This window comes from Camellia sinensis, chromosome 4 (assembly GCF_055761805.1).
Source record: "Camellia sinensis isolate YWXY chromosome 4, ASM5576180v1, whole genome shotgun sequence".
NCBI classification, from domain to species: Eukaryota; Viridiplantae; Streptophyta; class Magnoliopsida; order Ericales; family Theaceae; genus Camellia; species Camellia sinensis.
Window position 1 is genome coordinate 110,141,804 of NC_138964.1, and position 72,089 is coordinate 110,213,892.

General features: G+C 38.3%; 3 protein-coding genes and 1 long non-coding RNA gene across 16 annotated transcripts; 1 reads left to right on the forward strand and 3 right to left on the reverse strand.

Moving 5' to 3' along the window:
• Positions 1 to 5,483: 5,483 nt before the first annotated feature.
• On the reverse strand, positions 5,484 to 8,375 carry LOC145823405 (uncharacterized). The gene is made up of 2 exons (XR_014365692.1): positions 8,170 to 8,375; positions 5,484 to 7,438 (listed from the first exon to the last, which is right to left on the reverse strand). It is a non-coding gene; the product is annotated as an uncharacterized LOC145823405 (long non-coding RNA).
• A 13,174-nt stretch (positions 8,376 to 21,549) lies between these two features.
• On the reverse strand, positions 21,550 to 34,470 carry LOC145823963 (beta-1,3-galactosyltransferase 7-like). Its single transcript, XM_082923541.1, has 5 exons — positions 34,245 to 34,470; positions 34,094 to 34,157; positions 31,742 to 31,814; positions 31,492 to 31,644; positions 21,550 to 21,705 (listed from the first exon to the last, which is right to left on the reverse strand). Exons 1-5 carry the CDS (start codon positions 34,432 to 34,434, stop codon positions 21,550 to 21,552), a joined length of 636 nt encoding a protein of 211 aa, XP_082779667.1. The 5' UTR covers positions 34,435 to 34,470.
• Positions 34,471 to 46,539: 12,069 nt separating this feature from the next.
• On the forward strand, positions 46,540 to 48,245 carry LOC145823964 (uncharacterized). The gene is made up of 4 exons (XM_082923542.1): positions 46,540 to 46,605; positions 46,683 to 47,221; positions 47,309 to 47,722; positions 47,846 to 48,245. The coding sequence occupies exons 1-4, from the start codon at positions 46,540 to 46,542 to the stop codon at positions 48,243 to 48,245; spliced, it is 1,419 nt and encodes a 472-aa protein (XP_082779668.1).
• Positions 48,246 to 58,909: 10,664 nt separating this feature from the next.
• On the reverse strand, positions 58,910 to 67,309 carry LOC145789433 (cysteine-rich receptor-like protein kinase 38). Of its 13 annotated transcripts, none has more exons than XM_082865935.1 (12): positions 66,794 to 67,309; positions 66,178 to 66,231; positions 65,425 to 65,614; positions 64,894 to 64,977; positions 64,738 to 64,802; positions 64,501 to 64,591; positions 63,453 to 63,992; positions 63,181 to 63,329; positions 62,886 to 62,968; positions 62,631 to 62,765; positions 61,245 to 61,364; positions 58,910 to 59,570 (listed from the first exon to the last, which is right to left on the reverse strand). In XM_082865935.1, exons 9-12 carry the CDS (start codon positions 62,919 to 62,921, stop codon positions 59,448 to 59,450), a joined length of 414 nt encoding a protein of 137 aa, XP_082722061.1. In that variant the 5' UTR covers positions 62,922 to 62,968; positions 63,181 to 63,329; positions 63,453 to 63,992; positions 64,501 to 64,591; positions 64,738 to 64,802; positions 64,894 to 64,977; positions 65,425 to 65,614; positions 66,178 to 66,231; positions 66,794 to 67,309; the 3' UTR covers positions 58,910 to 59,447. The 13 variants fall into 11 exon arrangements, 2 of the variants coding, with proteins under 2 accessions (XP_082722061.1, XP_082722062.1); XR_014327330.1 differs by having other exon boundaries at positions 61,245 to 61,401; XR_014327335.1 differs by lacking the exons at positions 58,910 to 59,570; positions 61,245 to 61,364 and having other exon boundaries at positions 62,413 to 62,765; positions 63,453 to 63,524; positions 63,921 to 63,992.
• Positions 67,310 to 72,089: the final 4,780 nt, after the last annotated feature.

Here is a 72,089-nt window from a genome sequence, read left to right on the forward strand (position 1 = left end):
GGTTTGATTATAAAGATTTTTGGAAAATAAAAGGAATAAATAGTCTTCTTGTAATAATAATTATTGTATGTATTGTTTTAATTTTAGTTGTAGTTTTTTTTTATTATTTGGTTAAGACATGTGCATGCAGCTGGTTTAGGATTAGCACCACTAGTTATTGCACAAGGACTTGATCCACGGACAGCGGAGTCATTTCATGTGCTTACCGTTCCTATTGATGGAGAGGTTGGTTTTGATATCACTGACTGTCACATATGCTTGGAGGAGTTCCTCCAAGGAGACAATGTATGAGTGCTCCCTACTTGCAGGCATATTTATCATATTGATTGTATCCAGACTTGGCTAACTAGAGATACTCAATGCCCTGACTACCGTTATAACATGCCACCTAATTTACCTTAAGTTGTGCTTCTTACACAAGGTAAATCATAGGGCATCTTTCCAATTACTATGTTGAATAGTTATAACAATAGTCAGGACAACGAGAGTCTCTAGAAGTTAGCTAGGCTTGGATATATTCAATGTCATAAATACGCTTGCAAATGGGAGCACTTGTACACTTTCTCTATTCCTAAACTCCTCCAAACATATATGATAGTCAATAGTTACAAAACAAAATCCTCAAATGATCAGTAAGAAAGGTAAACATAAGAAATGACTTCATTATTCCTGTGCAATAACTAAGTAAAATACCACACACAACTATTGCTATAATAGGGCCAATTGCATGTACCTTTTCAGTAAGGTTATTGATGTAATTTCACTGTACTTGTACATTTTTATTAATCAATATATTTCCTTTTAGCTGATTAAAAAAAGGGCCAATTTGTTTCTTGTGTTGTTTGTTTACAATTGATGGGCGTTTTTATTATTTGCTTCATCAAAATAAAAATATACAGTGTATTCAATCCTTGCTTTAGAAATGTGCAATCAAAAATAAGAAACAAGCCTAGAACTTTGCTTTTCAAAAATCTGAAAGAGGGCCTAATTCTAGAACAAAATTGTGATGCATTAAAAATTACATTCCCATCTATTAGTGCAAAATGCATCAGTGATGTCACCACTGCCTGATTTTTCGCCATCATCGTGGAAGATTAGAGATAGACTAGTACCCCAACAAAGATTCATTTACCCTAACAAAGATTCATTCAAATGTTTCCTGCACCAGTAAATAAAATTTTAAAATTAAAATAAAAACAAAGTAACGATCGCATAACAATAAATACAAGCATTATAGTCAGGATTATTACAATAGATAGAAATAAAGATAGGATATGTAGATAAGGAAGTATCAAAAAGGAGAATCAAATAACTAATACTTGCAATACACCTAAACATGAAAGGATCCACAAAACATAATACATATAGATTTGATGGTTCAATTGAATAGAAGAAGCAAATATAAATGATAACCTAACCTCTCTATAAGGTGGGATTTTTTGTTCAAAATATGTGCTCATCTTAAGTATAATTTGATTCACAGTCAGTTTCCTTTCCATCCTAAGTGCCAATCTTTGGGTATCAGTCACTTAGCCTTTGCAGATGATCTTTTTGTTCTGTGTGGGGCGGATATTCAGTTATTCAGAATTATAAATGACATTTTACATCAGTTCCATTTATGGTCTAGACTTCAACCTAATCTATAGAAGAGTGCTGTCTTCTTTGCTGAATTTCTTCTGTTTTAAAAGCTGATTTACTGATTGTTCTTCCAATTCTTGAGGGTCTATTAACTGTCAAGTACTTGGGTGTGCCTCTTATTTCCACAAGATTGAGGTATGGGGATTGTCTTCAACTGAAGGACAAAATACGCTCTAGGATTCAGTTTTGGGCAAATAAGCTCTTGTCATATGGGGGAAACATGCAACTTATTCAAATAGTATTGTTTAGTGTATAAATCTATTAGAGTTCCCTTTTCATTTTACCTCAAAGAACTCTAAAGGAGGTGGAAAGTTTGATTAGAGCCTTTTTATGGTCTGGTTCTGAGCTTAAGCAAACAGGGGCCAAAGTTAAGTGGGAGAGTATTTGTGTTCCTAAACAAGGAGGAGGGTTAGGTTTTAGATCGCTGAAAATTTGGAATAAATCAATATGATTAAACACCTTTGGGATATAAGTATGAAGGCAGATTCACTTTGAGTTGAATGGATACATACCTATATTTTAAAGGATCAATGCTTTTGGTTTATTGATGTCCAAATGATTCCTCATGGACTATAAGGAAGATATTCAAGCTTTAGAGAGATTGGGTAGCCTCTTATTCATTACAGAATAGGCGATGGTAGTCCCACCTTCTTATGGCTTGATAACTGGCATCCCATGAGGCCTCTTTATCAACATTTTGGAAGTAGAATTGTGCAGAATATTGGTAGAGTTCTTTATGTGAATGTAAGATGCTGGCATTGGCCTAGATTAAGAAATAGAGCAATTCGGCAAGTTATTGCTTTAACACCTCATACCCTTATTCCTAATCTGCACAGATCTGATAAAGCTGTTTGGTTACCTTCAAAGAGTGGTAGCTACTTCTCTAAATCTACTTGGGAAGCTCTGAGGCCATCTAGAGCAATGATCCCATGGTGTTCTATTGTTTGGTTTAAAGGAAATGTGTCTAAATGGGCTTTTGTGCATTGGTCGATTTGTTTACAAAAATTAGCTACCAATGATGGATTATTGCATTAGGGAATGGAGGTGGATCCTGCGTGCAGTTTGCGTTGATCTGTAAACGAATCTCATGAGCATTTGTTCTGCTCTTGTCCTTTTACTGAGAAATACTATGTTCAAACTTTCCTTGGCTTGCACTTTATATCATGTATGATTGGAGAGGAACAGGAGAATTTTTATTCAGTCTGTTAGTCACAAGCAAGTGATAGTGGCTAGAATAGTTAAGGAAGTTAGAGCTAGAGCTTGTTGTTTCAAGAGAGTTAAGAATTCTTTGCAAAATTGGCAAATCTGTATGGACTGGGGGTTTACTTGTTCCATTCTGCATACCTGATAAATAAATTTTCTAGCTTTTTTTTGTTTTCTTGTTTTGTTTTGGTGTTGATCTGTGTTTTTTTGTTTCTAGTGTGCAGGGGTAGGTCCTTGTTTCTTGTTTTCTTTGTGTTTTGTATGGAATAAAATTTGAAGTCACCAAAAAAAAAAAAAAATTACCTAACCTCTCTGATATGAAAAAACTACTAATTCTACTAACCCAATTCAATAAGTATACAACTTTCAATAATGAACAATCCAAACCCTAGGATTTGGATCCGTAAAAAAATCTGAAGTTACCTAGTTTAGAAACTTAAAAAATTGTGCAGCATCCCCAAATTTCATTGCTCCTATATGTCCTAGGTTGAAAATAGGCTTTCAATCTCCAATCTTTATATTTATGATCAAAGTTTCCAATTATTCCTCGTCATTACTTTAGGATATGACGTTCTAGGTTAACTATGCTTGTCTGATGTGATTAGCTCACATATTCACCTTTCTACTTGTTGTTTATGAATTTAACCTTTATGTTAAGGTATGAAGCATCATAACCGTGATTAGCCTATTGATATTGCATATACTTGAGGTAAAGATGGGCTATGTTACATGAACACTAGAAATTAAATAAGGTTCCAGCAAGAGAATTCATGATACCTAGACAGTTACTCCAAAAAAATGACTGCAAAACAAGCCTTTGGAGAATTTAGATTTTCGACATCCAGAGGCCTTCATCTACATAGTTAAGATTACTCACCCTATCTATGTGACTAATATACCTATAGCCTATAGGTGTCCAAATCAAGAAGGGAAAAATATTATTGAACTAAACTGATAATAGATAAAAATGAAACATGAAGTAATGTTCTTGAGTTACTACTTTTAAACTAGCAAACAGTAAGAACCCTATGATCAGTACCGGTGCTACTTTTAAACCATAATTCTAGCAACTAAGCCTTATGCAATTATACATAAGATATTAGTATCAATATTAGTAAATAAATAGCCAAGTAGACATATAAGCAAACTTACTGTAAAAAAGAGTCCCTCCGACATTGAGTTTGCCCTATCTACTTCTTCTTCTTCTTCTTCGTCCTCTGATATTTGAACCTGTATTTGACAAGAACAAATAACATGAATAAAATACCACATTGAAAATTTCATGATTAACTATTTACTCACTTCCTCGGATGAATGATGGCTATTAAACGATGAGGTATGCATGGGATTGTTGTTGTGAATGCACATGTGTAGTAGTTGGTGCAACAGGCCCACCCATGGCCTATTGAGACTCCAACTACTCTATTCGTCCTTGTTGAGCTTGGATTGTACCTTGTAACTGACTAAACATAGCATCCATCATCTCCTTCACTTGCATCTCCATTTGTACTTTATGTTGGTTAAGTTGCTCTTGGACTTGCGTCTAGATGAGATGAGCTTACTCTTGTGACTACCTAAATCCACCTCCAAAGACATTTGTCAGAGAAGGATCCAATCCATATGTTCGAACACGACCAGGTCGATCAAGCCCTAGAACCTGTTTGAAGATCTCCTCATTTGTAGCACTGGATTATGCTCCGAGCTCCTTCATTTGTGTCTGTAATTGTTAGTCAGTGCCACCAATAAAATTTATATTAACAAAACTGATAAGAGTATCCAGTCTATACATCCAAGTGTGTGTCCAAGTGTCATGAAAACACAACAATCACAGCTAAAGCACCAGCAGAAAATACAGCTGTAGCACCAGCTGCAGCCACAGCTATTAAAGCCCAAGCAACTCATCCAAGGGCTGCAGCCACAGTACAAGTGTATGCCTCAATAAAAATCATCTAAACCAATGCACTAGGAAAATGAATGATCAGAAATAACACTATACCAAGAAAGACACATCAATAGGCAAATAGAGACAATCTTGGGACTCTCTCTCTCTCTCTCTGGTGGAGAAGGGGAGGTATCATCCCTCCTGTTTCGCTATTGAATTTTGTGTCAAGTTTTATCTCCACCCTACAATCAATCTTAAGCTTAGCAGTTGAATAATGCTATACAAATTATATATATATATCTAATTACTTTACAAAGACTAGTACACACTAGTTCAACCTAGCATCTTCTTTTGAGCCATTTTCAATTAAATTGCTATTGTGTCATTAACTTAAACCCCCTCCCCCTCCCCCCGCCAAAAAAAAAAAATGGTGTCTTTGAACGAGGAAAAAAAGAAAAAGATGGTGTCTTTTATAGCCTTCTATCCAACTTCTCTCAACTGATAAAAAAAAAAAAAAAAGGACTTGGCGCGCTGGATAGCAGAACCCTCAGGAAAATTTTCAGTTCAATCCCTTTATTTGTCACGCCCCAAACCTGCCCCTAGAAGTTTGGGCATGACCATTTCAGAAACGAACACTTAACCTGTTATATATAATATATGGGGCCTGAACGGAAGCATTAAATATCAAAATTTGACAATATAAACAAACTCGATTGAGCTACTACTAACATGCTAGGATCTCAAACTTTAAACAGACAAATAAAATCTAAAACATACACCTGAATGTCGGATATATATATATACATATATATATAAGCCCAGCTCTATAACTGGGCATACATCAAAAACGTTTCGGAAGAAAGTATTATACACATTCAAACTTAGGCTAACAACTAAAGTGCAAAACCTAAGTTCGTCGAAACTTCATGAAATTAAGAGCAGCTTCTCTTAGGCTTGGACATGGAACGGTTGACCAAAGAGGACAAGCGTCATGGCTTAGGACTGACCACTTGGTTGGTTACCTACAGAAACAGACATAACATAGGGTGAGCCAAGCTCAGTGAATAGTATGATATATAAATGCACAATTAAACATAATACATGACAATGCATATATAAAGACGAAGATCACGTAGTTAATCTGTTCCTGTTTTCTTTTTAAATGGCCTTAGGCCCCAATCGTGAGTCATAATGGTTTTAAGCCCTTGAACACATTAACATTAAGCTTTTAAACATAATGGCATATAGCCCTTGAACATATGGCATGGAGCCCTTAAACATAGTGGCATATAGCCCTTGTACATATGGATATATGAACTCAAGCGGTGTCTCACACGGACTCTAGAGGTGACTCACATTGTAGCACTTAGTTCCGTGTAGCACTTTGTTTCATATTAGAATGGCATAAGCCCTTATCAGATTGGCATTACAGCCCTTATCAGAATGGCATTAAGCCCTTAAAACATATTGGCATTAAAGCCCTTGGACGTGCATATATGAACCCAAGAGGTGTCTCACACGGACTCTAGAGGTAACTCACATCGTAGCACTTAGTTCCGTGTAGCACTTTGTTTCATTTCATAACAACTTATACAGATGGCCATGAGCCTCATAACTTTCACATATGTATGGACTCAAGAGGTGTCTCACATGGACTCTAGCGGTGGCTCACAATGTAGCACTTAGTTCCAAGTAGCACTTTGTTCCATACCAATAATTAGCAGGTCTTACAGACCAAACCATACATAAATGTCATACCATAAACGGAAATAAATTCATACATATGCATTAGGCTTCAATCATTAATAGAAATCAGAATTCATACTTACTTATACTTAGCCTGTTAATAGCGCTGGCAAATCAATAAAAAGCATTCTTGTTAGTTCCATAAAGAAATTCCTCAACATTGTGAACTTATAGTACACTTGAACTTGTACATATGTAAGCATGTAACGTAGCTTGTAACATACTTAAGCTTGTATCATGCGTATACTTGTAACATACTTGAATTTATAACATACATGGACTTATAACATACTTGGACTTGTAACATACATGAACTTATAACATACTTAAACTTATAAACTTGTAACATTCTTGACTTAGAGCATACGTAAACTTATAACAGGCTTAAACTTAGAACATACGTAAACTTGTAACCTAATTATTTGAACCACGGTATTATTACCCCTGGGTAAGGGCCTTGTGCTGAAAATGATGTGAATACTTCCACATATATGAATAATCGTTCATTAAGTTGAGAGAAACCTGAGCACTTCTTGCTATATCATATCATTAGCATGCGCTTAACAAAATAGAACAATTCATCTTCTTATGTGAGTTGCTTACCGATGGTAAACCTTTACATTCATATCATAGATTCTAAATGATCTTGGGTCCCTTCGTAACATAATCTTAAATTCACACAAATATCATTCCTCAAAGATGAACATAGGTTCCACTTATTCCTTAAGAAATAACATAAGGCTAATATTCGTCATTAACAAAACATAAGGATTCCAAAATCATACCAACGTACGCAAATCTTTCAGCAGTTCACATTGCTTTCCAATTGGCATAAATGTTTTTATAACACTTACAAGGAACAAAGCATTAGTGACAATAATTATCAACAGTAGATAAAATGTACATTTTTGTACTACTACTCACAGTGATCAATTCCCGGTGGTAATAGGACGATGTTCTCGTCTCGACCTACAAGTACAATGCACAACACATAATATGAGATTATACTCGATCATTTACTTATTCTCTTTGATCATTCACTTAATTAGCCATGGTGGTACCAAGCTCATTATTTCTTAATAAGTTATACTCCATGCCACAGAAACAGGAGAAATCAATGGAAAAATGGTTTAGGTGAAGAAATGGTATAAAATTAGTTGACAGAAAGTGAACAGTCGTCACTAATTTGGGCATAACTATTTTTTTATTTAGAATTTGGGAGTGAGACCACTTCCATTGGAAACTAGACTTCCGGGGCTTGATTTTAGGCTCAAGAATCACTCAAAACGGAGCCCCGAGGCAAAAGATATGCTCATTCAAAGATGGCTGGACAAAGCTGTCTCCCGCACGTGCGGGAAACAGGGCCGCACGTGCGGCTCTGGGCAGATTGCTGTCCGAAAATGGCTGAAACTTTGGGGCTTTTCATTTTCAAAATCAAACCTTAATTACATGTAAATCAAAGTCCAAAACCCTTTAATACATGACCAATTTCACAATATTATTCTCCATCAACCATCATAACCTCAAAATACACAAATATAAAGCCTATACTTCTTCAATCAAGAAATTCTAAGGAAATCAAGGTTCCATCAATATATATACATAAAAACCTAACTCAAATGGGTTCAAAGCTTCCCTTATTATCATGATTTCATGAAATTGATGTCTCAAACATAAGGATTCAAGATAGATGATCATACCATAGTTCCATCCTTGTCTTTCTCCTATTCCTCCCAAGCTTCCCATGGATGATCTTCTTTTTCTTTCTTCACCCCCTTCAAGCATCTTCAAAACCCCATGAGTGTTGATTAGAGGAGCTTTCCTCTTCTTCCTTCCCTCTCTCTCTCACGGTTCTCTTCTCTCTCCCCCAAATATTTTATTTGACTTCCAAATGATAAGTTCACCACTCACATAGCTTAATCATATATACATATAACCAACACCTAAGCTTTTAACAATAGGAATAGCCAAACACGCCCTTACGAATCGCGAAAAATTAGATTTCAATTACAGTTCCCATGTGACTCTAAAAATTGTGCTGATCATAAATATGTCCTCTGTTCTGGTTTCTGAAGCCTCTAGGGCCTTCAATTTGCAGTATAAAGTTAACCACCTAAACATACATTAACGAGTCAGACAAAATAGATTTCCAATTAATTTTCCCCAATAGTTCTAAAAATTCCCATTAAAATACCCAAGTACTCAATTTTGATTTCTGAACCCGTAAAGGTCGGTAATTTCAATTTTACAGTCGTGGCTCAACAAATAATTCCTCAATTTGAACTCATATCAATAAATCAAAATGCATTAACACAATAGGCCGTAAAGGTAATCTCTAAATATGGATTTTGGGGTCGTTACATTATTCCCTAGCTAAATTGATTGGTGGTCAAGTGTTTCCCTCTTTAAAGTCCAATATTTTGGATGGCTAGCTTGGCTTTGAAGAGTTAATGGCTCCTAAGGATTGGTGTTTCTATAGTTTCTAATTCTGGGTTATGTCTTTTTTGTAATGATAAGCCTGAAACATCAAACCATCCCCTAATTGATTGCCATGCTGTTTGGAAAGTTTGGGCATCTATCCTAAGATGATGGGGTTTGTCATGGGTGACTCCTATCTCAATTAAGTCGCTGAGTGATTGGTGGAGAGGATGGAAAATTAAGGAAAAAGATTGTTTGCACTACAATAAGATTGAATTTTTACAGCTTGAAATGCATGCTGTAAAACTCTTTCACGGCATGCACAAAAATGCTGTTATATGACATGTCGTGGACAGTTGAGTGTCATTTACGGTATGCAAGTAAAGTTCTAAAAGGTAATAAATTAAACATTAATGACATACTTTGTATGTCGTATATAATTTTTTACGACATTTTTGTCATGCCATAAATCATCATACTTTCCATGGCATAATTTTGCATGCCATAGAAGATTAGTTTTAATAGATTTATGACATACCATGTATGTCATATATAATCTTTTACGACATTTTCTTGCATGTCATAAATCATTACACTTTTCACGGCATAATTTTGTATGTCGTAAAAGGTTATTTTTAGTATATTTCTGGCATACTTTGTATGCCATATATAATCTTTTACAACATTTTCTTTGCATGTCATAAATTATTACACTTTTCACAGCATAATTTTGTATGTCGTAAAAAGGTTATTTTTAATATATATATATATATATGAGAGAGAGAGAGAGAGACAGAGAGAGAGAGAGAGAGAGAGAGAGAAGAAGAAGAAGAAGAAGAAGAAGAAGAAGAAAAGAAAATTCAAAGTTCATTACATGAGTAAACTGAATATCTGAACACATGATATCACTAAAATGCCCACTTTAGTACTTGAAAAACAAATTACAAGATCAGTATAGCGACCCCGGTCTTTTCCCATTTGATTATCGTATCTGGACTTAGGTTCCGTAGCTCCTGCCATTATATTATGATTGTTACCGTCCTTTAATTTCCTATTTCTGAGTTGGGGGATGCAATGGGCAAGTTGTAGCAGGTTGGTTATAGCGATCCCGGGTTTACCCTTGTTGTACAGTGATCCGGACATGTGTCCGTGGATGTTGGTAGTTGTTTATTATCTTGTTTGCATCCTTTTTACTTTGTATATTGAGTTATAGGATGTGTTGGGCAGGTTTGTTACAGGTTGGTTGTGTTTGGGAGCCTAGTGTTGCTGCCCAGATTTTTGGACCTTCGCTCGAGCGAGGAGTTGGTCGCTCGAGCGAGAGTTGAGTTCGTGTCTGGTGGGTCGAGCCAGAGTGGCTTCGCTCGAGCGAGCGCTTGCACCTGGTTCTGGACCTGAGAGTTGTATTTCTTGGCTCGAGCGGTTTGGTTTGTTCTTCGCTCGAGCGAGAGGTCTGTCGCTCGAGCGTGCGTCTGGTTGCAGACCTGAGGGTTCGAGTTGTTGGCTCGAGCGAGCATTCTTTCGCTCGAGCGCACTTTTGAGTTTTTGGCTCGAGCAAGAGCTTCTTGGCTCGAGCGAGAGTTTTCTGTGTCTGGTCGCTCGAGCGACCAAGTATTCGCTCGAGCGAGCGTGTTTTATATCAGCGGACAGTAGCGTTTTTGAACATCACTTTTTCACTCTTTTTTTTGATCAAAACCTAGATCCGAGACTCTCTCTCTCTACACTTATATTCTCTCTAAGAATTGATCTCCCTAGAGTGTGAATCTAGCCTAGGGCCTTTGTTAAAAAGATAGAGGGCATTGAGGGCTTTGTTTTAATCTGAAAAAGTTTGGATTTGGAGCACGCTGGTCTTCGAGTCTTCATCTCCTTTTTGGCTCAAACTTCGAGGTAGGGATATCCTACTCCTCTCTATGGATTTTGTCTTTAAATTTTAGTATTTTGAGATGTTGGGGTTGGTTTGGTAATTTTGTGAAAGTTTGGGGCTTTTCTGTAATTTTCCAAAAGTTGGGGTTTTATTCATAATAAACCTAGATGCATGTGTAGCATAGAGAAATGAAATAAATGTTGAATCATTGATGAAAATGGGACCTAAGGGTTGAAATGTTAATTATGGGAATTGACCTAATTACATTGTTTAATTAATTGGGATAATTAATTGAGAAGAATGAGGAAATGAAATGTTGATTGAATATCCATTGTGCATTTATTTTCTGTTTAGAAATAACTTCTTTGGGCTATCGGTGGAGGATAGTCGTGATTGTTGTAGACAATGCATGATGATTAGGCAAACTGAAACTAATCAATGAAGTGTGTCGTGGAACTTGACGGTTGATAGAATACATTAACTATATGTATTGAGTGATTGTATATAGAACCCATGTGTTTGTATACGTTATGTGTAGAGGAGGAGATGGGGGATGTACTCCGCGGTTTAGGGGAAGATAGGGGATGTACCTCTAAACCGGATAGTGTTGGGAGAAGATAGGGGATGAACTCCGTAGATACAGCTCATATGCTTGTCTAGAGAAGTGAAGATAGAGCTTATATGCTTATCTTTGTGAAGTGTGGATATAGCTTATATGCTTATCTGTGGATATTGTGGTTATACATATCTGTTGTAGAACGTGGATATAGCTTATATGCTTATCTGTGGATATAGTTGTTATACATATCTGTTGAGAATGTGGGTAGTGCTTATATGCCTATCCGTTGAAAAAGGGAAAATGAAAAGAAACTTCGACTCATAAGTCGTATGACATAAATATGTGATTTATGTGAATGTATCAGTGTTGGCCATCTATCAATTGCTAATATTTTAGTCATTGTTCATGGTTGGTTTAGTGTATTTCTACTGGGCTGTGGCTCACCCTATATGGGAATATCATTTTCAGGTACAGGAAGCATGCCACCTCCAAGGACATAGCTTGGGAGGCTAGAGGCGGGCATAATGTTGTCGTTTTACTTTTTGATGTATTACATGTAAATACAAGCCAAGGGCTTAACGTGTATGAGTTAGTACTCTTTTGTTGTAACCAAGTCTTAACTTGGAAAGCTGTAAGCCTGTAGGGCATTTGCTTTTGTTGTTAACATGTAATACTTTTTGTAATGAAACTCTGATAAATGAAAGAATGTGGAACTTTTGAATATCAATGCATGTCTTATTTGTTGGGTTTAATGTTATTATTTTGAGGGCGTTACAACTTGGTATCAGAGCGTACCGGGTTCGAATACTTTGGGTACGTGGGAAGTGATTAGTATCACAATGGGTTTGTCTCGCTTGATAGAGACTTAGATGTAGTATCATATGCTATGTGCTAAATTGATAACATGCTATGTGACTATGTGGGTATGGGATTTAATTTCTAGGATGTTGATTGGATCCTTGGATTCCTGGGAGTCTTGTTGGAAAGGCACTTGATCAATGCTGTTTCTAACCGGAACTCTAGTAATGCCTCGGGACTATCATTATCCGGAAATGAAATTCGTAAGTGTTTATGTGTTTATGTGCTTACGTGGAGTGAATTATAGTTGTCCATGCATTAGGACGTGAGTGTTTAGTTTCGGCACATTTATGAATGCGCTAATGTTCTGTGTTACCTTTATTAGGATGTCAGGACGAGGAAGAGGTGCTAGGCGTGGTAGACCTGTGAGGCAGGAAGTACCGTTACAGGATGAGATTCCAGCAGTGCAGGAGGGAGTTGGCCAGGCCAATGTGGCCGAGCCAGTGGGTCAGCAGGCCATGGGTGCCTTGGCCAGAGAGATAGCAGGAGCTTTAGGTATTCTTAGAGCTGGGAATCAGGCAACTGAGGCAGGGCCTTCTTTCTTGAAGAGGGAGTTTTTCCGGTCTAATCCGGATGAGTTTGTCGGGGATCCGAAGGAGCCACTGAAGGCTGCTGAGTGGCTAGAACAAATGAGTAAGACGTTCGAGATGCTTGCCATCGAGGACGGAGCACTGAAAGTGACCTTGGCATCCTTCCAACTGAAGGGAGATGCGGGTCAATGGTGGAAGTACGAGAAGGCTCGTGTTGGTGGTACTTGGGAGGCGTTTGTGAATGCTTTTCAGGAGAGGTTTTTGTCTGCAGCAGCTAGGGAGAAGCTGAGGGATCAGTTTAGCCGGCTTAATCAGCAGGGCTTGTCAGTGGCCGAATTTGAGGCTACCTTTACCAGTCTGTCCAGGTTTGCACCTGAACTGGTGGCGTCTGAGGAACGCCGTTGCTATGAGTTTGAGCGGAAGTTGAGGCGGGGCCTCAAGCTGAGAGTTGGTGGGTCTTACATCCGGGAGTATAGACACCTAGTGGACGCTGCAGCTCATATGGAGCTCATGATGCAGGAGGAGGATGAGGGGCAGAGAGGCTCCAAGAGGAGCCAAGATGGCCAGGGTGATGGCAGGAGGCAGAGGGGTTCTAACCCTCAGCAGTTGCAGGGTGGTGTTGCTAGATCGACCTTCCCAGTGCCGAGTGCAGGCTCCGGGAGAGGTGGTCAGGGGGAATTCACCTGTTACAAGTGTGGCCAGCTGGGTCACAAGGTTTCTGTTTGCCCGCTGAAGGGTGGAGGTCAGAGAGCTGCTTCTTCTTCAGCTAGACTGCAGAGTCAGAGTTTGGGCAGGGGGCAGCCCTTGTCTTGTTATCAGTGTGGACAGCCTGGGCACCTGAAGAGGTTTTGCCCGCAGTTGACTGCCACTTCGGGGGCGTCTGGTTCTAGGCAGACGCAGAGTTTTCAGCCAGCTCAGTCTGTGCAGGCCTCGAGGGCCAATCCGGGAGCTTCGTCATCCCAGTCTGTACAGTAGTCTTTTGCTCCGAGAGGTGAGCAGGTAGACCAGGGGCCTACAGGGCGCGTGTATGCTGTTACCGCGCAGGATTTAGTACCGGCTCCATCAGTAGTGAGAGGTACTTTTCTGTTTTGCAACTCGGTTGCTAATGTGTTGATAGACACGGGTGCATCTCATTCTTTTGTATCTGCTGTATTTGCATCTGTTTTGGAATTGGAGTTAGCACAGTTAGCATCTCCTATTTGTGTGGTATCGCCTTTGGGTGGTGAGTTGATCCTGAAACAGGGTGTTAGAGGTTGTGATATTGAGGTCGCCGACTATAGGCTTCCTTTTCCGTTTGTTGTCATGCCCATGAAGGGTTTTGATGTTATTTTGGGTATGGACTGGCTATCGTCATACCGGGCTGTTATCGATTGCTACCGCCAGAGGGTCACTTTATGTACCTTGAGCGGGGAGTGGTTCCATTTCTTGGGAGACCGGGTTGGTAGAGTTTTGCCACCGGGGTATGATTCGCGAGGGCGAAGTGAGCTTAGTGGTCTACTTGCTAGCTTTGAGAGTAGTGAGTGTGACGAGTCTCTGATTGTGTTGCCGAGGGTGGTTTGTGAGTATTCGGATGTCTTTCCCGAAGATCTTGTTAGTTTGCCACCTCTTCGAGAGATAGAGTTCTCTATTGATTTAGTGCCTGGTACGGCGCCGATTTCTATGGCACCTTACCGTTTTGCTCCAGCAGAGTTGGTTGAGTTGAAAGTTCAGCTCCAGGAATTGCTCGATAAGGGCTTTGTTCGCCCTAGTGTTTCGCCGTGGGGAGCACCGGCCCTCTTTGTTAAAAAGAAAGATGGTGCCTTGAGATTGTGTATTGACTACCGGAAGTTGAATCGGGCTACGGTTAAGAATAAGTACCCTATGCCCCGTATAGATGATTTGTTTGACCAGTTGAAGGGTTCCCGTTGTTTCTCTAAGTTAGACTTGAGATCGGGTTACCACCAGTTGAGGGTCAGGGAGGAGGATATTCCGAAAACGGCATTCCGTACGCGGTATGGCCATTATGAGTTTCTGGTGATGCCATTTGGGCTTACCAATGCACCGGCAGTCTTTATGGACTTGATGAACCGGATTTTCCGGGAGTTCTTAGACCGATTTGTGGTCGTCTTCGTGGACGACATCCTTATCTATTCGCCTTCTAAGGAGGAGCACGAGGAACACTTGAGAGTGGTACTTGAATTGCTTAGAGCCCATAGGCTGTATGCCAAGTTTGGGAAGTGTGAGTTCTGGCTGAGGGAAGTCAAATTCTTAGGCCACGTGGTATCCGGGAAAGGGGTGTCTGTTGATATATCCAAGGTTGAGGCAGTGCAAGATTGGGCACAGCCTAAGAGTGTGTTTGAGATCCGCAGTTTTCTGGGATTAGCTGGGTATTACCGTCGGTTTGTGAAAGATTTCTCCAGGTTAGCGTCACCGTTAACTAGACTGACTCGGAAGGGGGTCAAGTTTGCGTGGAGTGAGACTTGTGAAAAGTCGTTCCAAGAGCTGAAAGTTAGATTGACCACCGCTCCGGTGTTGATTATTCCAGAGAGAGGGTTGGGTTATGCAGTTTATTGTGATGCCTCACGAGAGGGTTTGGGTTGTGTGTTGATGCAGGAGGGGAAAGTGGTAGCATATGGCTCACGTCAATTGAAAATACACGAGAAGAATTACACCATACACGACCTAGAGTTAGCGGCTGTGATCTTTGCCTTGAAAATCTGGAGGCACTACCTTTATGGTGAGAAGTTCGAGGTGTTCTCGGACCACAAGAGTTTGAATTATCTGTTTACACAAAGAGACTTGAATTTGAGGCAGAGGAGGTGGATGGAGTTCATCGAGGATTATGATTTTGAGTTGCATTATCATCCGGGTAAGGCCAATGTTGTGGCCGATGCCCTTAGTAGGAAATCCATTAGTGATGTAGCTTGTATAGCCATCCGGGAATGGGAGATGTTGGGAGCACTTGGTGAGTTTGATTTGCTACTGGGCGAATCTGTTGAGGCTACGGCCTTGTCTTCTGTTGTGGCGCAGCCTACACTTGTGACTTGAGTGTTAGAGGCACAGCGAGGTAACCTTGAGGTAGAATCCCTCCGAGAGAAGATCTCCAGTGGGAAAGTTGAGAAGGGTTTGACGGTGTATCCCGACCAGAGTGTGAGATACCGAGACCGTTTGTTTGTACCGGAGTCTTGCCGAGAGGAAGTACTCCGAGAGTTTCATCATTCGCGCCTTGCGGTGCATCCGGGAGGTACTAAGATGTATCAGGATTTGGGTCGCCAGTTTTGGTGGCGAGGTATGAAGAGAGATGTGGCTGTTTTCGTATCGAAGTGCCTTACTTGCCAGCAAGTGAAGGCCGAGCATCAGAGGCCAGCGGGTTTGTTGCAACCCTTGCCTATTGCCGAGTGGAAGTGGGAGCATGTCACTATGGACTTCGTTGTAGGTCTTCCGAGGACTCAGCGGGGTAGTGATGCTATTTGGGTGGTTGTAGACCGGTTGACTAAGTCGGCGCACTTTATTCCTATGCGCGTGAGAGATTCGGTGGATCATCTTGCCGATTTGTATATTCGGGACGTAGTGAGATTGCACGGGGTCCCAGTGACGATCATCTCAGATAGAGATCCTCGTTTTACTGCTAGGTTGTGGCAGAGTTTGCAGAGTGCCTTGGGCACTAAGTTGACCTTTAGTACGGCTTATCATCCTCAGACTGACGGGCAGTCCGAGCGTACTATTCAGATCCTCGAGGATATGCTTCGGGGTTGTGTCCTGGATTTCAGTGGGACGTGGGAGAGGCACTTGCCATTGGTAGAGTTTGCCTACAACAACAGTTTTCAGTCTAGCATCGGTATGGCACCGTTTGAGGCCTTGTATGGCCGACCGTGTAGGTCTCCAGTTTGTTGGGCCGAGGTGGGTGATGCACCTTTGTTGGGTCCGGAGTTGGTTAGGGAGACAACGGAGAAAGTCGAGCTTATCCGTAGTAGGCTTGTTACAGCCCAGAGTCGGCAGAAATCTTATGCTGACCGTAGGAGGAGGCCTTTGGCGTTTGAGGTAGGTGATAATGTATTTCTGAAGATATCACCTAGGCGGGGCTTGATGAGGTTTGGGAAGAGTGGGAAGTTATCCCCTCGGTTTATTGGTCCTTTTGAGATCCTTGAGAGGATTGGCGAGGTTGCTTATCGGTTAGCCTTACCGCCGCTGTTGTCCGGAGTACATGACGTGTTTCATGTGAGTATGCTTCGGAAGTATGAGCCAGATCCATCACATGTGTTGGATTGGACCGATTTAGAGGTAGATGAGGATGCCTCGTATGAGGAGAGACCGGTTCGGGTCTTGGATAGGCGGGATCAGGTCCTGCGTGGCAAGACCATTCCTTTGGTGAAAGTCTTGTGGAAACATCACGGAGTGGAGGAAGCCACCTGGGAACTTGAGTGGGAAGTCCGTAAGAAATATCCGGACTTGTTTGTTGATACGTAATTTTGTGTTTAAATTTTGAACTATTGTGAACTTAAGAGCTTTTATATATGTCTTAAGTTGTGAAACATTGAAAATGTTTTGGTTTATTGGAAGTATGTTTTGGAACTTGCCTCATATGGAAGTTGAATGTGACACTATATGTGTTGAATGTATTGTTGAAAATGGAAAGATAATGCGTAATATTGATGCATGTTGAAAGTACATATGTTGTTTACATATTGTGAGATGCCTCTTGTTAAATGGAGGGGATGACCGGTAATGGGTCGAAGTGTTGAATGTTAAAATGTAACATTGTTTAAAATGGAGAAAAACTTGTTTTTGAAAACTTGTGCTTAATTTCGGTGACGAAATTCTTTAAGGGGGGGAGGTTATAGCGATCCCGGGTTTACCCTTGTTGTACAGTGATCCAGACATGTGTCCGTGGATGTTGGTAGTTGTTTATTATCTTGTTTGCATCCTTTTTACTTTGTATATTGAGTTATAGGATGTGTTGGGCAGGTTTGTTACAGGTTGGTTGTGTTTGGGAGCCTAGTGTTGCTGCCCAGATTTTTGGACCTTCGCTCGAGCGAGGAGTTGGTCGCTCGAGCGGAAGTTGAGTTCGTGTCTGGTGGGTCGAGCCAGAGTGGCTTCGCTCGAGCGAGCGCTTGCACCTGGTTCTGGACCTGAGAGTTGTATTTCTTGGCTCGAGCGGTTTGGTTTGTTCTTCGCTCGAGCGAGAGGTCTGTCGCTCGAGCGTGCGTCTGGTTGCAGACCTGAGGGTTCGAGTTGTTGGCTCGAGCGAGCATTCTTTCGCTCGAGCGCACTTTTGAGTTTTTGGCTCGAGCGAGAGTTTTCTGTGTCTGGTCGCTCGAGCGACCAAGTATTCGCTCGAGCGAGCGTGTTTTATATCAGCGGACAGTAGCGTTTTTGAACATCACTTTTTCACTCTTTTTTTTGATCAAAACCTAGATCCGAGACTCTCTCTCTCTACACTTATATTCTCTCTAAGAATTGATCTCCCTAGAGTGTGAATCTAGCCTAGGGCCTTTGTTAAAAAGATAGAGGGCATTGAGGGCTTTGTTTTAATCTGAAAAAGTTTGGATTTGGAGCACGTTGGTCTTCGAGTCTTCATCTCCTTTTTGGCTCAAACTTCGAGGTAGGGATATCCTACTCCTCTCTATGGATTTTGTCTTTAAATTTTAGTATTTTGAGATGTTGGGGTTGGTTTGGTAATTTTGTGAAAGTTTGGGGCTTTTGTGTAATTTTCCAAAAGTTGAGGTTTTATTCATAATAAACCTAGATGCATGTGTAGCATAGAGAAATGAAATAAATGTTGAATCATTGATGAAAATGGGACCTAAGGGTTGAAATGTTAATTATGGGAATTGACCTAATTACATTGTTTAATTAATTGGGATAATTAATTGAGAAGAATGAGGAAATGAAATGTTGATTGAATATCCATTGTGCATTTATTTTCTGTTTAGAAATAACTTCTTTGGGCTATCGGTGGAGGATAGTCGTGATTGTTGTAGACAATGCATGATGATTAGGCAAACTGAAACTAATCAATGAAGTGTGTCATGGAACTTGACGGTTGATAGAATACATTAACTATATGTATTGAGTGATTGTATATAGAACCCATGTGTTTGTATACGTTATGTGTAGAGGAGGAGATGTGGGATGTATTCCGCGGTTTAGGGGAAGATAGGGGATGTACCTCTAAACCGGATAGTGTTGGGAGAAGATAGGGGATGAACTCCGTAGATACAGCTCATATGCTTGTCTAGAGAAGTGAAGATAGAGCTTATATGCTTATCTTTGTGAAGTGTGGATATAGCTTATATGCTTATCTGTGGATATTGTGGTTATACATATCTGTTGTAGAACGTGGATATAGCTTATATGCTTATCTGTGGATATAGTTGTTATACATATCTGTTGAGAATGTGGGTAGTGCTTATATGCCTATCCGTTGAAAAAGGGAAAATGAAAAGAAACTTCGACTCATAAGTCGTATGACATAAATATGTGATTTATGTGAATGTATCAGTGTTGGCCATCTATCAATTGCTAATATTTTAGTCATTGTTCATGGTTGGTTTAGTGTATTTCTACTGGGTTGTGGCTCACCCTATATGGGAATATCATTTTCAGGTACAGGAAGCATGCCACCTCCAAGGACATAGCTTGGGAGGCTAGAGGCGGGCATAATGTTGTCGTTTTACTTTTTGATGTATTACATGTAAATACAAGCCAAGGGCTTAACGTGTATGAGTTAGTACTCTTTTGTTGTAACCAAGTCTTAACTTGGAAAGCTGTAAGCCTGTAGGGCATTTGCTTTTGTTGTTAACATGTAATACTTTTTGTAATGAAACTCTGATAAATGAAAAAATGTGGAACTTTTGAATATCAATGCATGTCTTATTTGTTGGGTTTAATGTTATTATTTTGAGGGCGTTACATTGGTTGAGCTTGGGAGCAAAGGGTTGCTGCCCAGAATTTTGACCCTTCGCTCGAGCGAGCTCTTTGTTTTGGTCCGTCGCTCGAGCCAGGGTTTCTTCGATCGAGCGAGGATTGCGTTTTGTAGTCAGACCTGAGAGCAGAAGTTTTTGGCTCGAGCGAGCTTTTCTTCGCTCGAGCGAGTTAGTTCGTTCTTCGCTCGAGCGAGTGTTTCTTCGCTCGAGCGTGTGTCTGGTTACAGACCTGAGGGTTTGAGTTCTTCGCTCGAGCGAGATTTCTTTCGCTTGAGCGAGCTTTTGGGTTGTTGGCTCGATCAAGGCTTCCTTGGCTCGAGCGTAGCTTTTCTGTGTCTGATCGCTCGAGCGACCAAGTCTTCGCTCGAGCGAGCCTGTCAGGTTTAAATAGGCAGCAGCGTGTTTCAGATCAGTTTTTCATCCACTTTCAGACTCCAAAACCCTAGGTACGAGTTCTCTCTCCCTCTACACACCTTCTCTCTTAGGATTGATCTACTTAGAGTGAGTTTCTACCTTAGATCCTTTATTAAAAAGATAGAGTGGGTCGAGGGCTTCCATTTAATCTGAATTGTTGGTAGTTTGGAGCACTTTGGAGTTTGGGTCTTCATCTCCATCCTCTCTTTTGGGGCTATTTCTTTGAGGTAGGGATTTCCTAATCCATTCTGTAAGTTTTGTTCTTAGTTTTGGTATTTTGATATGTTGGGGATACTTTGGTAATTTTGGGAAAAACCCTAGTTGTATTAATAAATTAATTTGTATAATTAGTTTAAGGGAATTTGGTTAAATTCATGAAATTGAGGAATTCATTGATTAAATGGTGTGGTGAGATAATTTAAACCACTCGCCTAGTGAATTGTTGTTATATTTATTTCCTGTTTAGAAATAACTGTTTTGGGCTATCGGTGGAGGATAGTCGTGATTGTTGTAGACATTGCATGTGGATTAGGAATAACTGAAACTAATCACATTGGTTAAGTCATTAATTTGGACTATTGCATTAATACAGAAAATACGTGTATTGATTGAGCATTGCATTTGCATACATTGTTTTGTGTGGGAGGAGATAGGGGATGTACTCCACGGTTTAGGGGAAGATAGGGGATGGACCTCTAAACCAGATTTTGTTTGGGAGGAGATAGGGGATGGACTCCATTAGCATCACTTTAATGTGTGCTTATTTATATAGAAGTGTTTTTATTGATACAGTACTAAAATGTGTATCAATCTGAAAGTATGAAGTGTTTTGATTTGAGCTTGAATCTCATTTGTTTGTTGACATTGGAAGAATGTGAATATAATATATATATAATTCACTATTGTAAGTTTGGCCAGGTTCTGAGCCATATTGATAATGTTGGAAAGTGAAACGTGTCGTTGACAATAGTGTCATGAGATTGGATAATGATGTAATTGATTATCTTGGTTAACCATCTATTGAATGCTATTGCTTTATTCAATGCTTATATTTGGTTTAGTATATTTCTACTGGGCTGTGGCTCACCCTATATGGGAACATCATTTTCAGGTTCAGGTGATAAGCTACCTCCAAGGACATAGCTTGGAAGGACTTGGATTTTGAAGATTATTTTCAGTTATTTGCATTCATTTGTTAGTGCATGTAAACACACAAGCCTAGGGCTTTATTTGTATTTGAGTTAGAACTCATACTTTTGTGTCCAAGTGTTGGCTTGGAAAGATGTAAGCCTGTAGGGCATTTAATTTGATGTTACATGTAATGCTTTTGTTTAGTAAGACTCTGATGAATATTATAATGAACTGTTTCCTTTTTAACATTGCATGTTGATGTTATATATATTTAATGGGTTTATTTTCGAGGGCGTTACAATCAGATAGCAAATTATATGTATAAATGAAAGCAAAAAGATTATACACAACACAAGCCAGTCAAGTCTAATTCATTATTAGGAGCAATAGAGAGAGCTAAAGAATCAATTAACTTGGCCAATACAAAAAGGCCCTACCCCAATACCAATTGTAAGGATTTGAAGAGCAAATGTTGCAGCAACAGCAACAGGTGCAAGCACACATTCCAGAACAACAGAAAAGCACCCAGTTTCCTGCAAAGCCATGACAAACTCAACAACCTGCAGAAAAATAAATCCATCTTATGAGGAAATCTCTTATAGCAATCCCGGGTTTACCCTTGTTGTACAGTGATCTGGACATGTGTCCGTGGATGTTGGTAGTTGTTTATTATCTTGTTTGCATCCTCTTTTCTTTGTCTATTGAGTTATGGGATGTGTTGGGCAGGTTTGTTACAGGTTGGTTGTGTTTGGGAGCCTAGTGTTGCTGCCCAGATTTTTGGACCTTCGCTCGAGCGAGGATTTTGTCGCTCAAGCGAGAGTTGAGTTTGTGTCTGGTGGGTCGAGCCAGAGTGGCTTCGCTCGAGCGAGCGCTTGCACCTAGTTCTGGACCTGAGAGTTGTGTTTTCTGGCTCGAGCGAGCTTTTCTTGGCTCGAGCGGTCTGGTCTGTTCTTCGCTCGAGCGAGCGGTTTGTCGCTCGAGCGTGCTTCTGGTTGCAGACCTGAAGGGTCGAGTTGTTGGCTCGAGCGAGCAATCTTTGGCTCGAGCGTACTTTTGAGTTTTTGGCTCGAGCGAGAGTTCCTTGGCTCGAGCGAGAATTTCTGTGTCTGGTCTCTCGAGCGACCAAGTCTTCGCTCGAGCGAAAGTGTGTTATATCAGCGGACAGTAGCGATTTTAAACATCACTTTTTCATTTCTTTTTGATCTAAACTTAGATCCGAGACCCTCTCTGTCTAAACTTACACTCTCTCTATGATTTGATCTCCCTAGGGTGTGAATCTAGCCTAGAGCCTTTGTTAAAAGATAGAGGGCGTTGAGAGCTTTGTTTTAATCTGAAAAAGTTTGGATTTGGAGCACGTTGGTCTTTGAGTCTTCATCTCCTTTTGGGCTCAAATTTCGAGGTAGGGATATCCTACTCCTCTCTATGGATTCTGTCTTTAAATTTTGGTATTTTGAGATGTTGGGGTTGGTTTGGTAATTTGGTGAAAGTTAGGGGCTTTTTGTGTAATTTTACAAAGGTTGGGGTTTTATACATAATAAACCTAGATGCATGTTTGGCTTAGAGAATAAATGTTAAATCATTGATAAAATGGGACCTAAGGGTTGAAATGGTAATTATGGAATTGACCTAATTACATTGTTTGATTAATTGGGATAATTAATTGGGAAATGAGGAAATGTTGATTGAATATCCATTGTGCATTTATTTTCTGTTTAGAAATAACTGCTTTGGGCTATCGATGGAGGATAGTCGTGATTGTTGTAGACAATGCATGATGATTAGGCAAACTGAAACTAATCAATGGAATGTGTCATGGAATATGATGGTTGATAGAATACATTAACTGTATGTAATGAGTGTTTGTATATAGAACCAATGTGTTTGTATACGTTATGTGTAGAGGAGGAGATGGGGGATGTACTCCGCGGTTTAGGGGAAGATAGGAGATGTACCTCTAAACCGGTTAGTGTTGGGAGAAGATAGGGGATGAACTCCGTAGATAGAGCTCATATGCTTGTCTAGAAAAGTGAAGATAGAGCTCATATGCTTATCTTTGTGAAGTGTGGATATAGCTTATAGGCTTATCTGTGGATATTGTTGTTATACATATCTGTTGTAGAGTGTGGATATTGCTTATGTGCTTATCTGTGGATATTGTGGTTATATATATCTGTTGTAAAATGTGGATATAGCTTATATGCTTATTTGTGGAAAAAGAGAAAAATGAAAGGTAACTTGGACTTATTAGTCGTATGACATAAATTTGTGATTTATGTGAATGTAGCGGTGTTGACCATCTATCAATTGCTAATATTTTAGTCATTGTTCATGGTTGGTTTAGTGTATTTCTACTGGGCTGTGGCTCACTCTATATGGGAATATCATTTTCAGGTACAGGGAGCATGCCACCTCCAAGGACATAGCTTGGGAGGCTAGAGGCAGACACACTGGTGTCGTTTTTACTTTTTGATGTATTACATGTAAATTCAAGCCAAGGGCTTAATGTGTATGAGTTAGTACTCTTTTTGTTGTAACCAAGTGTTAACTTGGAAAGCTGTAAGCCCGTAGGGCATTTGCTTTTGTTGTTAACATGTAATACCTTTTGTAATGAAACTCCGATATATGAAAGAATACGGAACTTTGGGAATCAATGCATGTCTTATTTAATGTGTTTAATGCTTTTAATTTGGGGGTGTTACAACTTGCTATCAGAGCGTACCGGGTTCGAATACTTTGGGTACGTGGGAAGTGATTAGGATCACAATGGGTTTGTCTCGCTTGATAGAGACTTAGATGTAGTATCATATGCTATGTGCTTACTTGATAACATGTTTATGTGATTATGTGGGTATGGGATTTAATTTCTGGGATGTTGATTGGATCCTTGGATTTCTGGGAGTCTTGTTGGAAAGGCACTTGATCAATGCTGTTTCTAACTAGAACTCTAGTAATGCCTCGGGACTATCATTATCCGGAAATGAAATTCATAAGTGCTTATGTGTTTATGTGCTTATGTGGAGTGAATTACTGTTGTCCATGCATTAGGACGTGAGTGTTTAGTTTCGGCACATTTATGAGTGTGCTAATGTTCTGTGTTACCTTTATTAGGATGTCAGGACGAGGAAGAGGTGCTAGGTGTGGTAGACCTGCGAGGCAGGAAGTACCGTTACAGGGTGAGATTCCGGCAGTGCAGGAGGGAGTTGGCCAGGCCAATGTGGCCGAGCCAGTGGGTCAGCAGGCCATGGGTGCTTTGGCCAGAGAGATAGCAGGAGCTTTGGGTATTCTCAGAGCAGGGAATCAGGCAGCTGAGGCAGGGCCTTCCTTCTTGAAGAGGGAGTTTTTCCGGTCTAATTCGGATGAGTTTGTCGGGGATCCGAAGGAGCCACTGAAGGCTGATGAGTGGCTAGAGCAAATAAGTAAGACGTTCGAGATGCTTGGCATTGAGGACGGAGCACTGAAAGTGACCTTGGCATCCTTCCAACTAAAGGGAGATGCGGGTCAATGGTGGAAGTATGAGAAGGCTCGTGTTGGTGGTACTTGGGAGGCGTTTATAAATGCTTTTCAGGAGAGGTTTTTGTCTGCTGCAGCTAGGGAGAAGCTGAGGGTTCAGTTTAGCCAGCTTAATCAGCAGGGCTTGTCAGTGGCCGAGTTTGAGGCTACCTTTACTAGTTTGTCCAGGTTTGCACCTGCACTGGTGGCGTCTGAGGAACGCCGTTGCTATGAGTTTGAGCGGAAGTTGAGGCGGGGCCTCAAGCTGAGAGTTGGTGGGTCTTACATCCGAGAGTATAGACACCTGGTAGATGCAGCTGCTCATATGGAGATTATGATGCAGGAGGAGGATGAGGGGCAGAGAGCCTCCAAGAGGAGCCAAGATGGTCAAAGTGATGGCAGGAGGCAGAGGGGTTCTAACCCTCAGCAGTCGCAGGGTGGTGTGGCTAGATCGACCTTCCCAGTGCCGAGTGCGGGCTCCGGGAGAGGTGGTCAGGGAGAATTCACCTGTTATAAGTGTGGCCAGCTGGGTCACAAGGTTTCTGTTTGCCCGCTGAAGGGTGGAGGTCAGAGAGCTGCTTCTTCTTCAGCTAGACCTCAGAGTCAGAGTTTGGGCAGGGGGCTGCCCTTGTCTTGTTATCAGTGTGGACAGCCGGGGCACCTGAAGAGGTTTTGCCCACAGTTGAGTGCCACTTCGGGAGCGTCTGGTTCTAGGCAGACGTAGGGTTTTCAGCCAGCTCAGTCTATGCAGGCCTCGAGGGCCAATCCGGGAGCTTCGTCATCCCAGTCTGTGCAGCAGTCTTTTGCTCCGAGAGGTGAGCAGGTAGACCAGGGGCCTACGGGGCGCGTGTATGCTGTTACCGCGCAGGATTTAGTACCGGCTCCATCAGTAGTGAGAGGTACTTTTCTGTTTTGCAACTCGGTTGCTAGTGTGTTGATAGACACGGGTGCATCTCATTCTTTTGTGTCTGCTGCATTTGCATCTGTTTTGGAATTGGAGTTAGCACAGTTAGCATCTCCTATTTGTGTGGTATCGCCTTTGGGTGGTGAGTTGATCCTGAAACAGGGTGTTAGAGGATGTGATATAGAAGTCGCCGACTATAGGCTTGCTTTTCCGTTTGTTGTCATGCCCATGAAGGGTTTTGATGTTATTTTGGGTATGGACTGGCTATCGTCATACCGGGCTGTTATCGATTGCTACCGCCAGAGGGTCACGTTATGTACCTTAAGCGGGGAGTGGTTCCATTTCTTGGGAGACTGGGTTGGTTGTGTATTGCCACCGGGGTATGATTCGCGAGGGCGAAGTGAACTTAGTGGTCTACTTGCTAGCTTTGAGAGTAGTGAGTGTGGTGAGATCCAGCTTGTGTTGCCGAGGGTGGTTTGTGAGTATTCGGATGTCTTTCCCGAAGATCTTGTTAGTTTGCCACCTCATCGAGAGATAGAGTTCTCTATTGATTTAGTGCCTGGTACGGCGCCGATTTCTATGGTACCTTACCATTTTGCTCCAGCAGAGTTGGTTGAGTTGAAAGTTCAGCTCCAGGAATTGCTCGATAAGGGCTTTGTTCGCCCTAGTGTTTCGCCGTGGGGAGCGCCGGCCCTCTTTGTTAAAAAGAAAGATGGTGCCTTGAGATTGTGTATTGATTACCGGAAGTTGAATCGGGCTACGGTTAAGAATAAATACCCTATGCCCCGTATAGATGATTTGTTTGACCAGTTGAAGGGTTCCCGTTGTTTCTCTAAGATAGACTTGAGATCGGGTTACCACCAGTTGAGGGTCAGGGAAGAGGATATTCTGAAAACGGCATTCCGTACACGGTATGGCCATTATGAGTTTCTGGTGATGCCATTTGGGCTTACCAACGCACCGGCAGTCTTTATGGACTTGATGAACCGGATTTTCCGGGAGTTCTTAGACCAATTTGTAGTTGTCTTCGTGGACGACATTCTTATCTATTCACCTTCAGAGGAGGAGCACGAGGAACACTTGAGAGTGGTGCTTGAGTTGCTTAGAGCCCATAGGCTGTATGCCAAATTTGGGAAGTGTGAGTTCTGGCTGAGGGAAGTCAAATTCTTAGGCCATGTGGTATCCGGGGAAGGGGCGTCTGTTGATACATCCAAGGTTGAGGCAGTGCAAGATTGGGCACAGCCTAAGAGTGTGTTTGAGATCCGCAGTTTTCTGGGGTTAGCTGGGTATTACCGTCGGTTTGTGAAAGATTTCTCCAGGTTAGCGTCACCGTTGACTAGACTGACTCGGAAGGGGGTCAAGTTTGTGTGGAGTGAGACTTGTGAAAAGTCGTTTCAAGAGCTGAAAGTTAGATTGACCACCGCTCCAGTGTTGATTATTCCGGAGAGAGGGTTGGGTTATGCGGTTTATTGTGATGCCTCACGAGAAGGTTTGGGTTGTGTGTTGATGCAGGAGGGGAAAGTGGTAGCTTATGGCTCACGTCAGTTGAAAATACATGAGAAGAATTACCCCACACACGACCTAGAGTTAGCGGCTGTGATCTTTGCCTTGAAAATCTGGAGGCACTACCTTTATGGTGAGAGGTTCGAGGTATTCTCGGACCACAAGAGTTTGAAGTATCTGTTTACACAGAGAGACTTGAATTTAAGGCAGAGGAGGTGGATGGAGTTCATCGAGGATTATGATTTTGAGTTGCATTATCATCCGGGAAAGGCCAATGTTGTGGCCGATGCCCTTAGTAGGAAGACCATTAGTGATGTAGCTTGTATAGCCATCCGGGAATGGGAGATGTTGGGAGCACTTAATGAGTTTGATTTGCTATTGCGCGAATCTGTTGAGGCTGCGGCCTTGTTTTCTGTTGTTGCGCAGCCTACACTTGTGTTTAGAGTGTTAGAGGCACAGTGAGGTGACCTTGAGGTAGAATCCCTCCAAGAGAAGATCTCTAGTGGGAAGGTTGAGAAAGGTTTGACGGTGTATCCCGACCAGAGTGTGAGATATCGAGACCGTTTGTTTGTACCGGAGTCTTGCCGAGAGGAAGTACTCCGAGAGTTTCATCATTCGCGCCTTGCGGTGCATCCGGGAGGTACTAAGATGTATCAGGATTTGGGTCGCCAGTTTTGGTGGCGGGGTATGAAGAGAGATGTGGCGGTTTTCGTGTCGAAGTGCCTTACTTGCCAGCAAGTGAAGGTCGAGCATCAGAGGCCAGCGGGTTTGTTGCAACCCTTGCCTATTGTCGAGTGGAAGTGGGAGCATATCACTATGGACTTCGTTGTAGGTCTTCCGAGGACGCAGCGGGGTAGTGATGCTATTTGGGTGGTTGTAGACCGGTTGACTAAGTCGGCGCACTTTGTTCCTATGCGCGTGAGAGATTCGGTGGATCATCTAGCCGATTTGTATATTCGGGACGTAGTGAGATTGCACGGGGTCCCAGTGACGATTGTCTCAGATAGAGATCCTCGTTTTACTGCTAGGTTGTGGCAGAGTTTGCAGAGTGCCTTGGGCACTAAGTTGACCTTTAGTACGGCCTATCATCCTCAGACTGACGGGGAGTCTGAGCGTACTATTCAGATCCTCGAGGATATGCTTCGGGGTTGTGTCCTGGATTTCAATGGGACGTGGGAGAGGCACTTGCCCTTGGTAGAGTTTGCCTACAACAACAGTTTTCAGTCTAGCATCGGTATGGCACCGTTTGAGGCCTTGTATGGCCGACCGTGTAGGTCTCCAGTTTGTCGGGCCGAGGTGGGTGATGCACCTTTGTTGGGTCCGGAGTTGGTTAGGGAGACGACGGAGAAAGTTGAGCTTATCCGTAGGAGGCTTGTTACAGCCCAGAGTCGGCAGAAATCTTATGCTGACCGTAGAAGGAGGCCTTTGGCGTTTGAGGTAGGTGATCATGTCTTTCTGAAGATATCACCTAAGCGAGGCTTGATGAGATTTGGGAAGAGTGGGAAGTGATCCCCTCGGTTTATTGGTCCTTTTGAGATCCTTGAGAGGATAGGTGAGGTTGCTTATCGGTTAGCCTTACCGCCGCAGTCGTCCGGAGTGCATGACGTGTTTCATGTGAGTATGCTTCGGAAGTATGAGCCAGATCCATCACATGTGTTGGATTGGACTGATTTAGAGGTAGATGAGGATGCCTCGTATGAGGAGAGACCGGTTCGGGTCTTGGATAGGCGGGATCAGGTCCTGCGTGGCAAGACCATTTCTTTGGTGAAAGTCTTGTGGAACCACCACGGAGTGGAGGAGGCCACTTGGGAACGTGAGTTGGAAGTCCGTGAAAAATATCCGGACTTGTTTGTTGATATGTAATATTGTGTTTAAATTTTGAACTGTTATTGACTTAAGAGCTTTCCTATATGTCTTAAGTTGTAAAACATTGAAAATGTTTTGGTTATTGGAAGTATGTTTTAGAACTTGCCTCATATGGAAGTTGAAAGTGACACTATATGTGTTGAATGTATTGTTGAAATTGGAAAGATAATGCGTAATGGAATGCATGTTGAAAGTACATATGTTGTTTACATATTGTGTAATGTCTCTTGTTAAAGGGATGGGATGACCGGTAATGGGTCGAATTATTGAATGTTAAAGTGTAACATTGTTTAAAATGGAGAAGAACTTGCTTTTGAAAACTTGTGCTTAATTTCGGGGGCGAAATTCTTTAAGGGGGGGAGGTTATAGCGATCCCGGGTTTACCCTTGTTGTACAGTGATCCGGACATGTGTCCGTGGATGTTGGTAGTTGTTTATTATCTTGTTTGCATCCTCTTTTCTTTGTCTATTGAGTTATGGGATGTGTTGGGCAGGTTTGTTACAGGTTGGTTGTGTTTGGGAGCCTAGTGTTGCTGCCCAGATTTTTGGACCTTCGCTCGAGCGAGAGTTGAGTTTGTGTCTGGTGGGTCGAGCCAGAGTGGCTTCGCTCGAGCGAGCGCTTGCACCTGGTTCTGGACCTGAGAGTTGTGTTTTCTGGCTCGAGCGAGCTTTTCTTGGCTCGAGCGGTCTGGTCTGTTCTTCGCTCGAGCGAGCGGTTTGTCGCTCGAGCGTGCTTCTGGTTGGAAACCTGAAGGGTCGAGTTGTTTGCTCGAGCGAGCAATCTTTGGCTCGAGCGCACTTTTGAGTTTTTGGCTCGAGCGAGAGTTCCTTGGCTCGAGCGAGAATTTCTGTGTCTGGTCGCTCGAGCGAAAGTGTGTTATATCAGCGGACAGTAGCGATTTTAAACATCACTTTTTCATTTCTTTTTTATCTAAACTTAGATCCGAGACCCTCTCTCTCTAAACTTACACTCTCTCTAAGATTTGATCTCCCTAGGGTGTTAATCTAGCCTAGAGCCTTTGTTAAAAGATAGAGGGCGTTGAGAGCTTTGTTTTAATCTGAAAAAGTTTGGATTTGGAGCACGTTGGTCTTTGAGTCTTCATCTCCTTTTGGGCTCAAATTTCGAGGTAGGGATATCCTACTCCTCTCTATGGATTCTGTCTTTAAATTTTGGTATTTTGAGATGTTGGGGTTGGTTTGGTAATTTGGTGAAAGTTAGGGGCTTTTTGTGTAATTTTACAAAGGTTGGGGTTTTATACATAATAAACCTAGATGCATGTTTGGCTTAGAGAATAAATGTTAAATCATTGATAAAATGGGACCTAAGGGTTGAAATGGTAATTATGGAATTGACCTAATTACATTGTTTGATTAATTGGGATAATTAATTGGGAAATGAGGAAATGTTGATTGAATATCCATTGTGCATTTATTTTCTGTTTAGAAATAACTGCTTTGGGCTATTGGTGGAGGATAGTCGTGATTGTTGTAGACAATGCATGATGATTAGGCAAACTGAAACTAATCAATGGAATGTGTCATGAAATATGATGGTTGATAGAATACATTAACTGTATGTAATGAGTGTTTGTATATAGAACCAATGTGTTTGTATACGTTATGTGTAGAGGAGGAGATGGGGGATGTACTCCGCGGTTTAGGGGAAGATAGGGGATGTACCTCTAAACCGGTTAGTGTTGGGAGAAGATAGTGGATGAACTCCGTAGATAGAGCTCATATGCTTGTCTAGAAAAGTGAAGATAGAGCTCATATGCTTATCTTTGTGAAGTGTGGATATAGCTTATAGGCTTATCTGTGGATATTGTTGTTATACATATCTGTTGTAGAGTGTGGATATTGCTTATGTGCTTATCTGTGGATATTGTGGTTATATATATATCTGTTGTAAAATGTGGATATAGCTTATATGCTTATTTGTTGAAAAAGGGAAAAATGAAAGGTAACTTGGACTTATTAGTCGTATGACATAAATTTGTGATTTATGTGAATGTAGCGGTGTTGACCATCTATCAATTGCTAATATTTTAGTCATTGTTCATGGTTGGTTTAGTGTATTTCTACTGGGCTGTGGCTCACCCTATATGGGAATATCATTTTCAGGTACAGGGAGCATGCCACCTCCAAGGACATAGCTTGGGAGGCTAGAGGCAGACACACTGGTGTCGTTTTTACTTTTTGATGTATTACATGTAAATTCAAGCCAAGGGCTTAATGTGTATGAGTTAGTACTCTTTTTGTTGTAACCAAGTGTTAACTTGGAAAGCTGTAAGCCCGTAGGGCATTTGCTTTTGTTGTTAACATGTAATACCTTTTGTAATGAAACTCCGATATATGAAAGAATACGGAACTTTGGGAATCAATGCATGTCTTATTTAATGTGTTTAATGCTTTTAATTTGGGGGTGTTACATCTCTTCTTCAAAGCTTGCAAACTTATGAATTTTGTTTGGAAAATATTTAATAGTGGTAGGGTCATAACAGTTTTATGCACTCTACATTACTCAACAAATTCAAAATTGACAAAAGCTACCGAAAATTGGGAAAAAAATGAAGAAAGAATATAACAAGAAAAGAAAATGAAAAAAGATAGTGTATACCCAAATTGACATGGACATCATCATCCACTTTGACATAGAAATCAACATCCCATTTTGCAACAGCAGTGGAGAAGAAAATTTTGGTTTTTGCTGACAATTCATGATACCCTTCAACGTGCTCCTGCAAGACAACATGACTCTTGAGCACCAAGATTGAGAAAAAAATTTGTGACTTGTCCACAATAGTTTTTGTACATACAAGCTCTGTGCATCTTTACCAGCTTGAGGAAGTCCTTATGCTGAGAATCTTCTGAATCAATAGCTCGATCTAGTATGCTGTTAGATGTTGCACTGCACCAATCAAAACAATTGGAATTTAACATAATTCTCAATTATACACACAGGTGCCCTATATGATGCAAATATATTGTAGCAAGAGCAAAAGGTATGTATCTTCCATTTAGTAATATTATACTATTCGAATGGATCTGCGTTGGTTTGAGTTAGGACCTGCTTTTTCTAAACCCCAAATTAAAAAGACCTCTATTTCTCAAATGAATTAGACTATTTGAAATCTAGAAAACAAATAATTTTTGGGTATTGATGGTTTAGATTTAAAATCAATACATAGGAGAAAGGGTTAAGGTTAATTTAAACTTAGTTTGGTAGGCTTTTGGGGCTAAAATGTGCAATTTGAGGGCATTATAAACAATAACCCTCAAATAGTAATTGGGGTAATTTAGACACATGAGGAGAAGAAGGGGGGAAGAAGTGTCTCGCCCTCGTCACAAGGTTTAGGAAATTCATACAACCACAACCTCAAATCCTCATAACTCAACTCTCCACTAAAAACTGAAGATTATCTACAAATCCATAGGATGCTACATTCTCCAAATTCTACAAAAAAACAATGACTTCAAAATTTGGAAATTAAAAATTTTTAACCAACTAAAATATTTTAGAACTAATAACGACTCTATAAAAGATCTAATAACATTATTTAAAGCATGGTAGTAAGAGAATAGTAGTCTATTATTCACATATTGAAGCTTTCATTGTCTAAAAAGAATATATTGGTCCCAACTGTGTCCTTTTCTCGTAGCAGTTACTTAGAAAGTCACATGATCAATCATGTTCAATAATCAAAGTTTCTATAGGGCATGATCATGCATGAATTATTTCAATCAATGTATCACCCATTAAGCTACTCCAATATTTTTATAGAAGTACCCATGTTGATTCTAGTCTTTCCAATTTTTTATGCTCATTCAACCAAATATCCTCATAAATCCCTTTCACTCTTTTCCATTTTTTATTCTCTTTCGGCTATAACTCATTTCATTATATCTCATCTAACACCAATGTTTCTTGCCTTTCCAACATTTGCTCTATGGCATTTAGGTCATTCTGTCACTATTCAACATAAATTTTCTTGTTTTCTGGCAAGTATAAATTCTCTTTAAATTTGCTGCTTTTATCATTATTTAAAGCACTTAAGGTGAAAATCAAACGTTAACTATCCACCTAAAATCCAAGGGAATATCCTCCCTTAAGATGCAAAATCAAACTTTAGCTGTCCACCTCATACCCTTGAGAAAATCCTCTTCAAGTACTGTCTTCTTTCACGTGATTATGCTAAGGCTCCTAAGACAATAATTTACAGCATCTACATACCAGTTAAGAAACAGATGCGGAACACAATCAGAAGAGAGGAAACAACTTTAGAATTTTAAACGAAGCAACCCTTGGAACCTTGTTTGGTCAAGTATGTTTTAATTAATTTTCATGGACTATAATTTACAGCATCTACATATGACAAAATAATTGCTGCCTATAAATTTTATTGCATTTTTAAATTTCTACAACTTATAAATCTAAAAATCAAGTTAATTCAACTCGTTTCTGTGTACAAAAACCTCCAAACTTTCCCTAACCTTCTTAAATCCTAGAACTACAAGTTCACCTTATTCAAACCAACCGTGATTTCAACCATATGGAGCAGTGATCAAAGTTTCCTTCCTAGTGCAACTTTACATAAATTTGACATCAAAGTCCACGGGAGAGTGCTTCTTGTACTTGTCCACCAACACCAACGTGGACTGAAGATCAATTAAGATTTAGTTCACCTGACCAATTGATTCATTGGCCAAATAGTTCTGCAGTTCTTAGATATACAAACAAACATCTTCATGGTAATTTAGTTTGTCTTTTTCTAGTCTCATCAAAGAACATCACAGCACATAAAAGTAAATTACCTTGCAGCATGTGGTAAAGATTATTTGTGCTTGTGCTATGACTATGGTTGTTGACCACCAATGGAATGGAAATACAGTAAGCAAAGAATAATCTAAAACTTGTTCATTCTCATAACAAGTGTACATCACAAAACTTCCTGGATATTCTATTTTAATTTTTAAAGGCAATTAATGTGATAATGATACATTTATTTTTTTAACAACGTCTATTGTTACACAAGTAGGAGTTGACTTTTGACAAATCTATATCAAGGAAAAGTAATGGATCCAACTTCAAAAAATTAATAATGAGATCATATTGCCCGAAGAACGCCTATTGTTTTCAAATTATACTAAACTAACCAACTTGTGAGAAAATGCAGACAAGAGATTTACCTATGGCCGATCATGAACTGGATGATAATTCCCTTCTCTTGTTCCAATTGAAGAAGTCTCTCTCCTAATCAAGCCCAAAAAGCTAGTCCAGGAAAGCCATGAAATGAAGATATAGTAGGACATACACACAAAGACAATATCAAATTATCACCTTGAGGCATCCAAGTTTGTCTAATCGAATCACGCATGTTCCTACTACTAAAAGCAGTATTAATTCCAATAACTGTGAAAGCCTTCTTCCTTGGCAAGCCCTCATGAGTCAATTCAGAGATGTGAGTGAACTCATCAGATCTCCTCATCGCTTGAGAACTTCGAGTAGCAGCCACCTTCATCTGAAGCATTGAAATCGACTTGTCTAGTGATTTATCAGACCTCCGAAAAAACTGAATTATCAATACAAACTTCAATTGATCCAGTAAACACACACAAGAAAAAATACGAAGTATGACGAGTTTCAAACTCACTAAATCATTCAATATAGAGAAGCGTGTAGAGATCAGTTAGGGTTTGAGATCAATTGCTTGAAAATGCATTTGGCTTGTAGTCTACATTTCCATGGCTCTCACCAAACCCTAACTTCAAATAAAATGATGAATTCGAAGCTTTTGGGAAAAAATGATCGAGAGACAGAGAAAAATTGATCAATTGGGAGAGAAAGTGAATGACATACATTGTAAGGTCATGCGAAGTCGCGCGATCGATGAAGGCAATGCTTGAAGAGAGCTTGAGAGCTCGCACGCAGAGAGAGAGAGAGAGAGAGAGAGAGAGAGGGTTTGGGGCAAAAACATGTACAGATAGAATGAGAGGAGTTTGTGAGAGTGGTGAACAAGGCTAAAATAATGTTTTTGAGTTTTTTTTTTATAGTTATTGTAAGTTTTTAAATAGTTTAAATAATTTTTTTTTAACTTTTTAAATTCAAATAATTTACATATATTTAGAAAAAAAATATTTTTTAATTTTAAAAAAAAAATCACTCAATTCAACAAAATATAAAATTTAATACATTTCATATATATTATATTTTTTTTTACAAAATTTTACTTTTTAGTTGTATTCAAATTAGGCAAATCTAAAAAGTAAAAAATAAATAAATTATTTCAAGAAGGGAAAATATCAAATAAAGGTAATTTTTTAAAAAATAATAATTACAAATTAGTGAGAAGCCATATAAATATTAATCATTTATAAACTTTTTCATGAATATGTAAATTTTTTCCCAAAATCCCATTGGGTGTAATTATCCCTTAAAAGAGACCCTAAATTATAAAATAATGTATAAATTATTTTTTACATTGTCCTCAATTAGGAAAATCTAAAGTGAGAATCTTGGTTGGAAATTGTTAGCTTTTTTCAAAACAAAAAAAAAAGAAAAAAAAAATTGTATTGAAATTTTTTTAATAAAATTTTTCACGACATGCTAATGGCTGCCGTGTAAAATTATAATATTTCACAACATAAATTGTATGTCGTCTTAAGTGCAAATATTTTACATCATATTTTTTGTATGCCATAAAAATATGCATTTTTTTACGGCATGCTTTTGCATGCCATAAAAAAAAATCGAATTGAATTTTTTATTTTATTTTATTATTATTTTTTTCCCAGAAATTTTCATGACATGTTAATGCATGCCATGTAAAGTTATAATATTTTACAACATAAAATGTTCGTCATTTTTAAGTGCAAATATTTTACAACATATTTTTTAAGTCGTGAAAATATACATTTTTTACGGCATACTTTTATATTCCATAAATATAGCGATTCTGGTCTCTCTTCCTTTGATTGTTGTATTCCGTACTTAGGTTCCATGGAGTTGGTGGTTGTGTATCTTGCTGTTATCCTTTAATTCCATGTGTTTGAGTTTTAGGATGTATTGGGCGTGTTTCGAACAAGTTGGTTGAGCTTTAGTCCCATTCCTTGTTGCCCAAATTTTTGGTGGTACGCTCGAGCGGGTCCCTTTGCGCTCAAGTGGAGTTTGATTTTTGGTTGTCTGCTCAAGCGGGCCTTATTACGCTCGAGCGGGGTTTTCACACTCTCAGCATTTTGTGCCTCTGCAAAACTTCTGCAAGTGTGTTTTTCACGCTCGAGCGGATTTCCTTACGCTCGAGCGGGTAGTTCATTGTCTGTAAAAGTTCTGGAAGGGGGGGATCTACGCTCGAGCGGCCTTCCCTTTGCGCTCGTGCGGGTGTGTTTTGCGGTTGTGTCTTAGCGCTCGAGCGGGAATCTTTACGCTCGAGCAGGTCCAGTTTTTGTGTTTGACGCTCGAGCATCCTATTCTCCGCTCGAGCGGGTCATACATATATCAGATCATAGCTGTGTCATTTTGCATCACTTTTCAACTTCCACTCTCTCTCTTACTTTTCCGAAAATCCATTTTTGAGAGCTTCTCTCACTACTTTCTTCCTTCTCTCTTAGGATTGATCTAGTATGAGTGATTTTCTACCCTTGGGCCTTTGTAAAAATTGGGTTGATCGTTGAGGGCTACATTTTGATCCGAGAATCTTGGGATTTGGAGCATTTTCGAGTTCTTTATCATCTCTTTTGGGTTTCATCTCTTGAGGTAGGGATTCCTACTCATCTTTCTGATCTTTAACCTAAATGTAGAGCTTTTGTATAAATGGTTTGGTTTGGGAGTTAGGATTTGTAATGTATTATATTGAACAAGAGAGGTTTTGTCTTTTTGACTCATATATATATATATATATATATTTGGGGTCTTAAAAAGAGATTATTGATGTTGTTGGTAATATTTGGACCTTTGGGTCAATATTGAGTTTAAAGGGAAAAATGCCATATTTGGGTATATTTGTGTCATTAGTGTAATTAATGACATTTTTTATGAAATTGAGTTGGGGATAATGAAATTTGATCATTAAGAGATAGAATGGTGGAGTTGGATTTATAAATCGCTCACTTTTGAAAATGTCAATTATATATCTGTTGAGGCATTTATTATCTGTTTAGAAATAACTGTTTTGGGCTATCGGTGGAGGATATTCTTGATTGTTGTAGACATTGCATGATGATTAGGTGAATTGAAACTAATCAAGTTGTGCATTTGAATACATGGGCGCGGAATCCCGCGGATGAAATTTCCGTAAAATGGCCATTTGAATGTAATTATACAAGGGTGCCGAATCCCGCGGACACAATTTTCGTAAAATGGAAATCCGAATATATCTATACATGGGTGCCGAGTCCCGCGGATGAAATATCCGTAAAATGGCAAGTTGTAGTATTGTTGGCATGAGATGTAGCCTCATTTCAGTTATTTGGCCAGGTTCTGAGCCATGTTTATAAGTTGAGTTTTGTTAAGTTGAACATTTATCAAGTGCTAATGTTTTAGTTATTGTTCATATTATGTTTAGCATATCTCTACTGGGCGTTGGCTCACCCTATATGGGACATCATTTTCAGGTACAGGTAGCATGCCACCTCCAAGGACGTAGCTTGAGAGGCTTAGTGGCTGGGACATCTTTTGTGATTACATTTTTGTATTACATGTTTATCAAGCCAATGGCTTCTTTTGTGTAAAGTTAGTACTCTCCTTTTGTAACCAAGTTTTGACTTGGAAAGTTGTAAGCCTATAGGGCATTTACTTTTGTTGTCAACATGTAATACATTTTGTAAGAATACTCTGATGGTTATAATATGAGAACTCTTTTACTTATCGTGAATGTATGGTATGATGGGTTTATTTTTGAGGGCGTTACAATAAATACATGAATTAACGACTTAGATGGTATGTATGTCGTTATTGAAAAACCACTAACGGCTTGCAAAAAAAAAAAATGTCATAGAATGTACTAATTACAACATGCATTTAATGTATGCTGCGAAGTTGAAGCCATAAATAATTAGTTTTGTTGTAGTGTTACATGGTTCAAAAACTTATAGATCACAAAACCAAGTAAAATAAAAAGTTGCATCCTTCAAAGAAAACATGCATTGTTCCAAAAAATTTGAATAGGAAAGAAAAAGAGTACACAAGAAAAGAAAAGAAAAGTAGATAGATGCATCAGATTCTTAAATACACAAAACATGAATTTTGGTTTTTGTTTTACCACCAAAACTACATCCCAAGAATCAACCTTTGGCACACTGATTCTAAGAGCTAGAAGAAGGAAGAATCCCACTTCCAATCCAGTTTAAAAAATGCTTACAATGCATTAGTGACCATCTTGTTACTGTCGCAAAAAAATAAAATAAATAAATAAATAAAAACACACACACACACACACACATAAAAGTGTAACATTAAATATTCTGGGAATAGCCATGGCCAAAACAATATCCATTAAGCACCAACAAGAAACAAAACAATGTAACATACTAAAACCCATGGAGGATCTTTCCAAATCATAGAAGTGCCACTAAGTCGGGAATCTTATGAGTAACATGAACGTTGTAATGACCATTAGTCCAAAAAGAAACTAGCACGGATGTGAAAAGTTGGGCAACAAAACACATTAGATTATATTTTGTAGCAAGATTCCAATGCGTGGAAGTTATACATACACAAGAAACCTTGAAACAAAAGAGGTGGGAAAGTTAGAAAGCAATGTTATTCTAAAATAGCCAGCATTATGTATAATATACATTGGCTCAAGAATCATCTGATACGGTATACAAATTATCAATTGTGAATTTCTTCAATAATGAAGAAACAAAGAAATAATAGAATAAATTTCTAACCTTCACTTCGCGATAGTGTACAAGAACAATGTTCGAGCGCTCCCTGCAGCAGGTGTCATCCAAATAAGAAGCAAATGAGAATGTGCGGCAAAAGCCCTTCCAAAATAACAACTAAGGAGACAAAAATGGTCAGATTTTCATTAACTTACATAAATTGATTCAATTTTCAAGGTGTAGTCAATTTCATGGAAGTTCATACAAGTTAACTTGAGTTTACAGCTATAGACATGGCTGTAATTCCAAAAATTAAAATGATTAGTATGACAAAGAAAAGGGGTGAAACTCTAAACCATATTTCATCTTTTTTCCCTCACAGAAAAAGGTAATGGGACTTCCAAAGCAACAAAACTATTCCAGAAGCAGATATAACTAACGAACCAGATTCTACTAAGCAATTGATGTTTATTCAATGCTAAATAGTATCAGAAGACTGGACTTATGCCTGTACATGCACAAGAAGCTGCAAGTAGGCATTTACATTCAATCAACTTTTATACGCTAATACTAATTAACAGATAAACTTCATATTAAAAGCAATTGCCCAGAGGTGGTCCATAATACAGACAGATTTATATATATGTATATATATACAGAGAGAGAGAGAGCAAAGTCCAAAGATTTGACAAAACAAACACAAACTTCGATAAAAGCAAGGTAAACTTTTAGACACTCACTCTTCAAGCAACCAATAGCTTCGCCTTTCGAAATTTTCATTTTCTTCTCCATGGGCATAGTAGCAATGCAGCACATCAACACTTCCAGCCTGGAAGGACATTATACAAGCAAATTACTTTGGAAGTGTAATAAAAATATACAGCATGAACTATTCATTATATCATATAGTGCAAAATTCCTGAAAGTCACAAACTTTTGTCTGGGGTAGACAAAATCAACTTAAAAAATAAAAATTACCTTCAACAAGCATCATCCTTTCGCACAAACCTTGAGCCTCTCATGAGCTTCCTTCACTGTCTTTCCATCTTTCTTCTTCCTCCAGTTATGGCCACCTTTTTCGAAGTATCTCAACACCTTTCGATCAAAAAGATAAAGTGAACCACCTGAAAAGGGACATGCACGTCAAGCCAAGATACTTTGAAGATATGAGAAAATGTCCTCTTCTATCCAACAAAATTTAATGGGAAAATGCCCTAAATGAAGATAATGACACATTTAGATCACAAACATGACAACAATAAATACACCTACAGCTTCAAACCATGTTATTATCTATAAGTTAAACATAAGCTGCGTGCTACTCCTAACTATCTAGAATTATCAATTACAGAGAGGAAATAACCAAGGCAGCTAATTTAAAACTAAAAGGCTCTTGTAGTGAGGATAAAAAGGCAGGACTAGAAGAACCAAGAAAGAAAAAAATTTTGAAATGACAAATAAGCATCAATGCCATCTGCAGAAAAAATGCAATTCCATTTTCCAAGCCACAAGTTGTGTGGAGAATGATGTCCTAAGCAGAATATAAACTCCCAATGGATTTAAAGGAAACAAAAATCGAAAATGAATTTCAACAACAATCAATGTTAAGGCAAAAATGAGATAACACTAAGTGCTAGTTGGATCTCAATATCTCATTGAATTTGAAAGAGGTTACAAATGGGAATTTCAATGATGATGCCAGTCAGAACCAAAAGACAATTATATTTAGCAATAGAACATATAAAGAAACAAAGAGTGGAAGTTTAACATAAAGAGTTGGGAAAAATAAAAAGAAAAAGAAACAATAATGCAGACAAAAAGACCTGAGAACAAGGGCATGAACATAAAGAGATATAAATAGGCAATGCGGGATAGCGGTTAAATTGATAGAAGCGAAATAACAACTTGAAAAATGCAAGGGACAAAAACTTTATCATCCTTGGCCTTTAGAAAGTGTGACAAAGGCAAATACAAGAAAAATATTTGAAAACAAGAGTTTAAAGACATTAAATATAAAGAAATTACTGCTTCTCAAACTTCCCAGTTTTTCCCATACTGAACTTCTCCACTTTGAATTTACGTGTAAATGATTAACTACCTACAGCATATGTTACAGAAGTGTTGAGGAAATAAATGGCATCACACAAGTTGCAATACAGATTTGATCTTGGATGTTAAAAAAAGGAAGAAGAAGAAGAACAAGAAGAAGGAGAAAACAATAGAAAATAAAACAAAAACAAATGAACTACAAACAACGTGACCAAAACAGAGTTTTATGCAAGAAGAAATTTTACCAACATATCATTTTTAACACTCCAATCCATCTAAAAGATAATAGGAAAATCACGAAAGAACTTTCCAATAAATTAAAGCAAAAAATGAAACTTCACAATTCATCAAACACTTGGCCTTCAAAAATTCTGAGGTGGAAAAAAAAGTTAGGGTGGGTAGCACCTCAACGAAATAAACAAAAATGGTTATTTGGTTAAAGTTCCTAAAGACACCTTAAACAGATGTGCACCATTGTGTATCCATACCTAAACCGTGAAGGCATTAAAAGTAACAATTCAAGAAGAAATTAAAAAAAAAAAAACAGAGATCATTTTTGCTGAATTTACAATCAGACCAATTGATAACCAGCTTTGATGATGAACTTCAAACAAATCCATCAATAAACATAACATATAAGCACATATTTATCCTGATTCGATCATATTCAAACAGTCCAAAATTCATTTCCACAGCAAAGAATCAATCATATGCTTCAAAATTCATCAGATCTATGGATCACAAATCGATCAATCGAGACTAATATATACAAATATACGCATATACAGAGATTTGACTATAACTTTGAAGAACCGAAGATAAGAAGAAGAAAAATATCTGACTTTTGATCAAAACCTACCTCAAAGGCCCGATCGATCAAGGCAATGCTCGCAGAACATACCTCAAACAAACTAGAACGAAGAGAGCTCGAGAGTACGCACGCCGAGAGAGAGGGGGGTTTTGGGGCCAATTTCCCTGACTGTGACATTCTCAATATTTTAGTCCCACTCTAGGGTGTGTTTTCTACTTTATTCCTAATATAGGGTGAAACGGTTAACCTATGGGTTCGTTGGTATTTTGGCTTGGTTATTATGTATATTCAGTTGTATAGGCTGTTTAGGCTCTTGGTTATTTGGACATTACTTTGCTATGGTGGAACATCCAAATCTTTCCTAGGCAGGGTCGTTTTGCAGGCATAAGTTTGTGTGGTTAGTAGTTTTTTTGGTCCCTCTCTTGTTCATCTTCCTATTGCAGGTGTTGATATGGTTAGTGAACAGGCTGTTTGGGTTTCCTGTTTGTTTATCTGTTAGGTTAGCTAGCTCCGTCCTTGTTTAGTTTTGCTAGGGCCTGGGTATGCCCCATGTATTCGTGTAAATTCTTTGTTTTATTTTATGACTTACCCCAAAAAAAAAAAAAAACCGTTTTCTTTAAAATGGCTTTCCCAATGCCGTTTTTGATGAATAAAAAAACAATAAAATTTTTCATCATAAAAACGGCTTTAGAAAAATCGTTGTTACTTAACGTGTAATTAATTTTGAGTTTATAGAAAACGGTTTTCGTAGAACCGTTTTTATTTTTATTTAAAAAAAATTCCCAATTTGTAAATATTGTTTGCCTAAAAATAATTTTATCATAAAACGATTTTGAAAAGCCTTATTAGAAAACGGTTTTCAGAAAGCCGTTTTATTATTAACAAAATCTATTTCATTTTCCCTTTGAACTTACGAAAGTCGTTTTATGATATCCAACACAACACAGTTGCGATTCTTACTCAGCCGAACTCCGAAGGGAAGACCGACGACGAAGAGGAAGCAAATGAACAACGGTCAACAGTACACCACCGACAAAACGAGGAAAACCTTCAGCAAACACCCACATTCAGGTTTGTATCGCATAAATGAGGGTTTTCATTTTAGATTTGGGATTTTAAATTTCGAAATTAGGGATTGCTGAAACTAGGGTATTGAAAAGGTACAAATTTTGTTATTCGTAAGATATAGTTTACAATTTTTTGTATCTCAGTTCACTTTTCTGTATCTCAGTTCACTCCTTTTTTTGTTTATGATATAGTTTACAATTTTCTTTTCTGATTGTATTGATTAAACATTTTCATGTAAGCTCAATTACATGGAAGGGAATAAAATTTCAGATAAAAGATATAGATGCATTTATCGTCTTTTACATGTAAATGTGTACTATTTACTTCGACATTCTAGCTTTGTTATGCACTGCATATGTGAATTGGTCCTTTTGTTTTGGTTCTTTCTCTTTTTTGTAGTGAATTCTTTTTTAATTGGTTTCTTGCCTGAGTATCAGGATGCACCCATAACTGTCTTCAAGGATTTTGAGGCACTTCTGCTGGTAAATTCTCAACTGGTATAATTCATTTATAGTCTGGTCACCTTCTGTATCTGTTGTTTGACTTCTCTCTCTAAATTTAGGATGATGGTTTTGTCATTATTCTGCAACACACAAATCTGGTTTCACCATAAGCTTCTTGATCCCCAATGTAAACCATTTTTCATTTTGCAAGGAACAAAGTGAAGTATGTTTTTGTGCTGTGATATGGGCTACATCCTTATATGAGTTTTTGCAACATTGTTGAAGCTGAATTATTTGTATGCTTGGGGCTACAGATACTATGTTAGATATAAGGTATCTTGGTCTTTCATACTCTATGCTTTACATTTGCTTCAGTAAGTAGCTATTTTTTTTGTCATCATTTTGTGCATTAGTTTTTCAGTGTATTGATGTTTCTTATAATGGTAAGCCCTTTATCTATAATCGTCAACATAATTGTTATCATCAATTTTTTTTTTGTCCATTATTTTTTGCTTTTTGTTAATTTTGGTCAGTACTTTGTTCGGTGATATTGTAGGGGTGTGCATATGTGATGTCAAACTTCGGTTATAAATTGATGTTAAAGAAATCAACTGTTGTTATTAAAATGTGATAATTTTCCTGTCTTCCTTGATACGATCAAAATTTTGTTTCAGTACGTTCTTTCGGTTAGGTTGGAAATGAAAATAGAATTGGAAACTTTTTCAAACGTTTCGCAAACATGAGAAATAACAAAAGGATTTGAAAGTGTGTGAAAATATTTGGAAACAAAAACAAAACTTTTATTGATGTTAATAAATTCTCAATAGTTAATTACTTGAACATGTTGAGTGTTATGAATGTTTAGTTGGATAAAGGGGTTTTCCATTTTAAGATAAATATATTAAAAGAAATTGTGAAATTTTTGTAACAGTAGGGATGGAAAAATAAACAATCGGAGCATTGCTCCTTCATGTTTTCTAGACTACGAGCACAATTGCTAGCTGATTTGTTATCACAATAAAACCTCAAAAAATCTTTTTTGGTTGGTCTTAATTCTTGTGGTGATTTTTAGTCAAAAGAAGTTCAAAGGGTCTATGTGTCATTGATTTGCACTTGACCTGGCATCTGTTTGACTGGCATTTACTTTACCAAGTTGCAAAGATAACCTCTTTATCAATGTAATTAGCCCAATCAAACGGAGTTAAGAAAACAAATGTTTATTCAACAATCCTCAGAGCTTCTTCTAAACTGAGGTGTTGTAACTCCATGCGTGAATTGATTATCTGTAGCTACATGAATCTATTAGATTAGCGATTGACCCAAAAGCTTAATGTGCTTATGTTTTCAGAAGGCACGATACTTTTTATTCTTCATGGAAAGTTGGAATTTGAATATTTTATACTATTGTTTCAGACTGAACAATTGTGGGCTTGGTAGTTTAGAGTTTGAACTTGTGAACAATTTAGGATTTTCTTGTTGGAAGTTCTTAGGTTATTATAGTATGAAAAATTAGGGCTTGTAAAATTAGGTTCTTATATTATGACAAATTAGTTTAGTAGAGTTTTTCTGTATCAAAGGCCTATTGGTTATAATGTGATACATGGATGGTTCAATACATGAAGATGAAATGAGAAATTATGGCACGCACAGTGAGGTTGTACGAAGAGTTCTTACAGTATGTGCATGCAATTTCATAGAATGTGAAATTAAAAAAAGCAAATTATGAAAGAAACTACACACGAAACACATGACGAAAACGGGCTTGATCAACCTGAACAAAATGTCAATTAAAGATATGGAAAGGTTCTTTCAAAGCATTTGAAAACACCCACCCATGAAAGCCCCCAAAAAAGAGTTTTAATTGAAAAAATTGTTAATAATAATAATAATAATACCAAAGGGAAAGCATAACAACATAAAACAAAGAGAAAAGGAAAACATAAGCTCGTAAGAAGGGATGAAGAAATCATCACAAATCACAGCAAAAGAATTCAAATGTTAATTCATGACAATTGGAGAAATGATCCCACACATGATTTTTTGTTTAAATGTACAAATAGATAAGCCTTCTAAATAATACAAGAAATATAAGTCATATAGGATGCTATTATATATGGAGCAAATAACTTTTATTTCCGTGTTCACGTCGATATGCCACTTAAATATTTTGTAATACCAAAAGACCCATGTCTAAAGGCACTCTTGTGTAATATATGTGGTGTTTGCGCTCAAATGTGCTTACTTTATTATTTTGAAATAATTGAGTTACTTTGAATGCAAAGTTTAGGTATGGAAGTTGTGAGCATTATGTTCTATTGGGGTGGAAAGATTTTGCGAAATCGTGATGAAGGTGTGTCGTATGACACCGAACCTCAAGGGTTGTATAATGTGCACAGGGGGATAACATTGGGCGAGTGGGAGGCTATGATGGTGCCAAAGGTTGGTACACATTGGGAAATAATGCGATTAAAGTTTAAATGTAGACTCCCATATCAGGGGAAGTATAGGTTGCTGCCAATCAAAGATAATGAGACCTTAAGTAATGTCTTAGAGCTCCCACATAAATTAGGTCCTGATTATTTTTTGGAAATCTATGTGGAGAAGGAGAGCAATTTTGGTGGCACAGAGATGCCAATTTTGGTGGCACAGAGATGCCAATTTTGGTGGGCAGGACATTCACTCAAATGTTGACACAATCGCAATCCCCTGACAATGCACTTATACAGTCTGCACACATGTTCCTTGAAGATTACCCTCCATTCAATTATTCTCAGAGACACAATTAATTAAATGCATCACAGAACGTAGATGGTTATTACAGTGCCAAAGCAGGTCCAAGTGCTCCGACAATGTATAATCCAATGGTTCTTACGACCCCATATCCCCACTGGAATGAAGAATGTCCACCGGTTTGTAATGTTCAACATACAACGGAGACGACTGTCCAAAATTATGCATCATTCGATGATATAGTGCCATTTTTGGACGAGGTTGGAGTAAGTGATGAAGATTCTGTGGAAGATGTGGATGGCGCATGGGAAGGTGAAGACAATGACTTCAATGATGACGAAGTTGGAGGGCATCATGATATACAGGAGGTACACACAAATGTCCATATCCCTTTCTACCATAATTTGCATTTTGACAATGATGGTTCCATCACTAGCCGTGATGTTGTCGAACGTTGGCCATTGTGGGACTTCGAAACTGCTCATTTGGAGAAAGTAATGATATTTACTGATAAGAAAAGACTAGTACATGCTGTTCAGTTGTATAACTTGAAGCGCAATCGAGAATGCAAGGTCGTAGAATCCAAAGGAAACAGTTGGGTGGTCGACTGCAAGCACGATTGCAACTAGAGGGTTCGGGCAACGAAGTTGAAAGACAAAGATTTCTTTCAAATTAGAAGGTTTGAAGCACTGCATCAGTGTGTGTACCCTAGAATGAATAGGGACAATTGCAACCTCAAGTCCGAGGTCATTGCTCATTTCATCAAGGCACAAATTGCGGTAAGTGACATGTCAGATTATTATTTTTAGGATTTCATTATGATTGTAATATATTCAAATATAATTTATATTTGTAGATATCACCAGAATTGCCTATTGCTACCATAATTGAGGTCGTGAAGGAGAAGTTTCAGTTCACTATATCATATAAGAAAGCGTGGCTTGTAAGGACGAAGGCAGTTGCAATGGTGTTTGGTGACTGGGATGAGTCGTACCGAAGGTTGCCTAGATATATGGTTGCATTGCAGGCATTCAATCTAGGCACAGTTGTCATGTGGGACATGATTCCGAATTTGCACTCTACCTCAATCGGAACTGAAATGTACATGAACTATGTGTTATGCGCATTTAAACCTGCAATAGAAGGCTTCAAGTATTGTCGTCCGATGATATGCATTGACGGCACACACTTGTACGGGAAATACGAAGGGAAGATTGTTTTGGCCACTACAGTGACTGCTGCGGACAAGGTTGTACCTCTTGCCTTTGCCGTTGTTGACAAGGAGATGATCGAGAGTTGGGGTTGGTTCATTACTCTTCTTAGGCGACATGTGCGCCGTGATCGAGAGGGGGTGACATTGATATCCGATCAACCCACAGCTTTGCTTAGTGTCGTGTCAAGAATTTAGGACAATCCAGCAGTTCAACCAAGAGGGTACCATAGGTATTGCTTGCGACACATATGTAGCAATTTCAATGACAGATTTGGCAATACAGTAGTGAAGGATCTTGTGTGGAGAGCTGGTTCTGCATGGCACGTGCGGAAGTTTAACAAGATTATGAATGATATGTACAAGCTCGAGAAGAATGCTAAACGGTGGTTTAGTCGGATGAACCCTATTCATTGGACATTGTGCCATGATGGTGGTTGTCGTTGGGGCATATTGACGGCAAGCCATATAGAGGGCTTCAACGGTGTACTGAAAGGCGCACGCAGTGTTCCCATTACAGCATCAGTTGAGATAACTTTTTATCGGCTCGTCAAATATTTTGACGGGGGTAGGACCATTGCTGAAAATGCGAGTAATCGAGGTCACTTGTACACGACTAATGTTCAACGATGGATTGACGAGTACCAAGCTCAAGCTAATGTGTATATGTTGGTACCGATTAATAGGTAATTTTTATTGGATGCACCGAATTTACTACACATTAACATTTCGCACTCGTCGATCATTCATGTTAGTCTATATTTAAACATATATGCATATTAATCCACGTACATACATTTTTTCTGCAGGGGAATAGGGGAGTATGAGGTGAAGACAGCACCGCATGGGATGGGGGGTGGTGCTCGTCAAATAGTTAGTCTCCGACCACCGAGTTGTTCATGCAGGAAGTACACATTATTTCACTTGCCATGTTCCTACATACTTGTTGTGATAGCAAACTTGGGCGAGGACCTTTTTCCTTTCGTTGCACCAGAGTATAGGTTGGAAGTCCACAAGCACATCTTCGTGCAGAAGTTTAGGCCCATGCCGCACGAGCAATATTGGCCTAACGATGATTACCCAACTTTGCTTGCTATTCCAGATCGACAATGTGAAGTTAAAACAGGTCGTCCTCAACATACCCGCATCCACAACGAAATGGATACTTCTAGACAAAGTGGATTGCACCATTGTAGTTTGTGTTTGTAAAGAGGGTATGATAAGAGAAAATGTCCAACGAGAATCCGATCGATTCGACAGTAGTTTTTTGTCTTGTTTACATATTAGTTCCATGCTACTTTCTTTGAATTGGAGTCAATGTAATATTCAATGAATCAGTATTCAGTAAATTGATAATGTATTTACGACTTCAGTTACTGATGACATAGATTTGGTCAAATGTGGCAAATCTCTTCAATTGCTTTAGTTGTTGCAAGTGTCCTTTGTGCACTGGATTATGCGGACTTTGGTGCGTTGATGGTCGATTGTGTCCTGACCTCGATGGACACCAGTGTATCTAATGTTAGAAAAATGAAAATATTGTGAAATGAATTAATAATCACCAATATAAATGAAGTTTATATTCAGTGTTTTGCCACATTTTGTTATGTGGGAAACTATTTTTTTTTCAACATCCATTACATGGGTGAAGGCCATTTTATGAATTCAATCATTTCTTAGACATTTACTACGTATTGGTATATCCTTAGTTCTTGTAAAAAGTTTGACTAATGTATTTCAAATCTACTTAAAACCCTCTTCAAACCTTCGTACTTCTTTCCTGCCCAAATGACAATTCCTTTAAAGTGAAAGCACGTTTTTTCATGTCATACAGGTTGACGTGACAACACGATGACAATAACTTTAATCACATAGGTACCATGTGAACCTTATCTCCTATGACAATAATGTCAAATGAATTACTAATCACCAATATAAATACATCTCATATTCAATGAGTTGCCACATTTTGTTAGGTGGTGAATTATTTTTTTAGTTTCCAAAACTTCATTATGTGAGGGAAGACCATTTTATCAATTCAATCATGTGTCTTAAATTTAGTACATATTGGTAAATGCTTAGTTGTTCTAAAAAGTTTGAGTAGTGGATTTGAAATCTACTTAAAGCATGGGTTTTCATGTCATAAAGCTTGACATGACAACGCGCTGACAATATCTTTAAACTCACAGGTACCATGTGTACCTTATCTCCTATCACAATAACGTGAAATGAATTACTAATCAGAAATATAAATGCATGTAATATTCAATGCATAGCCACATTTTGTTAGGTGGTGAACTGTTTTTTAGTTATCAAAAAATTCATTACGTGACAGAAGCCCATTTTTCCAGGCAAGAAATTTCTCTTAAATTTAGTACATATTGGTAAATGATTAGTTTTAAAAAGTTTTTATATGTGAATTTCAAATCTCCTAAAAACCCTTCTCAGCTGTATAGATTTGAAATCTATCGAATTGACAAGTCGAATTGACATCTCCTAATGACATGAAAGCATGTTTTTTCATGTCATAAATGCTTACATGACAACGCTGATCCAATTACTTTAAACACACAAGTACCATCACGACATCAACTGAAAGCACGTTTTTTCATGTTATAAAGGTTGATGTGACAACGCTCTTCCAATTACTTTACACACACAGGTACCATGATGCCATAAGTTGAAAGCACATTTTTTCATGTCATACAAGTTGACGTGACAACACTCGTCCAATTACTTCAAACACACAGGTACCATCATCACATAAAGTGATAGCACGTTTTTTTCATGTCATAAAGGTTGACGTGACAACGCTCTTCCAATTACTTTAAACACATAGGTACCATCATGACATAAAGTGAAATCACATTTTTTTCATGTCATAAAGGCTGACATGATAACACTCTTCCACTTACCCTAAACACACAGACATGAGTAATCCTGTCCATCTCCATTTTATGTGTTTTGCATGTTGGAACTACTGTTCCTAGTCACCGCTATAAGTAACACACCCTAGCAAACCTACATGTTTACACAAAAACAAAGAGATATCATCATGACATATACGGTGGTTGATCTATATTCCGCAATGGGTCGCCATTGGGTTGCAGACGGAGATGAATTTCAATGCTCATTAAATCGAAATTTGCGTTACTCACATCACACCGTCAATACCATGAGAGCTGAGTTGGAATTTTGCATAACATGAGCAACCGTTCTCGTTGAGCTATGTCGTGAAGTTCATATTAAATTTCCTCAACGACTAGCCATGCGTATGCCAATTGACACTCAACAGTTGTTGCAAAGGGCATTGCATCGTATTCGCGATGAAGTTAATCATATGACCCAACGTTTGCAAAGGTCTGAACTTCGGAAAACAACGAATGAGCGTGCCAAAGATGGCTTAATGGATGATGTGCAACAATATTTCAGTTGAAGCATGGATGCTATGTATCAATCTGACATTGAGATGTCAGATGATAATGATAATGAATGAAATTGTTTTAATGTCTGACGGAACAAATTCTCTTGTAATGGCTTTGCAATGTGTATCCACAAGTTATCAATAAAAGGAGAATTTAGAATGTGAAATTATGACTTGTGTAATGGTTTCACTGAAAATGCACAACATTTTTAAAATGCGATAATTGTCAAGATCAGCATATAACATATGCCCCTTTCGATGGCCCTTGTTAATGTTTAGCATATTATTTTATGATTTACATCTATAATTGACAGATTAAATGGGTCTATACTTTCAAATAAAATGTGGCTATCCAACTGATTGCATTCGTTTGGTCCCTTTAATGTAAACAATTTTTTTTTGCTTCCCTGAAATTTATTATCATTCTTTCGAAAATAATATACCAACCTGACATTGTCATCCCCCATTGATAATGATGACAATGACTGAACTTGGTTGGATGTATGATGATAACAGATAAGATGCATTGTAATGGCTAGCCACAAGTTACCAATGCAAATACAAATTTTGTAGGCCATGTTTATAGGTGAGTGTACATAAATGTACACTTTTCATAAACTTAAGCTTCATAAAACAGTAACACATAGTGCAACGGACGATTAATAACGTAGTTGAACAACAACAATGCAGTAGACGGTTACATAACATAGACCTGATACACACCAACAACATAAAACAATCACATATACCGAACTGGACGGTTACATATGTTGAAAATAGACTTGGTACGACATACACACATATTGAACAACAACACTTACATGTTTGATTTGACATTCCTCGTCTAACATGTAGTAGTCAAAGATATATTTTTCATTGTGTAAGACGTGATTTTTGCTCGGTTATAGTCAATTCTCTGTTGCTTTCTTCCGCCACTTCAGTTGCTAGTTCAAGCATGAAATGGCGACATCTCCACAGCAGCATTCTGTTGTTCTCCTTTTGAATTCTGCTAACTGCTGCCTCATAGTCACCCACATTTCATCTAGGCATGCTCAATGAACGACGATGAGGTACCGATGCCCCTAAGTTACGTAGATCATTAAACAAGCTCTCCTGCTCCGTTACCCTGAATGCCCATTCTGCCCGAATACCAGCATAATAATCCTTTGGGCTAGAGTATTTTTTGCTCATGTAGTCATAACTAAATGGAGGTAGTAGCCACACTTTTGGTAGCCTTCGTTGGCGTGAACTGCCTCCACCACTCGAAGACATTTCTTGTACACAACAAAATGAAAATAAATATATGGGTTGTAAATAACTATTGAGATGGGTTGGAAGATGATCGTAGTTAGGATACTGCTATTTATAGACACGCAGAGGATATGAAATGGTACCGATAGTTAATATTAGGGGTTACTGTGGAAGAACACACTTTCGTGATATTATTTTAACTTTTTCATTTCATGCAACCCATTCTTTTTGTTTTCCCTAACTTGTTGCAGTTTGTATACCTGTGATATACTGTCAGGTTGTATTCTAATTTTGTCAGCATATGTATGTACTATTGTCAAACTTCTTGTTATTGGATATCGATTTCATATATGAAAAGTTGTGCAGGTCTATGACTCATTTACCTGAGGAGATTCCATTATTGATTCATCAGCATCGAGCCGATACAATATGGTGCCAGTCGGTATGAATTATTTACTTATAATCGATATTTGAATACTACACAAACAATGTAGTTGTTACATAATATAATGTGAAACTGTAAATGTTAGTCCATGGATCATCCTATTTGGACATTTCAATGGTTTAGACAAATTTCCCCAAGTGTAAATGTTAGTCCATAGTGAGAGAACGGAGAAGATTATATTAAATGGATCGCTAGCCTAACCCAAAAAAAAAAAAAAAACAATGGTTAAAAAGTTGATAATCATCAAGTTTAACAATTACCCCAAGTTCACGCTTAGGATGAAATAAACAACTTTTAAATACAATTCCTAAAATAAAAGAAGAAATAAATATCACAAACAATATTCTTTTTTATAGAGGTTGAATTCATAATCTTATATCACAAAATAATACTATATAATCATAAAATCAGAAGTCCTAGTTCATCACCCATTACCTACTCAAAAAACTATTAAATAATCCAATTTTAATGACTCATAGTACCATCGCAGTGTGGAAAACTAGATCTGCCTACTTCCTTACTTGAGGAACATTATTTCAATTGATAAATTTCAATAAAAAAATTTAAAAATAGGTGGAGTTTGCCCTTTCAAATATAGTTAAGTGTTGTAATAGCGGGAACCACGCGCTGGTTTTTGAAATTTCATAGTAGGAACTGTTTTCACACTATTAACCCACATTGACTTATTTCAATTTTTATGAGACGATTTTCAGTATAATTTACATGAATTGTTTGTAGATTTTTTTTTTAATTATAATTTGAGAGTTGCGTATTGGCCTGTTGGTGTAACTTTTATTTTTAAATAAGTTAAAAAAGTTAATTACCATAATGTTGGAGGAATAATGCTTTCGGCTTCTTTTATATTACTAACCTTTAACTTACAATAAACTGTACCAAATAAACACATTAAAGGGTTTGTTTGGGATGTGGGTTGACTTTTTGACTTTTTAACTTTTTAGCTATTTTAGCTTGGGGCTAAAAAGCCTCATTTGGGATAGGCTTTTTGGCTTTTATGAAAGAAAAAATGAAATGATTATGGTTTAGATGTAACATTTTGTCTTATTGGCTTTTTAGCCTATTTTGTCTTTTTGACATGCCAAACGAAGGCCTAGGTATTCATTCCTTGTCTTCTACCTAGTTAATAAAGTGAGTCAACACTATTTCTTGTAAAAATTTTCATCACGTAAGTAGTTGGGAGCATTAAATAAATAACACCACATGATACTCTAGGATGACTCAATAATTATCCTTGCTAGCTGGCTAATTATGTAGTACTCTAGGAGAAAAATATGTTGATTCACTTTTGTTAAATAATTAAGAAATAATAAATAATTCACTTAATATGTTATGATTTCTCATTTGTCAAAAGTATCACATAAATAACATCATGTGATACTTTAAGAATATCTAATAATAATTATGTATTATGTTTTTCAACAGTGAAGAGAAAAGAAGGCAGAGAGGGTTTGATTTCGGTTTCATTTGAGAAGAGAGAAAGAGAAGACAAGACAAGAAAAGAAAGAAAAAGAAGAAGGAGTGAATATGTTTTATGTTATATTTTCATTGTTAATGAGTAGATGTAGATTTCACAAGTGCGGGCATATGGAATCTACCCTGCTAATAAGTGTCCGAGTACCACGTGGTCATAACCCCTCACCAACTATAATAAGATTAGACACAAACTTTGAAAAAAATAAAAAATTCCAGATGGTCTACCTGTAATAATCCTTATTACTTACCTACCCATCGTGGAGGTTGTATCGATCATTTTCAATTGGGGGAAAATGTGAGGTGTTGTTTAATATTAATATTTCTCTCAGGTATAGTTATTTATATAACTATATATATAATTATTATACAAATAAAAGTTCATATTTAGAAGGTTTCAGGTCAGTTTCGTACAAAATTATAATGAAGTCCAAAGGCATTTAAAGTGAAATTCAATTCAATAGTGGTTCATCAGTGAAGCTTTTTGCCAATTCCGGATAACATAATCTTCTACTTGCCAGCGATTTCTTATTTTATATTTTTACTATCCTAAAAATTATATAAAATACGAACACAAAAAATTTCAATTATTGACATAGTGACTATTTAACTTATTTGTTTACTTGAATAACTTTTAACTTATTTCATACTACAACAACTTGCATTAATATAGCTCGAGTGACATTTTTCATTTCAACATAAAGGACTTTAAACTCTTAAAAATATATTCATTATATGTTATATTGGTCTGTAATATTTCATTGTATTCATTTGATCCCTAACTTATTTAATTCTTATCTCAATGATGAAATGACGGCTTAGTTATATTTTACACCCTTCTAATTTAATTGAAAATCACATAAACCCCCATTGCAATCTACAGTGAAGAGTACAACCCAAGTTCGTTAACAGGTGCACCAAACATTCTAAAACTTATATTAGTTTTGATGGACCCTTTCATTTCTACGTCATGACACTGCAAATTTGTGTCTGTATGTATTTATCTTTGTACATTTACACCACTTACGCACTATACACCACTAAAATATTGGTTATCTCACCCACTATTTCAGTTAATAGAAGGTGGGTTCATTATGAAAATTCAATTGTCATTTCAGTAATCAAATGTGTATGTCCAAGCATAATGTCTCATACACACAACGTTGTCTTGTGCAGGCGAAAGATCAGCTGAAATAGAAATGTCGACGATCTAATTCGGGCATATGGGGCACTGCCTTAGACCATAGAGTCCTACGTTGCCTACTGCGTGCGGGGTTCTATGGGGTGTACCGAATCAGACCTATTCGATTGGACCACCATCTCGTTACAACTCTCGTAGAGAGGTGCCGCATAGAGATGCGCACATTTCATTTCCTTGTCAGAGAGTCCACGGTTACATTACAGGATGTGGCTATTCTATTTGGCCTACCGGTTAACAGAGACGCGGTCATTGGAAAAAACCTAGGAAATAAGTTGGATGATTTGATAGCGCTATGTGTGGAGCTGTTAGGATTAGCACCTACACAACAAGACTTTATAGGATCATCGTTTAAGTTGAAATGGATATTAGAGCATTTCCGTCCCCTTCCACATGATGCACCCGATGACACGATTCATCATTACGCTCGAGCCTATATTATGTGGCTTATTCGGGGGTGCTCGTCCCCGATAAGTCACAAAATATAGTGAAGATGATGTTTTTGCCACTACTTAGAGACTTTGACCGTATCTAGAAGTACAACTAGGGTGGTGCCACATTGGCATGTTTGTATAGGATGTTGTGTTGGGCGACTAAGGCTGATACAAAGGAGATGGCTGGGCCACTTGTGTTGTTACAAGTGAGTTGCAATGACTTGTAGTTTTATCTCATATTCTCAATTACCATATTTTCTGAAGTGCCTAGTGTAATAAATTAATAATAGCATCATTCATTGTAGGTTTGGGCGTGGAAGAGATTGAGCAAGATCACCCCTAGTCGGAAGTCAAACATTGCTACTGGCGACCGTGCCATAGGGGAGGGTGACCAACTATTACCACCTGGCCCGCGAGCTTGTAGGTGGAGGGTTCCCTTCAGCCTCGAGGTGATATCAACTAATGTCGATGTCATCTTTCGGGACTAGTTCAACCGCATAATAGAGGGGGAGGTTTGTAATTTGTTCATGTCAATTTACCCATTTTTGTGTTTGTCGACCTCCGGCGTACAGATAAATCTCTAAATTATTGCATCGTTATTGCAGTTCATATAGGAGCCTTACGGGACGGAGGATGACATCATGACCAAGTTTCCATCATATTGTACCGTTGGTCGAGACATATGGATGGCACGAGTGCCACTTATATGCTTCGATATCATTGATTGGCATCTCCCCGACCGGGTGCTTAGACAATTTGGACGAGTTCAGAGTGTGACTGATCGCTTTTGACGTCCACTTAGTGATGCATTTTAGAGATAGGTGTAGCAAAATAGCCATTGATTGGGCAAAGGAATACCAGACGTTTATGGACGAGTGGAACAACTGATGTAACACCATTGTCCATGCTGAGAGGAGCAATGAAGTGCTTATATCTTCCGACGCATACATGTTATGGTTTTGCCGTCATACACGTCAAGTACTCAGTAATCCGAGTGACATTGCTGCTTTCGGATACCTGTAGACACCTCATTTTGACCGGCCCTAAAACTTGGATACTTTCTTTTGAACATCCCATGATGAAAGTTAGAAAATACTATTTTATGAATTTCTCAGCAGAAAATATCAAAAAGTTTTAATCCCAAACCTCACCTATGTTGGCCAAATTATTAATTTTTAGTATTTTATAATATTTTATAATTTTATGTGTTGTACATAGTTTTTGATGTTTTTATTTAAATTGGTATAAATAATTTTGATATTTGATAAAAAAGAAAATGATAAAATATATATATATATATATATATATATAAAAAAGAGGATGAATGAGTGGGGGGATGGAGATAAGATTTTTGGTGAGGTTATTTGGGGAGGTGGAGAACAATTATTTTTTTAGAAAGAGAGGGAGCATGCATGGTCAGGGGGAAAAGAATCAAAAAAGAGAGAAGAGAGCAGGTGAGAAGTTGGAAAATATTAAAAAGAGGGGGTGGATGGTGTATTATTTGAGGGGAGATAATCTGAGATTGAAAAAAAGAGGAGAGTGGTGTTCATGAGTGAGAAAAGAGGAGGGAGAGGAGTGATACTTTTTTAGAGAGAATTTTCTAGAGAGAGATTGAGAGGGAGGGAAGCTTCATCTGCACACACTGATGAACATACTCATATGGCACACACCCACACCCACACCCACACTCTCTCTTATCTCTCTCTCTCAGGTTGCATTTTGAGAGGAGAAGCTGAGCACACACTGCTACACACCACACACAGAGCTTCATAACACCGCTACACACCACACACAACACACATAACACAGATACACCATGCACACATAACACACACACACTGCCGATTCACTCTGCTATCACACACTCAATACACACACAGGCACACACACAGGTACACGGGACATCACCATGCACACATAAGACACACACACTGCCGATTCACTCTGCTATCACACACTTAATACACACACAGGCACACACATGCACACCACCACCACCACCACCATGCATACACACACACCAAACCCAGCTCTCTTCTCTCTCTAGATTCCTAGGCCGCTCTCTCTCTAAGACACCATACCCATACACACACACACGGTTTTAGATAGGAGAGGAGAGACTACACAGAGACAGCACACACAGACACTCAACACTCTCACTCCACACACACGGCACACACAACACACACCATATACACACACACATGGGCTAGTCTCTCGGTCCTCTCTCGGCGTTCAAACTCGCGCCAAGTCCCTCGCTTTGCAGAGACTCCGACCAACACCTCTGCACCGAGCCACCACCACTGCCATCACACACACACCATGCACAGGCATGCACACAAAAATACACACTGATGCACTCAACACTCACACACAAAAACCATGCATATCTCTCTCTCTAACCCTTGGAGACCAGCTGAAACCAAATTAAAAAAAAGAGACAAGTGCTTTCGGCTCTGCTCTGCTCTCTCGGGCTGGGTCTCGACGGATCACACACAGATACACACACGGCACATCTCTCTCTTCTCTATCGAGCGGGCTCAAAAACACATCTCTCTCTCAGCAGGAATACATTTTCAACAAAGGGACATAGATTCTCTCTCTGAGATGGCTCACAAACTATGCACGTGAGTTCAGTAGGTGTGCTGCAGTGGTTGTGCAGTCAGTTCTGGTGTGCTACAGTTTGGGATGCACGTGCAGATTGTCATGGTGGGTGAGGCAGTGTTTTACACACTTGCTTAGTGTGTGGCTCCTGTTGCATTTGGTAGTGGTCTTCTTGCCCAATGTCTTGGGGTTGAGGTCAAAATGCTGATATGATGTGGGAGGATGGAGGGAATTCTGTGCGGGTGCTAATTTGGCCCACCGTCGTGTTCAAAACCAGCAGATGGTTTGTGTTGGGGTTATTTGTTGTTTTACCCAAGGTTCTGGGAGTTTAGTGCTGCCGAATGATAACCCACGTGGATATCACTCATGCTAGGTTGGTCTTAAAGAGGTTGGGTCGGCTTGACAGTGGGCTGGTTTTGAGTGCTGGTATATATGTAATATCTATGCAACTTCGAAGTTCCATTTTCAGTGGCTTAGATGGGCGCTCCATTGGAAATGAATACATGGGCTGGTATTGAGTTTGGCTACATGGGCTGGTTATATGAATTTGGAAAAATTCTTTGCTAGTGCCACGTGTTAGAATTATAAAATCATTTGAGATTATGCGTTGATGCTGATGAGGTGGAGGCACTGCTGGAAAAATGACTTTTAGTGGCGTTTTAAAAACGCCGCTATATGTATGAAAAACGCCGCTAATTCCTTTAGTGACGCTTATCACCAAACGTCGAGGACGCGGCCGTCGCTATAAGTTTATGACGCTTTAAAAACGTCGTAAAATTAGTATAGGCGGCGTTTTTAAAAACGCCGCTAAATGCGATAAATAATGATAAAATGACGTCATCCAATATTTAGCGACGTTTTTAAAACGCCGCGATAGATTTTTTTATTTTAAAAAAAAGTCCGTTGGCACTGTAGTGGCGTTTTGAAAAACGCTGTTATAGCTCTTTTTTTAAAAAAAAAATTGTTCTGAATCTGTTATATTTAACTAAAAAACATACCTGTAAATAAAACTGAAAAATAACAATAATATGAATAAAATTTTACAGCTACTTCAATATATTGACTAAATAAACATTACATGATTGTGTCTGAACCAAAATCAAACAACAAACACAATCAAAAAAGAAAAAGAAAAAATAGGTTAAGTCATTTGCTTGCACATGTAGATGCAATGGAATAGTCAAGCATATTACACATCATTACACTGCAGAATAGGGATTCGTATTCAATTAATCATAATAGGTTCATGTACAACAAAGACAATTTTGAACAGGATACATTCCCAAATCCCAGTCAACACAAAGGAATGCAGAGAGCCCGGTGAACAGTGGCGCTGACACCTTCTCCAACTTCTTCATATAATTTGTAATTTTCTGCACATTATTACGAATCAGAAAGCTGACATGAAAAGGAAAAAGAAATAGTCAACAGAGAATGAAGATTGGAAATCAAATTTATAAAACCCCAAAAGCAAAATATAAACACGAGACATATCCAATGTAATAGATTCTGTATAGTTAATTATACTAAAATGCAGATATCTGCAATGAAACTCAAATCAAGGAGTCTACATGCATTGTAATGAACTTATCTTCAAGTTTATCAGAAGATCTTGAAACGAAAGAATAGAGACAGGAAATTGTGCATCAGGAAATGGTTGATTTAAAGCATCTGCAACTTCGAAGGAAACCTGCAAATCTTTCACCTTGGTCACACAAAATCATCCATGGCTAGCATTTATAGTCTAAAAGTCAAGCAAATAAAATAGAATAGAGACAGGAACCATTTGCTCAATGAGTTCCATCAAATGTGTCTAACAAAAAAACAGTGAGAAACTAAAATCAATATAATTGAACGAATAAATCACAATTATATGTGTGCCTGCAATGAAATGAATAATCATAATTGTCGTAGTGATTTTTTCCCCCGCACCAATATAACAACAGTTCAGATAACTAAATATTATCTTTCAAAGAAAGCTTTCTATGACAAATCTTATGGGGGTTGTTGATTTTCAGTCATAATTGTAGCATGGAAATCAGAAATATCCCACAGCAATACTTGAAAATATCAACCTCCCCTGAGGCTCAGTTGAGCATTGGTTATTCCATGCAATAGTTTTCTTCTCCTATTCTAAGGAAGTGAAAGGATGATAAACTATACTCTTAACTAGGACCAAATGGAATTTTCAAACCCATGCACCAACCAAACTTCAACAGCATAATTTAAATGATGCAGATAACAGCAACTCTAAGAGGTAAGTGAGATTTCATAAAATGAATAATTTAAATGATGCAGACAACATATACTCCATGGAGGTAGGCAAGATACCATAATCTCATAGACTCAACTGAAATATAGGTACACTAAGGGTTTCCATTACCTCCCTTGCTCATTTTCAAAAACCAGCTAAAAAGTGGAAAGCATAATAAAGCTCACACAAACCTTGTTGGCTAATCCTTGGGAAGCAGCAAGACCTTCAGCCATTTGGGCTTGGATGGGGCTCAGGGTGAAACGAATGAAGAAATTACCATATCAAATATGAATGGCATTGTATCACCTTGTTTCCATGATGAAACGAGAGCCTGCATGATAGTAGCAAAACCATATTAGGGACAACAATGTTGTTCTCAACCTGGGTTATGAACTCATTCTCAGATTTGAAACATGAGAGAATCCATAGGAGTCATATCTCATTGCAGCAACACAAAATTCTCTCATTTTGGAATATTACTTGCTCAGATTTAGTTTTTGATCATGCCCAACACCAAACTATTTGATGGTGGATTCTGACCTCCCTCTATTCCATGGACAGACAAGTTGTTGAACACCGTAATGTTTTTGTGTTCATGTGAGTGTCATAGAGATTTTTCCTTTACTACAATAATTATTAGGCATGTGACTTCTTACAAACTAAATGGTCTTCATTGTCATTTACAAATAAGAAAAACAGAAATAAAAAAGAAATGTGTGTGTGGGGTGGGTGATTGCTTAGGTGGAATCCGTTGTTAGGTACCAAAAATTGAAGATAGATGCTTTAAAATCAAAGAATTGTACAAAGCTAAAGCAAGGTATGCTTTAAAATCAAATGAGCTATTTTTCTTATTTTTAACCAATCATCAATAATCAGAGGGGAGATATAGATGATGTTGTCCATATATCACATCAAATAAACAAAAGAATCATTCAGGGTGCTATGTCATCAGAATACTTGGGAAGAGACTGTGATTTGAGGCATTATATGATTCACCACAATGTGACAGCTCCTTTTAGAGATGTAGCAGGAAATTAATGTTATCTTGTGAGCAAAATTAATATGGCAGAAACAGTATATTCTAGGCCATGAGAAAAAACTGCAGCTTACCTTCTTTGCTCGTTTTATGGCAACTACCTGACCACCTGGTAACAGGGCCCTGTAGACAGTTCCAAAGCCTCCTTCACCAATCTTCATTGATGGTGAAAAATTTTGGGTGGCTCTAGCAACCTGACTCAGATTTAGATAAATTGATCCCAAGAGGAAACTGAATCCATTGCAAGAACAAGGTGGTCTATTTATCAACAGGCATTAAAATTCACCAAGCCAAAATGTATCAGTACTAAGATCATGAAAAGAAAGTGAAAAATTTTTTTAAAATAAAGTTGTCTATAGGGCATGAGGAAGCCAAATAGAGCCAACATTTTGAATTGTGGATTTCTGACTATGCTAAGCACTTCAAAAACTGTCACAGATCTATTAGAGAAATGTACAAGAGATACAGAAAAGTTTGTCATGCACAAAATAGTAACTTACATTCTATTATACACACAAGATGATAAACATATTAGCAAAGATAGATAACTAAAAGCTCAACAGCCCAGCCTAAGCGTACATATGGGCTATCATCCAAGGTGCAATTTTTTTAAAAACCAGTAAACACCCTGCAAACAGCATTGAAATTGAGAAGAAAACCAAAACAAACTGAATGGTGTAACAACTTGCAAAGGCATCAACCATTACTAATGCTATCTACTCTAGGGTATGGAGGATGTAGCATCAACGCTTTATCATGTCTGTACATATACTAGCAAGTACAAGCAGATGGAGGTGTAGTTGAACTTTATTGTTTTGAATTGAAATGCTAGCTAACAGTTTGCTAACCAGCACTAACATCTCACTAGATTAAATGTTTTTAGCTTGTCCTTTTGGCAATAAAGTTTGAAATTGAGGGACTTATTACCAAAAACCCCTATAGATAGAGAAATTTAAAAAGTTCAATATAGTTAACAAAAATCTTTTACTAGACTTACAGTTTAATGCATATTCTTTTACTAGACTTACAGTTTAATGCTAGACTGAAAATATAATTGCAGATTTGCAAAAAATCTAATTAACAAGGGGTAGATGATATGTCATGATTATTTTGTAAATGAATTTAAAAGGGGACAACTTGTGATATGGCCCCTAGTAATTTTAAAGTTATTCACAACGCAAATTAAAGGATATGGTTTATGCATGTTCCGTGAAACTGCATTCAGACTAAATTAAACTACCATCAACAAACACTTGCAAAGTTCTAGTCATAACTGCGAAAATGTGTACACATGAAGCCCATTATCAATGTGAAGGGTGAACACAATTCAAATTTGAAGCAGAAGAGTAGGAAATAAGCTAAAATTTTCATTTGCCCATAAGCAAATTCCTTTCCTAGGGGATCAAGAAACATTGCATTATGTTGTCAAAGGAGCGAGAAAGGGAAAAGCAATTGCTGACCTGAAATGCAGTGAATTTTAAAGGATGGAATTCCTCAGCATCCCAAAAGTATGCAATCCTTCCCATGGCATAAGCCACGTAGTTTACGCCATCTCCTTTCTTTATTTTGGAGCCATCAGGTAGGATATTTCCATCCTGCATTCACAGTTGTAAAGATTAAGCAAATTCTGGTTTCTGAACTTTCTTTCCTACCAAAAACTTTCACATAAAAACACACTTAATATCTGAAAATGTAACAGTTTTTCATTTCATTACCTCTTTCCATGAATGAAATGAACACCGAGCTTCCATTCGCTGAAGATTAGGAAGTGCAAAACTATGTTCATCACCAAGTAAGCCTGAATCATGAAGAATGTGGATTTTGAATTCCGTACAGAAATAACAACTTTGTATGCTAGTTTCATATCAAAGCCATGGGGCTACTGCCACCACCATAACAAGTTATAAAAAGAGAAAGAGAAACACAAGTGATAACAAGTTCGTCACATCAAAGACTGCATCCAGAAAGAAAGTGAAATTAATAGTTTATAAAAAGAATGTTAGCAATTACTTATTAATTATGAGTGAATATGGTTTGATTCATTAGAGGTGGACTTCCACAATCAAATAGAACAGAAGAGTTGATATTTAAGTTGCACGTTTGTGACCATAGTAAATGTTGTTGGTATTGAACCTCCAAAGGAGTTTCCCTGAAATCTCCTACAAACAAAAAAAAATAACAATCTTTCAGGTTGAAGATTCAAAACAAATTTCAGGTTGAACTGGCCAAATTTCAGGTTGAAGCATATGGGAGCTGACCTGAAATTAATAGCAATAACTTACAGTTGTAACAATCTTTGATAATCTCCAATATTGGATGGGATAGATCCAGAAATATTGTTATTCCTCAGAATTCTACAAGACATGAAACCACATGGTTATATTGTAACAATCTTTGACCTGAAATTTCAGGTTGAAGCATCTGGCTCTGAACTGATATGCTACCAGTGAAGTGGATTGCTGAAGAGTGTTATACATCTCAGTTACTACACATTGCTATTTTAAAGTAAGGCTATAATTTGAGTGTGATTGTCAAAATAAAGAGAACACAACATCGAAGATTGCTTACAAGCTTTTAAGCTTTGACCAATTCCCAATGAATTCAGGTATGCTACCAGTGAGTTCATTGTCTGAAGCCCACCAGAGATCCCCAAAATTCTTCCTCAGTAAAATTGATAACAAAAACAATTAATCTGAACACAATTTTTAGTTTCTCAGATATGCAAAAAGGATAGTTCAAAAAGCTCTTACACTGTCTGCAGATTTCGTAGAGCAGCAAACATTGAAGGTATAGCACCACTAACTCCAAAGCTACCAAAGTAACTGTCAAGGTGGATAATGTTCAAGATAATTTAAAACTGGTGTATTTAAAACAGGATAATTTAAAACTGGTGTATTTTCATGAATGAACAACCAATTCGAAACTGGTGTATTTAGGATAATTCAATTTTCAGTATTTATAATTAGTTGTCCATACTGAAAATATTTTTAGTATTATTTTCATGAATGGACAACCAATTTTCAGTATTTAGAATAATTTTCAGTATTCAACCAATTCATGAATGGACCACCAATTCAAGTATTTTCAGTATTAAAATAATTCCATTATACTGATATTTAGGATAATAGTATAATGCCTGCTGAAAATACTTGACTGGATAATTTAAAACTGAAAATACTTGACAATAAAACATGTTTGTTTTTATATAATTCATAACTAATCTTCATTCATTAAGCAAAATTACAGGGCAAACTTACACATTTTAGCTAACGAGAGTCAATATTGATTAAATATGAAAAAAAAAAATCAAGTTATAAAAATTCATCCTACCTGTTCTGTAACTTTGCTCTTGCAAGGCCTATATAAAGCTGAGACCATCTTACAAGATTCATATAAAGCTGAGACCATCTTACCTCTCTTTCTGTAAAAGTCAAAGAAATATATATAAAGAGAAGAACTTGAAATCATGTGTGAGAAGAGGGAAGGTAATTGAAAAGAACGCACATGAGAGAAACAGAGAGTGAGTTCCCAGCTTGTAAGATATCTCCCCTAAAAAGGACACAATACCTCAAAGATGGGCTCTATGGCAAGGTATGAATTTGGGTCTTGGAATGCATCCTTAAATCTCGGTCCTGCTCAATAGTCATAACAAAATTCAGTTTAAAATCAAGGGATCTATAAATGTAGAGCTGCAGCAGGTTGTGCTATCTACATGACGCATACCAAGAACAATAGGACTATCTTTCGACCATGGAAAACTAAATATATTTTCCATTCTATTTCCCTTTTGTAGTGTTGGAACTCTCCCTGCAAAACAATACATAGCACAATTAAGCCACTAGTTATTAAGCGGAAGGCATTTGTTTCAAATGAGGACCACTGTGGACAAAAAAGAAGGGGGAAAAAAATGTAATCGAGACCTCCCATATTCAGTTATGTGAATGGACGTAGTAACTTTCTTCTAAAGTTTTTATACACTGAATTGTTGAATACATTGAGAATAATGACAATATAAAGTTTTATGAGACAAAATAACTATAAGTGAATAAGTGAATGCATGCGACAAATTGATTAGCATTAAACATGATTACTACTTTACTAACTCATTTTCTTGATATCCAACAGAAACAATAGATAGACAACGAATGACTATGTTTAACAGTTCCCATCGTGACAAAACATCATATTTAAGTACTAAAAAAAAGTAAAAGCAAAAATTATTCAAATAAGAATAGCAATTAAGAAGCATCAGACCTCCCATATTCATCAACAAGCTTGCCTTCCATATCTCTAATTGGATCATCTACAGTCCGTCTCGAGCTCGAGACGGACGTGGAAGGAAAAATCCAGCAGATGCATCGTCATTTGAAACTCCAATGTCATCCATATATTGGCGAAGAAGAGACTCAGGTAAGATTTTCCTCTCAAGCCATAATCGCAAAACCTATGGGATACAATTAATTCAATTTATCAGGTAAGATTTTCACTGGTATGAAGTGTTACAATTTCCTTGAGACACTGAGGGTGATTTTCACGAGCAGCAACTCCAGGAGAAGCAGCAGCTCCTAAAAGGCAAGGTAGTGCTGCTTGAACTGTAGGAATGTATCAATCGTATCAACACAACAGTTTCAGCCATCAAAACCATGGGTGGGTCTATGACCCAAAACCCAAAAATTCCTCCTTACAACAAGACACTCAATATCACACAATTAACAAAACCCACCAACTTTCCCCCCCCCCCAAAAAAAAAAAAGAAGGGTATGTGCAATTCAAGTTAAAGTATTACAACAAGCTTGTATTGTGATGTTTTCAAACTATAGCCTATATGTTGATCAAATGGTAGACTCATGTTATATTGTACACACAACAGCAGATTTCTGGGAGGGATTTGTGCAAATTAAAGTGAACAAATTTAAGCTTCTAGAATTCTCATTTCAATAGAACCATTTGGCCCAACTAGAATTGTCATTTCAATGCTAATTGCAAAAAAGAAGCAACAATTCTCACCAGTGATCAGCTACTCCAGGAAATGCACAAGCAAGATACCTAAGAATTGCAGGACTGCAAAGCATATCAAATGCATAAGATAGTCAATATAAGCTTAAAAACAGAATGTATAATTTAGAACCTTAAAAGAACAAAAAGATTGAAGAGCATCATCCCAAAAATTTGTAGATGCAGCAGTGACCAACAGTCTACAATTCATATATGAAATAGAACACTAACACTAGGGGAATGTGCATAACAGTGCCTTTAATACCTAGAGTCCAAGTACTACGAAAACTATGCAAAGAACACTTGAACTAACCCGAAGCCATGGAGGGATAAGCAAACTAAACTTTGCATTTTGAACCAGATACATATCTTATGGCTTTGTAAGATATGAAACTCCTAGAATTTCATCATTCAATTACAGGAATGAAACAGAAACAAGGGCCAACTATCTAGGAATGACATCAAATTTGCTAAAAACAACATATTAAGGAAGAATGACAAAGCAAGCAAAAGAAGAAATTGAACAGGTTTCCAAGCAAATAAATACCAAATTGAGAAATTGAGAGAGAGAGGAAGGAAGGGCTTGAGAGAGAGAGAGAGAGAGAGAGAGAGAGAGAGAAATCGATACCTCGCTGGAGCTTCGAAATCGCTCTGAGATGAAATCACTGAGACCGATCTGAATCTCTGAATCTCAAAGATGAAGAGAGATCTAGAGAGAGAGAGAGAGAGACACCGCTCTGGAGCTTCGAAATCGAAATCGCTCGCCGATGGTGGTCGCTGCGTCGCCAGTGGTGGCTGTGGAGCTTCGAAATCAAAATCGCTCTGAAAGATGACACCGTTCTGGAGCAACATCGTGAGAATGATAAGGGTTTAGATAGCGTTGAGAGAGAGGCGAGATTTGAAGGCGTGAGGATTCCATATAAGGGTTTACAAAGGCTTTAACAAATATTCTGAGATTCAAAATAAGCTTCGAAATTGAGAACGAATCACCCAAACATAGATTTCGAAATCGAAATCGAAATCGAAATAGAGAGAGAGAGAACTTCGATTAGGGCTACGGCGAGAGATGAAGGAGAGCGAGAGAGTGAACGAGAGGGTGAGAGACTGAGAGATTAGGGCTATTATATTTGATATTCACCCGCTCGCCGAGGGAGAGATATAGGACATTCGAAGGCGTTTTTAAACGCCTTTGGTTAATGAAACGGTGCCGTTTTGATTTAAACAAAAAGCGACGTTTAAAAAACGTCGTTAAATGTTATAAAATGTGGCGTTTAATAAAACGTCGTTAAATAAACGTCGTTAAAAGTTATATTTCCTGTAGTGAGGCCTCCATTGAAGATGAGTTTACATGGACTGAGTGGTTGGGGGTTTGAAACGTTGGGTTTCATAATTTGGGCTTACTTGGCGGGTCCAATTTCCAGTGGAGAAACAGAGTGGATTGTGCCAGTGATTAAGTTCTTTATCTTTTTTCTTTCGAGTGTTTGTGAGGTTTTATTTTATTTTATTATTCCCTCCTCTGTCTCTCTCTCTCATTTGAATATGTAATAATTTATATGTTGTAATAATCTCTCCATCCCGCTCCTTTTTATAACATTTTTTAATCACTTTCCCTAATTATACATATGCATATATTTGACATGCCATGCATATCCATGTTTTGCATCCATGTTTCATGCATTAAGATTCGGCTAAATTTACATGTGTGGATTTAATCAATTCTTTCGTGATTCTATGTGCTACCTCATGTTCTTGAGATGATTCACATGTCATATTTCAGAAGTCGAATCTTTAGTGCATCTCATGAGTGAATTGCATTAGGAATTAGTACATAAGATTATGCATATTTTGCTAACTTTGTTTTGTAACTGTTCGAGGGGCGTCGGTAAATATGTGAGTTTTTATGCTTTAGCATCCTGCTTGTACATAATTTTCTTATTATGTTTAGCATTCTACCATGAGGCTAATTGCTTAAATGATAAACTGTTTGAATGTTTGTAGATGAAGGCTTGTTGCTTGAATTGGAATAATTCGATGAATGTACGTTTAAGTCCGCTTTGTGGTGGCAAATTCACAAACTCTAAGCCCACTTGAGGTGACAAATTCAAACCCTTTTTCAAAAAACGAACATGAAATTGAATTGTTTCAATTTGAGCAAACTAGTCTATACTCGTATGCTTCACATAGTAAATTTTAGGGTTTACTAACTAATCAGAATATGAACATATAAAGAAAATAAAAGTCATATCATGGTTTAGTAGAGGTCGATCTTTGATCGGGTGAGCGGGGGTGCTCATTATTGACCTTCCCCTCTCATACCTAAAGTTCCGAGCCAAGCATCTTTGGTTACGACGAACAGTAGCCTTCGCACGAGTCATGGGTTTCCTAATTTCCCAAATATTAGGTGGCAACTCTGAGATCTGATGACTCAGTCTATTGTTGACAAAATTACAAATAAAATGAATTTTCAATAAAAGTTTTCAAATCTGGACTCTCATCTATGTTTCACATTGCACTCGTAAGGCTAGATCAAAGAGATCTCGGGAGTCCGAACTGTTTAACGCGTGCGGGTACCCCCCGGGCATGTTACAATACCAAGGCATCGGGGGTAGTTTAAAGGGATTAGTAAGTTCTATATATTCTCCAAAACAACATTTGCTTAAGTTTGTGTATGTTTGTTATTTGGCATTGATGGTTACGTAACACAGCTACCATGACATTACAGATTCGTAGAGTTGCGAGGGCATATCACCTGGCAGACGCTGCCCATATTACACGCAATGGTAGAGAGGCATTGGATGCCATTGCCGAGGTACGGAAGTTATTGTACGATGGTTTGCAACAGGCACACCGACATGACTGACTAGATTTCGGCCACTTTGGCGAGGATCCTTATATGGAAGTAGCTATTACAGCGACATCAATGCCGTACCCGAATATGCCATCCACTGAGCCATCGACATCAATCCCTCCACCGCATCCTACCCCACGTCATGCACATCAATCAGACAATTTCGATATGGAACACTTTGGTGAGGGGCCTTCCATGGGTCTGTCCCCTCATGGTCCATCTATAGCAATGCATACACCGCAGACTTCCCTACTGTGGACTCGACTTTCTTCGCGCAAGTTCTCTAAATCCCCAGCAGAGTCGCCAGAAACTGTGGACTCGCCTTTCTTCGCGCGCCCCCCTTCCAGAGAGGCACGAATTGGTCTCCTACAGTTTGGACTCCTATCACGGTTCTGAATCTAATCTCACAAAGTATAATGCGAGACTGATAAACACCAAAGAATCCAATCCAGAAAATCATTTTGGAAAATCATTTTTGAATCAAATAATGCCAAAACTGGACTGCTTTGCCAGATTACAGAGTCGCCACCTAAATATTTTGTTTTTGAAAAATTTAGGAAACCCTGACTTGTGCCAAAGGCCACGTGTCCGTCATCACCAAAGTTGCCTCAGCTCGGGAACTTGGGTACGAGAGGGGAAGGTCTTGAAATTAGCACCCCCGCTCGCCCGATCATAGAATCGGCCTCTACTAAGCATGATGTGATGTTTTTTAAATCTTTTGTTCTTATCCGGTTATTAATCTAACTTTACTATGTGACGCACACACACAAGTATAGACTAAATCACAAGACTTAGAGCAAATCGACTCATGTTTGTTTTCGAAAATGGTTTGAAAGTGCCACTCGCAACTGGGCTAAAGCACGGATTTGTCACCCTTAAGTGGGCTTAAAAACATGATTTGCCACTTCGAAAAGTGGGCTTAAAACTCACAATCATCGAATTGTCCCAATTCAAACAACAAAATCTTCATCCGCAGGTATTCATGTAGTTAATTAAGTAAGCAAATAGTCTCATGGAAAGCATGCTAAACATGGCATGACTCACACTCGTGCAAGTATGCTAAAGTGTAAAACCTACCGAGTACTACGAGCTAAAACAAAAGGTAGTTAGAAATAATGCATGATCCTAACTATGCAAAAATGCCTAATGCAACACATGCAATAATGTAACTAAATAGGCTCAGCTACGTAAGATGGCATATGAATGCAACAATTTGATACACGTATTTAAATAAGCGTATCGAAATACAATGCAGTTTGAATGATACGCCGAGCCCGGTGCATGCAAGACATATGAATGATGCAAACATGCAAGCATAAGGTATGCCAATTGAAACATACCCTAAGCTAACTATCGAAAGCGGTTAAGTAAAAGGGAGAAAGAAGTGGGGTTGGAAGACATGCACACACACAAGCACACTTATTACAACATTGCGCCCTTGCAAAGGAGGGTCCGAATAAATAAGCTAAGCTAATCTATGCTAAGCTAATTATTATAAACCAACTAATTAACGATTCTAACTAATTAATTACAAACCGAATTAAAACTAGCTATGCTAAGCTAATAAAAATATTACAAAACTTGAATTGAATAAATAGCTACGCTAACTAATTGAAACAATTTAAATGGCCTCGAGGGTGAGGGACGCATGCATGCTCGGTTGGCTTCCTTTCAAAAATCCATCGCCTTGCCTTTGGATGCCTCTGTTTGCACTTTGCTTTGATCTCTGAACAATGCACCGAATAACAAATTGCTTCTGCTCCACCTTAGGAACACTTTGAACAACTTTTCCACTAATGGCCGGTCGGCTACCATAGGTGGCTGTCGGCCACTGTTTGTGGCGGTCGGTCACCCTTTCCCTAGAATTCTCCTTTTTACTGCAATGGAGAGCAAACAGAGGCAAAGCAGTGTATTCTCAAACAATATATGTACCATTACCCTCCTTATCATTTTTCAAGCTCAAATGAGTGTAATACTCGGCTCTCAAGCCATCAATCAAGCATTTTTCATGCATGATGGCCAAAGAGTCAAGCTTGTACAAGTTAATGAATGCACAAATAAGACTCAAAGGACCACCACCCTATCATGCATGATCAAGGGTGATGGCGACCAAGAAATGTGACACGTTTCATCACTTTGAGTATGAAACGTCTCACATTTCTCGTGTTTGGATTAACGTCCGATCCAAACACGTGCAATGCAACACAAATGCTTATCTTGTTCATGTTTTACTTTTCTCATTTTGTTTACACATTTTACATTACTGATTAATCCTTTAACCGATTAAGTCCAAAATGATTGTCCTCTAATGAGAGAGGAGCCAACCAAAGGATGGTTTAAGACATGAGAGAGATCATGCCTTTGGCTAGGAGGAACCCTCAAAAGAGGGTTAAAGCCATTGCGCACAAGCTCTATAAGCTTAAACACAACCCTAAGGCTAACCAACCCTCAAAACAAATGGAAAAATGAAGAAATAAGGGTGGTTGCAGAATTTCAGTGGTAAATGGCATGGAAAATAGTACTACAACATGCAATCAACTCATGTACAACATGTTCAAAAGCCAAAACATCAAAGTTAGTGAAGAGCACTATACTAGAGGCAAGCAATATCCAGCTCAAATGATCAAACCAGCTCTGGATAGAGCTTAAACATGCCAAAACAGTGACTAAAACATGCTGAGATGATAGCACAAAAGGCAAGAAAAACATGCTCACATGTTAGGCCACAAACAAGGCTCAAGGCACAACTCTCAAAAGCAATGAAATAGTGAAATATATGAGAGTGTGACAGAGCTAAGTGCACTGAAATCACATGTGAAATGATGCTAAAACATGTAATCAACAAATGCACAACATGTTAGAGGCCTTAGAACATAAAGCTAGCGAAGCCATTTGCACTACAACCATGCATAACAAGTCTCATATGACCAAGATCACTCAAAACAAAGCTAAAGCATGCTAAATCAGTAGCAAAAACATGCTGAGATCAAGTTTCAAAATGATAGAAAAACATGCTCACATGCTAGGCCATCTACACATGCAACAAGACACAAGGAGGGGAGGCCACCCCCTCCTA

What these genes read in the sequence shown, in the direction of transcription:
- LOC145823963 (XM_082923541.1), bottom strand. Translation starts at nt 34,434, where the DNA reads ATGCTTCAGATGAAGGTGGCTGCTACTCGAAGTTCTCAAGCGATGAGG. An exon ending in CAGTTCATGATCGGCCATAG is followed by an intron (nt 31,815 to 34,093) that starts GTAAATCTCTTG and finishes TGATTGGTGCAG; the next exon opens with TGCAACATCTAACAGCATAC. An exon ending in TTTTTTCATTTTCTTTTCTT is followed by an intron (nt 21,706 to 31,491) that starts GTTATATTCTTT and finishes ATTTTTCTGCAG; the next exon opens with GTTGTTGAGTTTGTCATGGC.
- LOC145823964 (XM_082923542.1), top strand. Translation starts at nt 46,540, where the DNA reads ATGAATAGGGACAATTGCAACCTCAAGTCCGAGGTCATTGCTCATTTC. An exon ending in TCATCAAGGCACAAATTGCG is followed by an intron (nt 46,606 to 46,682) that starts GTAAGTGACATG and finishes TTATATTTGTAG; the next exon opens with ATATCACCAGAATTGCCTAT. An exon ending in ACAGCTTTGCTTAGTGTCGT is followed by an intron (nt 47,222 to 47,308) that starts GTCAAGAATTTA and finishes TTTCAATGACAG; the next exon opens with ATTTGGCAATACAGTAGTGA.
- LOC145789433 (XM_082865936.1), bottom strand. Translation starts at nt 62,921, where the DNA reads ATGGAAGCTCGGTGTTCATTTCATTCATGGAAAGAG. An exon ending in CATTTCATTCATGGAAAGAG is followed by an intron (nt 62,766 to 62,885) that starts GTAATGAAATGA and finishes CTGTGAATGCAG; the next exon opens with GATGGAAATATCCTACCTGA. An exon ending in CCATAAAACGAGCAAAGAAG is followed by an intron (nt 59,571 to 61,244) that starts GTAAGCTGCAGT and finishes AAAGATTTGCAG; the next exon opens with GTTTCCTTCGAAGTTGCAGA.